General features: G+C 42.1%; 3 protein-coding genes across 11 annotated transcripts; 2 read left to right on the top strand and 1 right to left on the bottom strand.

Annotated features, from left to right (window-relative positions):
- Positions 1-4460: 4460 nt before the first annotated feature.
- On the top strand, positions 4461-39064 carry usp9 (ubiquitin specific peptidase 9). Of its 3 annotated transcripts, none has more exons than XM_058081226.2 (47): positions 4461-4939; positions 8466-8730; positions 10818-10963; positions 11061-11140; positions 11256-11368; positions 11506-11724; positions 12390-12505; positions 12578-12829; positions 12921-13056; positions 13142-13294; positions 15282-15386; positions 15493-15699; positions 16743-16879; positions 19827-19960; positions 20043-20133; positions 20210-20323; positions 20385-20613; positions 21555-21650; positions 21744-21955; positions 22045-22285; positions 22365-22514; positions 22594-22714; positions 22816-22946; positions 24268-24546; positions 24640-24765; positions 24899-25036; positions 25099-25265; positions 25390-25498; positions 25586-25732; positions 25807-25953; positions 26039-26246; positions 26336-26556; positions 26768-26955; positions 27025-27198; positions 28640-28781; positions 28850-29606; positions 30272-30395; positions 30477-30702; positions 30811-30940; positions 31069-31254; positions 32010-32230; positions 32308-32396; positions 32473-32629; positions 33063-33275; positions 35205-35234; positions 36103-36201; positions 37447-39064. In XM_058081226.2, exons 2-47 carry the CDS (start codon positions 8635-8637, stop codon positions 37684-37686), a joined length of 7797 nt encoding a protein of 2598 aa, XP_057937209.1. In that variant the 5' UTR covers positions 4461-4939; positions 8466-8634; the 3' UTR covers positions 37687-39064. The 3 variants fall into 3 exon arrangements, with proteins under 3 accessions (XP_057937209.1, XP_057937214.1, XP_057937211.1); XM_058081228.2 differs by lacking the exon at positions 4461-4939 and adding an exon at positions 5748-5931; XM_058081231.2 differs by lacking the exon at positions 35205-35234.
- A 901-nt stretch (positions 39065-39965) lies between these two features.
- rpl8 (ribosomal protein L8) lies at positions 39966-42451 on the bottom strand. Its single transcript, XM_058081234.2, has 6 exons — positions 42306-42451; positions 41729-41872; positions 41506-41647; positions 40428-40646; positions 40239-40354; positions 39966-40164 (listed from the first exon to the last, which is right to left on the bottom strand). The coding sequence occupies exons 2-6, from the start codon at positions 41864-41866 to the stop codon at positions 40006-40008; spliced, it is 774 nt and encodes a 257-aa protein (XP_057937217.1). The 5' UTR covers positions 41867-41872; positions 42306-42451; the 3' UTR covers positions 39966-40005.
- A 4366-nt stretch (positions 42452-46817) lies between these two features.
- On the top strand, positions 46818-60107 carry ddx3xa (DEAD-box helicase 3 X-linked a). Of its 7 annotated transcripts, XM_078795374.1 has the most exons (21): positions 46818-46924; positions 47020-47179; positions 47874-47925; positions 48251-48298; positions 48687-48746; positions 52297-52470; positions 52961-53096; positions 53212-53316; positions 53400-53499; positions 53573-53708; positions 54045-54142; positions 54528-54626; positions 54704-54864; positions 54945-55089; positions 55161-55305; positions 55473-55523; positions 56203-56384; positions 56457-56574; positions 56651-56804; positions 56911-57032; positions 57238-60107. In XM_078795374.1, the coding sequence occupies exons 2-21, from the start codon at positions 47135-47137 to the stop codon at positions 57318-57320; spliced, it is 2214 nt and encodes a 737-aa protein (XP_078651500.1). In that variant the 5' UTR covers positions 46818-46924; positions 47020-47134; the 3' UTR covers positions 57321-60107. The 7 variants fall into 7 exon arrangements, with proteins under 7 accessions (XP_078651500.1, XP_057938884.2, XP_057938883.2 ...); XM_058082901.2 differs by lacking the exon at positions 46818-46924 and having other exon boundaries at positions 46947-47179; positions 52297-52404; XM_058082900.2 differs by lacking the exons at positions 46818-46924; positions 48687-48746 and having other exon boundaries at positions 46947-47179.
- Positions 60108-60838: the final 731 nt, after the last annotated feature.

Raw genomic sequence — 60838 nt, 5'->3', positions numbered from 1 at the left:
AGAAAGCAATGATGTCATGCCATTCACAGGAAGATCATAGCGCCTGGTAAGTAGTCAGAGTGAGGATCTTTCTTTGTAGAGAACAAAATTATTGTATAACTGTTGCTTGGGAAGGAAGCACAGTAGGGTAGCGGTTACCCTTAATAGTCAGGGAATCTGAGCTTGATTCTTGGTGTGGAGTTTGTGTGGGTTTTCTCTGGCTATTCAAGCTTCTTCCCACATCCCCAAAAGCATACATGTTAGGCTAACTGGAGACTCTTAATTGTCCAGAGTTGTCTGTAAGTGTCCTGTTATTGATTTGCACCTCTCGTCCCAAAGTCATCTGAGATAGTCCTGATCCCATGTTACCCTAATGAGGATAAGCAATATGTAACATTAGACTTGCCTGGGATTTTGTAAATTTTTTAACATTTTTTTATTTTGTGTAACTATATCAGTTATACAAAAATTGCTTTCATCAACCTACGGCTACAACTACTTTGACTCACTTGGCAAAATGGTTCACCTGGTATAGGACTTCCAAACAGTAAAGGTTTAAGAGTTGCAAGCTATCATAAAACAACTCATTCGTACAGTGCTCTGAAAACTAAGATAAAGTAGAAACGAAGGATGGAAAGAATGCAAAAGAGGGCAGCCAAATACAGATTGTGCCCTATGTTACTCTAAGGAAAGGTTAGTTAAAACACTATGGTTTTAATCCAAACTCCAAAGTTTAATTAAAATTTAGTGTGATGATTATCCACCCCCCAAATTTCTTCTCACAAGCCATTTTCACCTGATGAACATGCCCATTAATGTTTGGGAATATTGGTGATGTTCATGACAACATACTTTATTGTGCTTTAAGTCCAATATCTGTTTAGTCTGTCCCTCTTTAGAGTTGAAATGTTATGCTGTATGCGTGGGGCTTTGATTGCATTGTAAAGTATTTGTGATTTCTACTTATTCATCCGTGCTGCTTTCAATGCACCTCGGATGTTGGATAACCAAGATGGCTGCGCCCTGTGAAAAAATCATTGTTTAGTTCTCACATTTAACAATGTAAAGAAGAGCGCGGTATGAAAGTATATACTAATCGGAGTTTATTACTAGAATCTACGGGAGGTCCACAAACACGTCTGTGTTCTCGCCCGAATGCACATAAAGATAATACGCACTTTTAACATCACAGACTTGAAAGAGTCCAGTAAAGGCACCTTTATATGAAATCGTTGTTGTTGTAGTCGCCGAAAGCAGACGAGGGTTCGCACACAAACGACACGATCCCTAAAGAGATCTCCGCCGTAGATACGCTGCCATCCGACATAGTTTAAGTGTGATTTAGGTCGTTTGTTGCTGTCAACTTTCATTTTGCAGTCTTTTTGTTTTTTTACAACGGCGCTGGAGTGGCGAGGATAAACAGGTTAGCAACACATAATGTGCTTACATGCAATGCTTATGTTCCAGCTGTAAACATAATTGAATAGGACCTGGTTTGAGGACTCAACAAAAATATATAATGCGTAAAATATCCCAAAACGTGCTGCACAGGTTCTTATGAGTTTGTTGACGGTTTGAAAACCAGCTATTAGAGGTGCATTACTGCCATCAACTGGATGGAAGAGGTTATAAGCGGTTGGGAAGCAGCTTTTATTTTAGTAATTGTGGGCAATGCTACAAATGTTAGTATCTATCCAACAGGAAGTAAATATAGGCCTTTAAACTGATACCTCTTTACTTATGCTTTTCAATTTTTTTTATTATAATCAGAATAAAACATTGGACAAAAAAATAATACTTATATCAACACACTAATTTGAGAACTATTTAACAATATTTAATAAACAAATATTAGACAATGTAACAATTAAAAGAATAGTTATTATTTTTGCAATATAGGCTTAAAACTAACTAAACACTCCAGTGTCCCAAGATCCATCCATCTTCTACCGCTTATCCGAGGTCGGGTTGTTGGGGGTAGTGACCCAATCAGGGACACCCAGACTTCCATCTCCGTGGCCACTTCATCCAGCTCCTCCTGGCGCATCCCGAGGCATTCCCAGGCCAGTTGGGAGACTGGGAGTTTGTTAAAATATACATTGAAGAAAACGCAATGCAATCAATTATAATATTCACAGACACAGAAGAGAACTGAAAAATATTGATCTCACTTTTTTATACTCCCACTGTATTGCTCATACACTGATACTACCCTGGTATTGATAACATGACTATTTGCATCGATCTCAACCTCTGGCTTTTAGGTGCACTTACCTCCATCGCCAAACTGTTATTCTTCTCCCCCCATAGCGCCCCAATGAGTTGTCATGTTTGGGCATTCTAATATGCCATGTTCTATTGTTTCCTTTGAAGTAGTCACACCTCGTTCTAGGTACAATGGCATTCTCATTCTAATGCTTTCTCATTACTTTATACACCACTTGCCTTTTATTTCCTCTCTCCCCACATTCCACACCATGTCTTTTGGCACTTTGATTTGACGATGCTTTTTATTTCAGCTTTGCTGTATTTTAGGCTTACACAAACATCCCTTTATGTGTATTTACCAGTCAGTTCCCTTTGTCTGACAAACTTAAGAAAATGACACTATATTTGTATCTGGGATGAGTAAAGCTATTCCTGTTCTGTCTTGGATACATCCGTATAAACCTCAATATGTTACCAACGTTATTACTTCATTTATATATCACTTTACATTTTAAAAGCTTCAAATCAACAAAGAGTGGACAAAGCAGTCATTTTGAAAGTTGTGTTCAGAGGTTCTTCTGATGTTTCGATTGCAATAGTATGGTGGCTAATGGGGGGGGAAATGCACTGCATTGTCCAAACACTCCAAAACCAGAAAAGAAAAAAAACATTAAAAAATGCTGCAATTAAATAATTGCTCAAGAATAAAAAACAAACACTACAAATGCCAAAAACTCACACAAACGACGAGAACAAGCATGATAGCAATGCTGCAAGTACACATAATGAAATGGAAGTTTTCCAGGTGACGAGTGAATAATACAGGGTGTCCAAACTTTTTCGACCAAGGAAAAGGATTCAAGGGCCATTTTGATGAGCATGATAGGTTACGTTGACACGTATAATATAATTTTTTTGGGGGGGGGGGTTGGTGCGCCTGCTAGTGGACTCAGTGCTGAGTAAGGCAAGTGGGAACACGGACTGTACCACCCGACGAAAACAGTGGATATGATGTCATATCACCCAACAGTGCAAAAAATTAAAATTAGCATTACATGTAAGCATGTGTGCATAACAGTACTTAAACATGCCTGGCTCTTTTCAATAAATGAACCTCTTTATATAATGTATACCCTCTGTGTCTTAGCTGGTAAAAAAAAAATCTACCATAGAAAGTCCTATGTGGGTATGTGACCTGGAAGAAGTAATATTTTTGAGAAGCGACTTTTAGTAGTAGCATTTAGTCAGTTGACAAAAATAGAAGTGTGAATGCAAACCAGACAACATAAAGTTGCCACCAAGGTTTTGTTTATTTTTTTTAGTTTAGACTAAAGTACTGTACTACAATTGTGAACATTTTGAGCATCTAAATTTAAGAAATTGTAGCTCTCAAGGCAAATGTCCATCTGCTGAGCCCAACAAAATTTTAAAAAAGAACATATATCATTCTAATAACATGGACACCCTCTGGAGTAAAAACTACTGACAACACTGAATTGAAGACTTTAAAGCATCATTGAACGCACCATCAAAGTGAAGTGGGCGTGACCTCGACCCAATGGCTGAACTCAGAGCCACTGTGTTTTAGTGAAAATATGGAGTTGGATTTCGTGGCGGACTCGAGTGAAACTAGTGATGGGAATGTCAATTGTTTTAAGAGAGCCGGTTAGATTGTCTCTACTCACTAAAAAGAGCCGGTTCTTTCATCCAAATGACTCGGATAATTCCGTTCATGTGAATTATCTACATGGTTAATTACTTGGTTAAATGGAACAGATTGCAACAAACAAAGTAGACACAATGGTCCAATTTGTATGTACAAGGTTCAGCTATGTACAGAGAAATGCAATGATTCAGTGAAACAGCATAACAAAATATAAATTTAAATGTGTGAGATTAAAAGACAAAGCAGCATTCAGGTAACAGATTTGCTTGTCTTTAGTCAATATTGGCATTCAGAAACAACTGCTTCAGCTTTTGTTTCCTGCTGTTCATTGTCCTCACCTTATTGGTCTGTAGTCCTTTCACTGTAGTTCTTTCACTGTAAACACCATACCTCTTGTTTGTGTGCTCACAACTGCGTGTGCACCCCCCAACACACACACAATGTCGACACACGCTGCAGCACGCTTTTTGACCAATTACATGCGACTTGAACAAAAAACGAGACGGGAATAATGCTCGTTTACTGAAAGCAGTCCGTTCCCGTTGTTGACCACATAGAGTCGGCTCACAGAGTCAGATCGTTCGTGAAAGACACATCACTTACTCAAACCCAACCAGAATCGGGAGCAGTTAAATGCACTTTCCGTTCAGCTGATAGTGTTTGACTTGAAGGGGGGCAGCTCCTCCGCAATATCTCCACTACGGACGAGGCCGACGCTTTTGGACTTGCTCGCTCGTCTTTTGGCCTATTTTAAAACGGAGCGGCTGGCGCTTCCGCCATGTTGATTCAAGTTGTATTTGTGCGGAGTGTGACTGTCTTGGGAGCCAAGTGACAAGCCCCACAAATTTTGTCGAGAGTCAGTCAGTCAGGGGGCTGATACTGCGCCGGTGACGCAGGAAAAACACCCAGAAGCGAACAGTCGGGGAGAAACGTCGGAATTAAAGAGAGCTCTTTCGGTGTCCCCCCATCTGCGAGAAGCCGTCACTTACCCAGGCCCACGTTTTTATAATATATCACCACGACACAGCCGCTTAAGGCTTGGACGTAACCTGGCAATAGAGGAGGGGAAGTCCTATCAAATTCCTGGTGAGTTGTTAGCTAACTAGCACTGTACGCTATAGACGAGGATTGTTAGCTTAGCTAGTAAGCTATCTACTCTTGCATTTAGTTATGCATTTTCCTGTCCCAAGTCACCCCGATGCCTCGCCGCCACTCCTTTATGAATGTCGAGGTGATTAAAAGTGCAGTTCATTAGTGGTAACGTCACAGCCGGTGTTTTTAGATTTATTTAAATGCTAATTGTGGAGCCCAACATGTTAGCGCTAGCCAATCAAGTCAACTGTCGACGCTATCTACCAACTGAGATGAGGGGAAACAATGTTTGTAAATGTGTCGAAATTGATTTTGAGAAAGAAATACTTTTTAATGTATGTTTCAAATGTCATCTTGCTCATTTTATATAAACTGAACAAGCGAATCGGCCACTTAAGTTAAACTTGGGTTTGTGGGATGATACAAGTACTGTGAGATTTCAGGAAATAGACGACGACTCCTGATGCGTTTTATAAATACAAGTGCTCTTATGTTATTCGCATATTTCCTAGGGTGTATATACGTTTCATCATGGGTGTGAATTTGCACACAGGTTGAACAAAATGGTGACATGTTGAGTCGTACGGGCTTGTCAAAATAGAACGGGTTAGCATAACTCGGGACGTTAAGCTAACGCCTAGCACAGTCGCTTAGCACGTCCGTGGCTAACTAGGGGGAAATGGCGACTCTGTTGAAGCACACCTCGGTCAACCGGGATGAACGACCGAAGAGTTAAATCCAAGCTGTATTGTTTTCAGCAGCTGTTAGTCCCACTGAATAAATATAATATCTCACATGGTGGTATATCTTTTAGGTAGGGGGACGGTTAACGTAATGTAAGGCCCCGGAGCCGAAGTGATGATGAGGCCTGCACGTCTCAACGCAATTCGCTTTTGACGACAAGGCCTCCCGACGAGTCCGCGGCTCGGCTGTTTTTATGGGTGGATCGCCTTTTTGCACGATTTGCTTACTCTGCGGCTAACAATGTAAGACATTTGTTATTACTACCAATAATACAGCTTGTTTTGAAGTATTGTCATCGCTCGCTGTCATGGACGTTTAATTCGATACCGATTCACTAGGTGGTGTAAATGCACGAATGTTGTAAAGCCGGTTCAGTTCTCCAAAGGCCGACCGCAGTTGCACCCAACATGAAGTTTGTTCTAGAAAAAGCCTAGCTGGGAAGTCAGGTGGGCTGCTCAACATATTCCAATAGCAGGTGGGGGTCTGTAGAATGTGCTAGCCTCTTAGAAAATGTATAAATAGGCCATAAATACAAAGCAAGACCATATAAGACTTTTTAATGTCGGTGGCCAAATTTGCTAACGTGTTAACTGTTGTTGTTTTGTTTTTTTGTTTTGTTAATGTTTAGAGGGATGTTTTGGACCTCCAATGCCCTCCAATGTATTCTTGAAAGGAATTGTTTAGTTTCAGTTTGAGGTTTCTTCTTTAAGGCGAGTTTTTACCTGCCTTTTTTTTGCCAAAGTTGCTATCCTTAACATTTGCTCGGAGTCTAACAATGTAACAATGTCTATTTCTCCTTTTTCTGTTATTATTATTAAGTTTTATATTAGGCTCAATGTCAATTTATTACTGATTTCACCGGGTGGCATAAATACACAAATCTTGTGACTCTGGGCCAGTATGCAAAAGCTTCACATGACTGTTAAAACACAATATGACCAATACACGCCACTTGCTAATATCACTAACCTTAATATTTAACTGGAGTTTTACAGCAGGTGGTTGACCTAACAATACATATGGTATGCCTTTTGTTTGTTTATAGCAATTTTGCAACACGTTTTACATTTTTAAAGTCGCTTACCTTAATGTTTGATCAGAGGCTCATTTGGTTATTTACATTGTTCACATGCTAGGTTAATAGCCTGTAGTCTCAGTAATTGTTTTGGACCAAGGAGGGTTGTGTTTGAAGTTTTTTTTCCTTTTTGATAGTTTTTACCTATACTTCTGGGCCAGTAGCGTGCAGAAACTGTAACGTAGTAGAATGTATTAATTTTTTTTGTTGAAAGTAAAGTTAAAGTCTCGTTGTGTTCTCGTAGACCCAATCTTGTGGATTGTCTTGTGAACCGAGTGTCTCGTGACACCCCTAGTATCCTTGAGCAAGGCACAGCACCCACAACTCTTCCATTCAAGAGTCTAAATTAAATGTTCCCATTGCATGATTAGGTGATTAAATTGTAATTGTTTAACAACAGTTCTTCATAGACAGCATTGACATTTGTGACGTGTCTCTTGTGTGTACTTGGGATGGATTTGTTTACTGAGATTTCACTTGAATTTGATAATTGATGTTCTGTTTTTGTGTTATGTCATGCTATATTCAATTTTTAGGCTCGTTATGGACTAAATATGTCGGCTAGTGAGACAAGCTTGTCTTTAAGTCACATTGTATGTTCTAAGTCAGTGGTTCTTAATCATTTTCTGTCATGCCCCTCCAGGGAAAGACATTTTTCCACACACCCTGCTGAATTGAAATACTTTCAAGAACCTGATATTTATCAGATAAGTGTATGTGTAGGTGAACTGCAAGTGCTGGCACCAGCATTCTGCGTACAACCATCTGATAACCAAAACAGATTAATACACCTGCAAAAACTTACAATTTCCAAATGGAGTTTATTAAATCAGTCTGAAGGTGGGCCTATTAGCCAGCATGTTGGCCACACAGTCGGGACATCTTGGCTCATATTGCCGTTGCAACACTTCTCTGGAGTTTGCATGTTCTCCATGGACACAGGTTTTTCCCAGATACTCTGGCTTTTTCCCCCGCATTCCAAAAATGTACTTGTAAGATGACTTGGCGACTCTAAATTGCTTAATTGTCCAATGGTGTGAATGGTTGTTTTTATATACATACCGCTTCTTGCCCTAATTCAGCTGGGGTAGGCTGCTACTTATCCGCAACTCTAATAAGGACAAGGGATAGAAAATGGATGGATGGAAGTTTAACTAACTCGGTGTGTAACATTTAAATTGGACTGCTCAGTCTGTTTGAGTCTCAATAACAGAGAAAAATGTGTAAATTCACACAGCGGGCTTTCCTACTGTATTCACGGTAAGCCCAAGGGTTATGTATGTTTCAGCATATTTCCTCATCTCGTAATTCCAGCTATCGTCACTTGTTTTCCTTGCCTTTCCTTGTGAGAAACTTGACAATCTCTCATCCTAAGCCTGCTGTGCCCCCAGGTATTCTTGTGTACTTCTAGTTTGAGCACTGCTGCCACCTAGCTGGAGGCTTGTGTATTGTTTAAGCATGAATTCCATGCATGCAGGCAATGCATGAAAGCACTAATACTAAGTCGTTCGTAGGCCTCAATGAAACCTCACCCTTCCAGGGGGGCATAGCCTAATAAGTTGCTTGGTATATACATGTAAAACTAGACAATGACCGTCTTTTATTATACAATTTTATGTGCTCAGTCTTTTTTGCGTATTTATTGCAAATGCTAGCATGCTGATTAATCATTCCCTTTGTCGTTCTCCCCCTGTACCGCAGGTTATGCAATGGTCTCAGCGGTCCATCCAGATCTCCAGGTGCTCGTGTCTCCCTCTCGCGTGTTTGGCCTCTCTTCCCTCCGCTCTACGGCTGAGGTGGCTTTGATTTCCCTCCTGGTCAGCGCTGCGTAAAAGAGGCCAAGATTGCCAAGATCTGTCCTGTGGCGAGCATGACGGCCACCACGCGTGGCTCTCCGGTGGGGGGCAACGACAGCCAGGGCCAGGCGCCTGATACTCAGAGCCAACCCCCGTTGCCACAGAACCAGGTAAGCCTTGAGCCACCGACTACCTCAGGGCCAAATTGTAAATTTGATTTTTTTTTGTTCTTTGTACAATTTTATTAACCAGTATTTTTTTTGCTTAATATGACATGTGTTTTGATTAATTGGTTAGGCCCTAAATGGACCAAATCATTATGATGGTTTGGTCTGCAACATCAGAATAGAAAAAAAAGTCCATCCATGTTTTTTATAGTCAAAGTGTATGAATACCTTGTTATGACTAAAACACAAAGGCAAGAGGTTTGCTTTATGGATAACTAAGGAAATTAAAAAATGAAATGGGAGGGTGTTTACATTTTTAGATTAAAAAATTGGATACCACAATAGTTGTCGATTATCGATGATTAATCATTGCCTCAGCCCTTACCTTTTCAGAGTAGAACATTGTATGATGGTGAGACATAGCTCTCCAGGTTATCAAGTCTAAAAATAAGAAAACTCCAAAATTATCTTCATGGAAGGGGTTGCCCACTTGGCTGACAGGTAAAATCTGTTTTCTTCATCGGCTATGATGCTTTGCAGCTGCAAAGGTACCCGTATGTTTACAGTTTTGTCATGTTGTGCAGAAAGGAGGCATTTAAAATATTTAGAATGCTATTCGGCAACAATGGTTGTTTTTTTTTAAATTGATGAGAGCACAAATGCACAGGTAGCTTCGGTCTTTAAGTCATGGCACTCTCTTAATGGGGAGTACATCACATTTGAATTACTATTGGGGGAAAAAACAATCTTTGCAAGAATGAGGATATTATTACTTTTCCAGATAATTAAATACATTTCTAGAAATGCCCATCCTAGTTCCAGACACTGCAGCACACAGGTTTTTAACAGACATAGCTCACTCCCCACCCCACAGAAACACACACAGATGCCCAGGGTGATGAAAGGAAAGGGGTGAGGGGAGCGGAAAGCGGGGGGAAAAAGTGAAGATGAGGCATCAATGAACAGAGAGCCTCCTGAGTGATGGATAAGGGATGTGTGTGTGTGTGCGCGCGCGCGCTCGCACGTTGATGAGCTGTGGTGATACGTGAGAGGCAAGCTGTATATGTAGGTCAGCCAAGCAGAAGGAGCCGTCACACACACACCCCCACATTTCATATTTGTCACTCACATTGGCTGCCTGTTGTACTGACTGGCATAGCTTTGTTGCCTTTAAGGTGGAGATACACCTGCTCTTGCACCTGCTAAGGTCTACATTCACCGTAAGTGGGGAAGCAGGTGCCTCAGCCTGGTCCAACACATGCGCACAACAGTCCTTGTCATACTCCAATGGAATTTAAATGAGTACCCCTTGAGTTCTGTTTTGTCCAAACAGGAAACATTCAGTTGGCTTCCATAATTTATGCTAACAGGAAGTAACGAGTTTTTGTTATTTTTTGCCTTTGAAAGAAATTCAAAATAAGAAAGGGTCCAGCACGGATCGTTTTCATGAGAACTAGCAAAAAATCTACCTAATATAACGCAGCTAATTTTTCCCAGTGAAGATGCATTACTTGCCAAACTCCTCATTTACATATATGCTAATAAAATGTATTCATAAGACCATTTTGTCCGGCAGAGCAATGGTGCACTGTTTCTCCATGTGACCTCATCAGCTACTGGCCTAGCATGCATATGAACGTTTGCAGTCATCACAGGTCTTTGGAGAAAGATGAACGGGGATCCATACCTTTCCCAGTTTTCTGTTCGAGTCTTTGTCAAAGCAGCGCGCTCTTCCGGGATTGTCCCATATTATTGCAACAGGATGTTGGTGAAAATGGCTGAAAATTGAGTTTACAAATTATTGTATGCCTGCTAATGCCAGATTAAAAATAATTAGCTTCAGAATTAGAGGTAACAAGCTGTTATGTATCTACTAATGCACAAATTTATAATAATTGGTTCCAGCTGCAAAAAAAATCCTAGTTATGTAACCTGCACCACAATGGCAATAAACTATTTCTGAATCAGAAATGGGGAGAATTAAGGGAATCTGTTAGCACTAGGTCATACTCAGTCATTGCTGTTTCTGACATGTATGATTTTTCATATGTGACTTTTTCTATGCTAATTTTGATTGTTTTATGTTGCAGACATCATCTCCTAACTCATCTAATGAGAACTCTCCAGTGAGCCCCCCAGGTGAGCATGGACAAGGGGATGGGCCACCCCAGCTAGAAGAGGAGGAGCCCGCCTTCCCCCACACTGACCTAGCCAAGCTAGATGACATGATCAACAGGTAGACACACTCGCGTCACATCACTACATGGAAGGCAAGAGTCCTATTGCTCTTAGCATCTGTTGGGATTTCTGTTGATTGCTCTGCTTCCTCCCAGGCCTCGTTGGGTCGTTCCAGTGTTGCCAAAAGGAGAGTTAGAAGTCCTCTTGGAGGCTGCTATAGACCTCAGTAAAAAAGGTAGTCATGGCTATAATAGCAATATGCTGCTATAAACTGTGCACAGCCATTGCCAGTGTGCAATAGCTCACTGTGATTATTGTAGTAAATAACAGTGGTATTCGTTTTTTTGCAGGCCTAGATGTGAAGTGTGAAGCCTGTCAGAGGTTTTTCCGAGATGGTCTGACTATCTCATTCACAAAGATCCTGACAGATGAGGCAGTTAGCGGCTGGAAGTTTGAGATTCATGTTAGTATTTTTGAATTGTCAAATTTGAGTGATAAGTTGAACAACTTCATATACATGTACAGCATCATTCACAATTGAGTATTCCCTGTGGGATATATTTTGGTAATCCTCTATGTATCCACTGTCCACATCCACAGAGGTGTATCATCAATAACACACATCGCCTGGTGGAGCTGTGTGTGGCCAAGCTCTCTCAGGACTGGTTCCCCCTACTGGAGCTTCTGGCCATGGCCACCAACCCCCACTGCAAGTTCCACATCTACAATGGCACGCGGCCCTCTGAGAGTGTCCCTGCTGGAGCACAGTTGGCCGACGACGACCTCTACGCCCGACCACCGGACCCACGCTCGCCGAAGGTTATATCAAAGCTAATGCTAATGCAGACTTGCCAACATGTACGCACATTTCATACCCGTCAAGCATTGACACTTGAATATGCCTGTATTCGTTGGGCCTCTGCAGATACACACATTGTTGTATCTCACTGGTTCCAGTTTTGAGTTAAGTAACCTGGATAATCCTGTGTTCCTTGTTTCTGCCTGCACAGAATCCTGTGTAGTTTAACGAGCACCTCTGGGGTCACAAAACCTAGCTTCAGGGACATTAAGGGCTGTTATTGGTTGGCTTGTAGAACTTTATTTCTCATGTGTAGATATTTCGTTCAGTGGTGCCTAAAGCTCACCTCCACTAATGCCTTCTCTGATTTTGGATCAACACTTGCAAAAAATGACTGCTGTAACACGTTGATTAGTTCTCCTGCATTAACACGCCTTTTAATTACCATCATTTGCGAGCGTCTAAGCATGCTGATAAGCTCAATAGTAAACAAGAGCTGTTTGCGCACAGAGCTGATATCACGTCACACACGCAAACCTGATGTGGAGCTATTGTTGTATGTTAAAAAGATAATAATTGTTTTCATTTCTTCAAGGTTGGCAGGTCTGCTAATGTAGTACATCACCTAATTTTGTGTTGCGGAACCAGTCGATTATAGCCTTCCCTCTCGTTTCATCAATTCCAGGGCTGGTTGGTGGACTTAATAAATAAATTTGGCACGTTAAACGGGTTTCAAATGTTGCACGATCGCTTCATGAGTGGCCAAGCACTGAACGTCCAGATCATCGCTGCACTTATCAAGTAAGCGCGTGTATTAATGAGGCTTCATCAAAGACTGTCCTTGCTTTTAATTTTCCCCTTCTCTTATTTCAGGCCTTTTGGCCAGTGTTATGAGTTCCTCACATTGCACACAGTGAAGAAGTACTTCCTCCCTGTCATCGAAATGGTACCCCAGTTCCTGGAGAACCTCACCGATGAGGAGCTGAAGAAAGAGGCCAAGAATGAAGCCAAAAACGACGCACTGTCCATGATAATCAAGTCTCTGAAGAACCTTGCATCTCGCGTACCGGGGCAGGAGGAGACTGTGAAGAATTTAGAGATTTTTAGGTTAAAAATGATTCTTAGGTGAGGATGTGATTTTCAGACAATGGGACATATTATTACTCAAATGATCCTGTCAACCAACCAATCCTGTTAATAAACTTTTTTCTTTCAGGTTATTGCAAATTTCTTCTTTTAACGGCAAAATGAATGCACTAAATGAAGTTAACAAGGTGATATCCAGTGTGTCCTACTACACTCATCGGCATAACCCAGAGGAGGATGAATGGCTGACAGCAGAGCGGATGGCGGTGAGCTCAGTAGCCTGGTTTCTAAAACTTTGCACATCAATTTCACCATTGTCTGTATTTACCTGTATTTAATGCTATTCCTCAGGAGTGGATCCAGCAGAACCACATCCTGTCCATCGTCTTGCGGGACAGTTTACATCAGCCTCAGTATGTCGAGAAACTGGAGAAGATCCTTCGCTTCGTTATCAAAGAGAAAGCGCTGACAATGCAGGATCTCGACAACATTTGGGCAGCACAGGTAAAATGTTGTGTTGATTATGATTTCACAACACTGTAGTTTGAGTTGGCCCGCATCACGGACATCACAGTCCTTACAGCAATCTGAGTGAGTGAGCCATTCCTCCGGTATAAACTCTTCTTCTAAATAAATATTGTATGTCTCATGAACTTCACAACCATTCTTAACTTATTGACTGCCAGACATTTTTCAGAAAAAGCACCATACTGCCAGAGTTTTGAGCATTTTTGCTGAACTTTGAAGATCCACAGAATATTGAATTTATAAGAAACTACTTTTATTCACAGATTTAGAACATAAAACAAAATCTATTTACAGATGTGTGTGTCCAAACTATTTATAGACGAACAACAACAGCGTCACAGTCACCCTATCTTTTGCGATCGCAACAGATCCACAGCTAGACAAACTGCCGGTGTACACTGCCTGTATTTTTGGCCATTTCCTTCTGTTAGCACGCAATTCAGCAACTTCAGTCATATCCAAGCTGTTGCTGCTTCCAAGCTGGAAAATAGAACTGTTGCCCCCTATTGGGGCAGAAATACTTGCCTACATGTCTGAAATTCACACACAAGATTCATCAGACTTTGATCTGTGGCTCCTGTGGAAAAAAGCAAAAGACTTCGATTGAGGTCTTTGACAGTCAACGTCCTTTGTGAAAAAGGCGCCTGTGGCAGTGAATGATTTAATGAGTACCTGATTCAGAACAAAAGTCAAAATAATGTCTGATTGTGATGTTTTTTTTTATAGAAATAAAATACTTTAGCTTTCGCCTGGACAATATCTTTGAAAGAAAGAACTAGGCCAGGAAATTAAATTGATTCGGTACCTTTAGCTAAAAATGTAACAAGTGTGACTGAAAAAAAATACCTTGATACTAGACAGTGCTGGTGAAGTTTCCTAGATTTCCGTTGTAAGAGTTTCTGGAGTTTGTTTTGTAAGAGAATCAGGTGTAAATTGTGGATACAAACAAGTAAGCAACAATTAAGGGCAAATGCGTTCACGTTTTATTTGAATAAAGTGCAACCAACACCTCCGATTGAATGAACCAGATAGCCTTTGCTGCTCTCGTTTTCATTAAGTACAGTAAGTGCCACCAGTAGGTGTATCTGCAACTTCTGTAAAAAATACTACAATATTCATATCAATGTGATGAGAGGTCACATACCCTTTATTTGTGCATCACGTCCAGCCAGCAGTCGTTATCTGCTTGGTATCTAGTACCGTGGCTCCAATGTTTTAACTAATTTCACAAAACCCCAGATTTTCAACCACACTGTCGGGTTGCATGTCTTCAGTGAGACCAATCCCATGGCACCTTAGTAGATGGTTGGAGAGATTTGTTGTGTTGCCGTGGTATTTTAGTCTGACCTTTTACATATTCAAGAAACAGCAAGCAAATAATTTAGAACAGCTCTTGACAAGTGTAATGCTTTTTCCCCGCTTGCCAGCTTGTCCTCTGATAGCCGCCATGCTACATTTTGTTTTCTGCTGGCACGTGGCGATGATGTCACGACATGCAGACTGAATCGAGTAATGTTTAACGTCTGTCATTAAAAGTACTAAAAAAAACAAACAAACCCAAACACATCCATATAAAGCATGCTGTGCCACCAATGCTTTATTTTCTAGTATTGATGCAATTGATTGCTTACTGACAACTTGCCAAACACAGATCAATGTAGTTGGCTCATAGTAACATAAATTGAGACAACAATGTCGTAGATTAGTCGCTTTCACCCCTAATAAAAGTTGATAAGGTGTGTAGCTTCTGACAGCTAATGTTAACAGGAATACACTGTTTAGCCACACATCTTCACTCACAGTTCACCCATCCCCTTTTTTTAAAACATGTGACAAAAAAAAGCTCCTTGAATTGATGTCTATTTAGGATATTTGTAATTCTTGCAAGATTTGCCGATTTTGTATGAGAGGTTCGTCCTAGGAATCTCACCAGGTTTGTAAAACTGTGTCTCTACATTTGCAGGCTGGCAAACACGAAGCAATTGTAAAAAATGTCCACGATCTTCTGGCCAAGCTAGCGTGGGATTTTTCTCCTGAGCAGCTTGATCATCTCTTTGACTGTTTTAAGGTGGGTTTGTATCTCAATGGGGTGGTATGTAGTGTACATATTCATTTAGTAATAACAGTATTGTTCTGCCATTAACTAACCCCTTGGCATATGTTTTCTCCTGCAGGCAAGCTGGACGAATGCCAGCAAGAAGCAGCGTGAAAAACTGCTGGAACTCATCCGCCGCCTGGCCGAGGACGACAAGGACGGCGTGATGGCCCACAAGGTCCTCAATCTGCTGTGGAACCTAGCCCACAGCGACGACGTGCCTGTAGACATAATGGACCAAGCTCTTAGTGCTCACATCAAAATACTGGATTACAGTTGTTCACAGGTACGTTTTGCCAGAGGGAAAATGAGGTGCAAAATCTCATTCCGCCAACCATACTACAGTAAATCTTCATGGACATGTAGAAATTAAACTTCAATATACTTTGCAGTTGTGTTTTGGAGTTGTGTTTAGGCTTAGGCTTGTTACCCCGTAAAGCTACTATATGGCCCTGTTTGCCGAGAGAGGATTATCTGAAACATTCAAGTGTGACAAACATGCCAAAAAATAAATCAGGACAAAACTTTTTCACACCAGTCAGTAACATACAGAACAGGACTTTGAGACGGCAACACTTTTTTGTTGTATATTTTATTTCCAGACAATTGCATTTTAAACATTTTTTATACCTAATATTGTTTGTTTAATGAAATATACCACTCCCTCACATATCAGCTTGATATTAATAAACAACTCTGAGCTTTAATGTGGTGGAAATACAAAATACATAGGGCAACAGGAACCTTTTAGTTCCATCAACTATAGTTACCAGGAACTAAAATTAAACTAATACCCCGCTGCGACAGACTCAGGCGGAGAAATTACACGGACAGATTCGCCAGTATAGTTGAAAAAACGTGTACTCACTTTTTGGATTTTATAGCGTGGATGGGAGTAAATGGTAAAAGGAATTGGAGTATCTAAGCAGTGTCTCCTGAGGTCTACCTCATTTGGGTCATTCTCTTTCTGCTGATTACATCAGTGCTACTATAATACATAATTCCTGTTGTGCTTCTACTTGATAAATTTGATCTACTCGAGAGACATGAATGAGTTTAAACTACTGTCAGACACCTAAAATAAAATTTTCTGAGTAATTAAAATTGCATTAAAATACGAATTAATTTTGCATTATTGCTGTTTATATTTGGTTTAAATATGCTGGAAAACTCTGTATCAAGACACCGCTATTGTGAGCCATATGAGTATTATTCCTTTGACAAGATCTACTGGAATAAAAAGGCTTGCTGAAATGTAAGGGCTGTACTGTACTCCCTTTATATGAGACTCTTTATACACTTATGGGGATTGTTTCTTTTTACTCATAGGACAGAGACACTCAGAAGATCCAGTGGATTGATCGGTTCATAGAAGAACTACGAACCAATGACAAATGGGTGATTCCTGCCCTCAAGCAAATCCGAGAAATCTGTAGCCTTTTTGGAGAAGCTCCTCAGAACTTAAGGTGAGGTTATGGCAGCTCATTCTTACTGTAACCAGGCCAGCATGTTTTTTTTCCTGGACTACGCACTAAAACGCACCACAAGAAAAGCCAGCACAAACATTGTTCTCCAAACTCCTTTAAGTTAGTGTTTTTCTTGCAATCCCTTGTAGACAATATGTAGTATACATCCCTGTTGTTTTTCCAGAAAGAAAATGCCAATTAACATGCAAATGAGCTTAGTGGGGTAAGTTCAGTGTCAGGGTTCTGCCGACCTACTTTGTGTTCTGTCCAAGTCTTTCTCTTTGACATGTTAATACACTCAACAAAAATATAAACACATTTTTTCTCTCGTAAGCTATACTCAAAGATCTAAAACTTTTCTATGAACACAAATCGTGTTCACACTGTCTGAATCTGTGTTCGTGAGCACTTCTAATATTCCATCCAGCTCACAGATAATGGCATATCATGATGCTGATTATACAGCATGATTATTTCAGCATTTCAATTGTTAAACTTGATGGAGTCACTGGGATGCTTTTAGCTTGAAGGAATTATGTACAGATCCTTACAACATGGGGCTGTGTATTATCAAGCTGCAACATGAGGCGATAGCTGGGAATGAATCGCACAGCAGTGGGCATAAAGGTCTTGTCAACATATATCGCCATGCATTTAAATGCACTTATATTTGTTGTCCATACTATATAACACAATAGGTCACTTGATCCACAACATAGAGATCAGAAAACGGTAAAAACTGTGATTTAACCAGGGTGAGAGCACCTCTCCAAAGTACCAGACACCATCAAATGTGTGCATTTGTGTATGGACGACAAACTGCAGTCAGGTCGAGACCCCAATGAGGATGACCAGCATGCAGATGAGCTTCTCTTCAGACAGTTTGTGCAGAAATTCTTTGGTTATGCATACTGATTGTTGTAGCAGTAATCTCAAACAATCTTGAAAGTAAAGATGCTTTTGTGGTTGCATGTGGTCTGTGAGGCTGGTGCGATGTACTGACAAATTCTGTGGAAAGTATTTGGAGACTGCTTATGGTAGAGAAAGGAACATTCGATGCATGGGCAATAACTCCAGTGAACATTCCTACAGTTAGCAAACCTATCACACGCTACTTCAACACTTGACATCTCTGGCGTTGTGCTGTGTGATAAAACGGCACATTTTTGAGTGGCATTTCATTGTAGCCAGTCAAAGGGGAAACTGTGCAGTAATTATGCTGTCTAATCAGCATCATGATGTGCCACACTTGTGAGGTGAAAGGATTATCTTGGCAAAACAGTGCTGACTGCACACTTGATGGATGTGTGAAAAATGTCTGTGCAAAGAACATTTTAGATCTTTTGATTGCAGCTTGTGAAAAATCAAAGCAAAAACAAGTGTTGTTTATATATTTATGTATTAACATGTACATCATTAGAGGTTTGTGGCTTGAACCTGCTTTCACCAATTATTACTGGGGTTCCATCTTAAATGAGATTTGATTACACCTCAGTCATCTTGCTAAGATGTGCTCACTTTTGTTTCATAAGTTGAGACCCACAATGCGAACAAAATAAAAGTGCACTTGTCTTGTGCCGTTTTTATAACCAGTGTTCATGTTTGACATGGAATCCACACTGCTTTTCCTTACCTTACCATCAACTATTTTTATCCCCAGCATTGATCAGCAGCCTTTTATACTAAACACCCAAATCCGCCCTCGTATCAAGACAAATAGTGTCATTTAAGATGGAGCCCTGACCCTCTTAATGCCAGTGCCAAATATTGACATTGTTTCATGCCTTGCACCTATTTACCGAAATATTACTCTAGGGACCACATTTTTAGAACCTTTTTATAGTCACGTTTTTACCTCACAAATGGCTAAAGTCATAAATTAAGAGAATTTGACTTTATGAAGGGAATAACGTGAGTGTTTTCATATGAAGTTGATTGACCTCATCAGCGGTGTAGTGACTTTTCCCCCCACTTCATCCCATGAGCAGAGTTCTGGTCAGTTTTTGGTGATGAATAAAGTAGATCTGGCTAGTTGGTGCGGTCACAAAGCTAGTATAGCTAGTTTTTATCTGTCGTGCTTTTAACAACAGAACACTTCAAAACATATTTCTTCCTCTGTTCTGAACGTGTAGGAACATAATTGTCCTTGCTGAAGTGTGCACTTCACACACGCAAAGCTGTTTTATCCTGTCCACTTTGGTTCACACATTACAGCAAGATGGCAAGAAGCCAAAGTTGACTGATAGCAATGTCCACTGGAAAGCGTGGAAATGTAAAATTCGGATTAAGACACATGCATATTGTGAGAGCACAGGTAAATTACAAGTCTGTACCACTTATATAACAAATAAATGAAGAGGTATTTTCTGCTTCTTGCTCACTTTGGAGGTCTCATGTCACATCAGTCATCATCTGAACATGTAAACACTGAAACGATTGTGAGGTGACTTTTTTGTGCCCAACGTTTTTGTGATGCACATGTATGACTTTTTAAATGCATATTATTTTGAGCAAGCATTTTGCTGAACTGGTGTTCATTTTAAAGTTTTGAACTGAATTCCAAGGCCAGCGTGATGTCATTCACAGGTCCCGCCTGTTGAATAGCCCTCGTCTGATCTTTCGTTACAGCGCTGATGCGTGATCTCCATATAAAAGCAGCAGCAGATTTTAAACAAATTTTGATTTTGTGCTTTTTTTGTGCAGTTTTTCTTCCTAGATGCAAGGCAGGAAATGTATTGATATCAAAGTGTCTTGTTACACAGACAAAAATGCTCCAAAGCTGCTTTCTTTGTGCTGTTAATGAAAACAAATGGGAGCGAGAGGAAAAATGTTTTTGTGATCAACAAATAGCTGACCTTGTTCTCTGCTTTCCTGCCTCATCTCTTCCTGTTTTTAATGCCCTCTCTTGTGTATCAATTACCCTTTTTTCTTGCTGCTTACTTTTCAGTCAAACCCAGAGAAATCCCCATGTGTTTTATCGCCATGACCTTATCAACCAGCTGCAAAATAACCACGCTCTGGTCACACTGGTAGCAGAGAACCTGTCAGCCTACATGGAGACAATGAGGCAGTTCTCAAAAGGTATGCTTTAGAGACAAATATACTGCTATCATAAAAGTTGCGTAACCCAACAGTCTCACACTTGTCTTTTCTTTTTCTGTAGAAGAACAGGCAGAGTTTGACCCTCAGACAGTACGGCCAGGAAGCCGCTACAGCCATGTACAGGAAGTACAGGAACGACTGAACTTCTTGAGGTATAACCCTATATAAAAGTATAACAGGATAGTCTGTTCCTGCTCACTGTAGCTTTTGGGTTTTTTTTCTCCTAAGGTTTCTTTTAAAGGATGGTCAGCTGTGGCTGTGCGCCCCTCAGGCAAAGCAGATCTGGAAGTGTCTGGCTGAGACTGCCGTCTTCCTCTGTGACCGCGAAGCCTGCTTTAAATGGTACGTTGTGAATTTCCTTTCTCTGTCTCTTGCATGTCTAAGCGGCATCCTCGCCTCACAGGTACTCCAAACTGATGGGTGACGAACCTGACCTTGACCCGGATATCAACAAGGACTTCTTTGAGAACAATGTTCTGCAGTTGGACCCTTCGCTGTTGACTGAGAATGGCATGAAGTGCTTTGAGAGGTTCTTCAAAGCTGTTAACTGCAGGGAGGGCAAACTGGTAGCCAAACGCAGGGCCTACATGATGGATGACCTGGAATTGATTGGCTTGGACTACCTCTGGAGGGTGAGGCCACAGATGTTCTGGACTGTTTTTATTTTCTATGCAATATGCTTTAATTAGTAGCATAAGTCGTGCCTATGTCACAGCTATTCAGCTGCGAGTTGAAATCAAAACCTAACGACAGCAGCGTTTCCCTGTCAGAGAGAATCTTTGATTAGCATATTTACAGTAGGTACTTCATAACAGCAGAGCACTCCTGGCATTGGAGAATCTCTGACTAGCATCTTTTGTAGTATGTCCTTAAAGTAAACATTTGGAATTTAGTCATCATCCAAAATTTTTGAGACATGAACACAAATGTCTCCTTTCTGTGCATTCTTTATATCAAAACCGATGAAGAGAGCTCATTACTGGAAGTAATGAACAACACTTTTTCCACGTATAAAGCCCTCTGAAAAGACTCCCAGAAGCACCAACAATGATATTGGTTTCATTTTTTTGGAACACGCATACAAGTTACAATGGAATACATCATATAATTAATTTCAGTTCCATATGTCCAAAATGAGTAGGAAGCAGAGATTTTTTAATCCCAACCCCCATCCATTTCACACGTCCTATATTCCATGTGATTTTTTTTTTATGTATTTTTTTAAATACATTGAAAAGTGACATTCTTACCCCGGGCTTACACTGAATCCGGTCCTGATCCAGTCCAGCTTGCCACAAAGTTGCACTCGTACTGACTGGTAGATGTAGCGTCGAGCTGCACTCCGGCTGCGGAAACCCACAGGTTGACCAGAGCGTTTTCCGGCGTCCGTGAAGGAAAAAAAGTTAAACCCCAAATAGATTCTTGCCATTGTGCCGTATAGCTGCCAGAGACGGAGCTGCACCGCATGGAGCTAGTGTGAACATATTTAAATCTAGCGGAATGCTTCTGGTGGCTGCAACTTGAATTGACATATGGAATACTTTTTGAAGAACTTGTGTCTTTTCATCTTCAGGTGGTAATCCAAGGAAGTGACGACATTGCCAACAGAGCTATTGACCTGCTGAAAGAAATCTACACTAACCTCGGCCCAAAATTACAAGTCAACCAGGTACAGAGTTCTGTCCCAGTGCAGCGCTCTGCTGTTGTAACTTAAGTCGCCAAAATGATGCCCTCACAATGACACAAACACATTCTGTTGTAGGTGGAAATCCATGAAGACTTTATCCAGTCATGTTTTGACCGTCTGAAGGCCTCTTACGATACCCTGTGTGTGTTGGATGGAGACAAAGACAGCATCAACTGTGCCCGCCAGGAGGCCATCCGCATGGTGCGAGTTCTCACTGTGCTCAAGGAGTACATCAATGAGTGTGACAGCGACTACCATGAGGAGAGAACTATCCTCCCCATGTCCAGGTGAAATGATGAGCATGAACCTCTCATTCATTTTGTGTCGGGAAGATGGACCAATTGGTGGACCGAAATGTTGCCATTTGTCTCCTCAGGGCGTTCCGGGGAAAGCATATCACATTGATCGTGCGCTTCCCCAACCAGGGGCGCCAAGTGGACGACCTGGATATTTGGTCGCACACCAACGACACAATCGGCTCGGTGCGGCGTGGCATCCTGAACAGGATCAAAGCCAACGCCGCACACACCAAGATAGAGCTCTTTATCAGCGGGGAGGTTGTTGATCCAGCTGACGACAGGAAGCTGATAGGACAGCTCAATTTGAAGGATAAAACTGTAACAATGTCACCTTTTTCTGCCGTTTTATCCTAGCTTTGTTTTACAAACATATTAATTTGGTCATTTATTTGTTCAGCTGATTACTGCCAAGCTAACTCAGGTGAGTGCCAACATGCCCTCCAGCCCAGACAGCTCGTCTGATTCCTCCGCTGGCTCTCCTGGTAACCACGGCAACCACTACAGCGATGGCCCCAACCCCGAAGTAGAGAGCTGTCTTCCTGGAGTGGTGGGTTGCTGGGGAATCACTTCAGAAGTTAAAATGTGTCAGAAATTATGTTTCAAGAGTAATATTTCCTGTTTTTCAGATCATGTCGCTGCACCTCCGCTACATCTCCTTCCTGTGGCAGGTGGCTGACCTGGGCTGCCAGCTCAACATGCCCCTGCTTCGAGACGGAGCCCGAGTTCTTATGAAACTCATGCCTCCAGGTACTTGTTCTCCTGTGTTCTGGTTCATCAACCAGCCTGCTCACTGTTGTGCAACACAACCGTAATTTCTGCACCGCTTGTGTTGTTTTGTCCCACTATAGATAACACGACTGTAGAAAACCTACGAGTTGTGTGTTTGGACCATGCCAAGCTTGGGGAGAACAGCCTTAGCCCTTCACTGGACTCACGCTTCTTTGGCCCCTCGCCCTCACAAGTGCTCTATCTCATTGAGGTGCGACCATGCCCAGTCAGCATATTCTCTAAATTATTGGACTCCTTAGTGTGTTCTGCTTTAAAGAAATGTATTTCTATCATACTCGAGGTCCCGTAAAGACAGTTGAGGCGGCACATTTTTAAAATAGAAATGAATAGACAAAATCAAAAGATGGCGTGCTTACACGCACACAATTTATTCATGCATGTAATAAACACCAGTCAAAAGAAAAGTAAGTTACTTTGAATCCTGCGGCATATACAGGAATGTTCTGGTCTTACGGCATTTGTGTGCTTCAGGTTGGTGGTGATGTTAGCGGCCTTTTCTCTGGTCTATGTGGATCTTGGCAGTGTGGAGCGGTGTCAAAAGGTCCACTGTGCCTGCAGGTTACGCTGGGCTAGACAGCTGCGTAGTGGGGAGGACAACACACGAGCTGGGTTTTATTTGCTTCAGGGCGGTTGGGGCTCTGGAAGTGACAGTGAAAGGGGGAGAGACACTGGTCGGGTGTTGGCAAAGGAATTGTGGGGGTGAAGACGACTTCTTCAGTGGTTTTTAGGAAGGATGAAGACGGTGATGACAGACTTTTCTGGTGGGCTACTCTGTGTTAAATCAGTCTTAAATGCAATGTTGGGTAAAAAGTATTTATTTCATTAAAAGTTAGAAAAAAATGACATTCATTGATTTTTCTACCGCTTATCCTCACGAGGGTCACGGGAGTGCTGGAGCCTCAGCTGTCTGTGGGCAAGAGGCGGGACTGGTTGCCAGCCAATCACAGGGCACATATGGACAAACAACCATTCACACTCACATTCATACCTATGGACAATTTGGAGTCGCCAATTAACCTAGCATGTTTTTGGAATGTGGGAGGAAACCGAAGTGCACAGGAAGAACATGTAGCTGTGAGGCCTGTGCGTTAACCACTCGTGCAGTCTGTGTGACATCTTAATGCTACGACATGGACACCTGCAGCTTTTAGATCTGTGCGGCATAAATATGTACAAATCTTTTTCCCAAGTTTAGTTTGCCTTATAAACTGTTGCGCCTAATAATCCGGAAATTAAAGTAGTGTGAGCTCTGCTTCTGTGAGCTGATGAATGATGGCCAGTGTCTCTGTGAGCCTCGTCAGCGTTGGTAAACATGTTTTAAGTCTATTTAGAAATTGGATAAAGTGTCTAAATGTGGAGAACCTTGTTTTCCTCAGTATGACTCATTTTGACTGGCTCTTCATTGTTTTTCTGTTCTTTTGAAGTGGAAAGTTCTTGTGCATGATAAAAGCTTGTGTTGGTATATACCTCATAAAGTTATGAGTTTTAAACCATCCTTGCCTCTCTCCCAGGTTGTGTATGCTTTGCTGATGCCGGCCAGTGCCACTCTTGGCGAGGATGCCAGTGACTTCCAGTACAACTTTCTGAAGAGCGGCGGCTTGCCATTGGTGTTGAGCATGCTCACCCGGAACAACTTCTTGCTGTCAGCCGACATGGAAACACGGCGCGGGGCTTACCTCAACGCACTAAAAATCGCCAAACTACTGCTCACCGCTGTAGGCTTTGGACATGTGAAGGCTGTGGCAGAGGCCTGCCAGCCTAATGCAGAGGGAAACATCCCAGTGTCCCCGGTTAGGAGATACTCATAACACACACACACACAGACTGATAAATTATGTGAAAATTTGGAACATTTTCCTGAGGTGTAATCTTTATTCATACAGATTAATCAGGCCACTCACGATCAGGCTCTGGTTCTGCAGAGCGCCCTGCAAAACATCCCTAACCCTGCATCAGAATGTATGCTGCGCAATGTAGCCATCCGCCTGGCACAGCAGATTTCTGATGAGGTAACTGGAAAGACTAGAAGGAATGCATGCCTTTTTTTTTTAGTTTTTTCAATATGAATTTGTAATAAGATGTTTGCGCTGGATGCTGGTTCCATACTAATGACTTTTGTGGTACCTCTCCGCACACCATCAGAATTTTTTCCAGGCATCAAAGTCTATCCCAGACATCTGCGTGATTAGAGCGGTACAGAAAATCGTTTGGGCATCAGGCTGCGGTACAGTGCAGCTTGTCTTCAGTTCTAATGAAGAAATCAGCAAGATTTATGAGAAGGTAAATTGATGAAATAGTGATAGTTGTGAATGGCAAATGTTACATGTTTTTCCTCTCAATAGACAAATGCAGCCAAGGAACCGGATGGCGAGGACGAGCAAGTGTGTTGTGAGGCACTGGAAGTGATGACGTTGTGTTTTGCCTTGATGCCCACGGCCCTGGACACCCTCAGTAAGGAGCGAGCTTGGCAGACTTTCATCATAGACTTGCTGCTGCACTGCCACAGCAAGTAAGTGCTCAATTAACATTCTTATCAGTGTCATAAGATGGCTGAAAAGCAAGTGAATAGCTCGTCATTTGAGGCGTTTTATCGCCGGTGAGGGAACAATAATATCACCGTTGATCTTTGACAGATCCGTACGTCAAATGGCTCAGGAGCAGTTTTTCCTGATGGCAACCAGGTGCTGCATGGGGCAAAGACCCCTCCTTTTCTTCATCACCCTTCTCTTCACTGTGCTGGGAGTAAGTAGTCGCATCAATGTAGCATATACTGGGTCCATAACTGCTGGCAGTATCCTAGCTTTATCGGCACGCTTCATTTGTCTGCAGACCACAGCTAAGGAGCGAGCTAAACATGCCGGGGACTACTTCACTTTGCTCCGGCACCTTTTGAACTATGCCTATAATAGCAACATCAACCTGCCAAATGCGGAGGTGCTGCTCAACAATGAGATAGACTGGTTGAAAAGGATAAGGGTAAGTTCTTTTATTCTCATCTGTTGGTTCATCATTGGGAATGTGAGCTAAACAGACATTGGTGCGTCCTCTAGGATGAAGTCAAGAGGACAGGGGAGACTGGTGTGGAGGAGACCATCTTGGAAGGCCACCTTGGGGTCACCAAAGAGCTTCTCGCCTTCCAGACTCCTGAGAAGAAATACTATATCGGGTGTGAGAAAGGCGGTGCTAACCTCATAAAGGTCGAACTGAAATTTTTAGTCTTGTGTCCTTTTGAGTATGAAAGCATTGTTGCCAACATTGCTATTTGTTTTTTTCTTCTATTAGGAGCTCATTGATGACTTTATCTTCCCAGCGTCAAATGTTTACCTGCAGTACATGAAGAGCGGTGATTTCCCCACAGAGCAGGCCATCCCTGTGTGTAGTTCTTCTGCTTCCATCAATGCTGGCTTTGAACTCCTGGTGGCCTTGGCTGTTGGCTGTTTCCGCAACCTCAAGCAGATTGTCGACACGCTCACAGACATGTACTATATAGGTATGGAGGTCACTTAATTGTTACCTACTGCTTTTGCAAGCCAATGAGACATATCTTTTAAGTCGGCTGTTTTTTGTCCGTCCATCCAGGCTGTGAAACGTTGACGGAGTGGGAGTACCTGCCTCCTGTGGGCCCACGGCCAAATAAAGGCTTTGTGGGTCTGAAGAACGCGGGGGCCACATGTTATATGAACTCTGTCATTCAGCAGTTGTACATGATCCCTCCCATTCGCAATGGCATTCTGGCCATCGAAGGCACGGGCACCGACGTGGATGATGACATGTCAGGGGATGAGAAGCAGGAGAATGAGGTACTGACCAACAATGATAGTATTGACCGGTTACTGGTTTCAAGCTATATCGGGGAATGAAATCACTCTCGACGAAACAGTCACTTTGGCAAATTTTAAAATGTGTAGCAAAGCCTCTATTGTACTCCCACTATCCCCAAAAAAGTCACTTTTTTAGGCATTGTTTGCTCAAACTTTTTTTTAGACTCAACTTTATCTCTCTTCCTCACAGACTAATGTTGATCCCCGTGACGAAGTGTTCAGCTATCATCATCAGTTTGACGATAAGCCCTCGAGTAAAGCAGAAGACAGGAAAGAGTACAACATTGGGGTATTGCGTCACCTGCAAGTCATATTTGGCCATTTGGCTGCATCCAGACTCCAGTACTATGTTCCGAGGGGATTCTGGAAACAATTCAGGTATTTTGTATGTCGCAGTCCTGAGAATCACTGTTGTTTTTTGACTGTCCATTTGTGACCCTCTCATAGATTATGGGGAGAACCAGTGAATCTCAGGGAGCAGCATGACGCTCTAGAGTTTTTCAATTCTTTGGTCGACAGTCTGGATGAGGCGCTGAAAGCGTTGGGTCACCCTGCAATGCTCAGTAAGGTCCTGGGAGGCTCCTTTGCTGACCAAAAAATCTGTCAGGGATGCCCTCACAGGTGAGCGTATTGTAATCTCAATATACAGCTGTCCTCAAAATTATTCATCTCAATATTTTTTTATTTTTGTGATGAAATGTACATATTTTGTCATGTTAGTTTATGATTTATATGTGACCAACAAGTGAAAGAATAACAATACACAATTTATTTTAATATCAGGGGTATTTTATTCACAATCGCCTTTATTGGCCATGTGTGTTACCACACTAGGAATTTGACTCAACATCACTCTGCTTAATTACAACAATAGTAATAACTTTACAAATGAGGAGAAAAAGGATACTGCTATACATATATACATAGAATAGTTAAGTATTTACAATGTTGAATGTTACAATTCAGTGTTACATGCGGAACAGTATGTAGTGCAATGGTCATGGGTGCAAATAACAGTGGTTTGTAGTATGTGGATGAATAATCTAGTAGTACAGGTGGGGGGGGGGATTAAGTATTCAATAGTTTAGCTGCCTGAGAGAAGAGAGTATTTTTGTGTCTGCTTGTTTTGGTGAACAGTGCTCTGTATCTCTTACCGGAAGGAGGGATTTGACACAGTTTGTGGACTGGGTGTGAGCGGTCGGAAGAGATGTTGCCCTCTTCTTGGTTCTGGACCAGAACAGTTCCTATATGGAGGGCAGGCTGGTCCTGATGGTTTTCTCTACAGAAAATCTTATCGTGTTGAAGGCAGAACTAAAGTCCACAAACAGGATCCTGACATACAGTGTGTCCCTGCCGAATCTGTAGTGCAGTCCCATGTTCTTGGGCCGGTAAGCAAACTACAGGGGATCCAGGAGTGGGCTTGTAATGCCTCTCAGGTTGACCAACACCAGTCTCTTGAATGATTTCATGACCGCAAACATAAATATTTAGAATAGCAAGCATGTCTTATTTTTTGCCAGGAATACCAACGCGTTAACTGCATCAGGCTTAGCAACCTCCTTGCACATTTTTGGTAGAGCTTGTCGTTTCTAAATAATTGTGACTGGAAACATTGGACATGGAGAGTCCATTGTTTTCAGCATGTTTTGAAAGCATATTAGAGTTACTGCTTATCCCTTGCCGACTTCTTCCACCGAAGTTTGCTTCTACTGAGCCGTGCTTCTGCTCATCTATCATTGTCCTTGAACTATCTCTTCACTACCTTGACGGTATGTTTTGGATCCTTGTCTTGCTGGTTCTTCCAGTTGTGGCCGAGAGTGCTGGAGATTGCTTCACGTTTTCAGGATCCTGACATAATCTTTCCCTCATGGTTCCCTGTACCGCTGGAAGCATCCCTATAGCATTATGTTTCAACCACCTAGCTTTGTGTGAATAGTGTATGATGAAGAAAGGAAAGACGGCCATGTTGAATTGTGAAACTGGTGTATTCCAACTATTGTATTGGTTATGTTACTGAATGACACCCATCATCCCTTTTTGGGGGGGCTTTTTTTTTTTTTAGATACGAGTGTGAAGAGTCATTCACAACACTTAATGTAGATATCAGAAACCACCAGAATCTTCTGGACTCGATGGAGCAATACGTCAAAGGAGATCTGCTGGAGGGAGCCAATGCTTATCACTGTGAGAAATGTAATAAGAAGGTGAGTTGTCAAGTTTTTAAGTTAAAATTAGTGGTTCAGAATAATAATGGCTTTTCCTTTCTGTTAAGGTGGACACAGTCAAGCGTCTGCTGATAAAGAAGTTACCCCCTGTCCTGGCCATCCAGTTGAAGCGCTTCGACTATGACTGGGAGCGGGAGTGCGCCATTAAGTTCAACGACTACTTCGAATTCCCCAGGGAGTTGGACATGGAGCCGTACACAGTTGCCGGCGTGGCAAAAATCGAGGGTGACGACGTTAACCCAGAGAACCAGGTGATCCAGCAGAACGAGCCCTCAGAACCCACACCTTCAGGCAGCTCCAAGTACCGCCTGGTAGGGGTTCTGGTCCACTCGGGCCAGGCCAGCGGCGGGCATTACTACTCATACATCATCCAAAGGAATGGTGGTGATGGTGAGAAGAACCGCTGGTACAAGTTTGATGATGGTGACGTGACTGAGTGCAAGATGGACGATGAGGAGGAGATGAAGAACCAGTGCTTTGGCGGCGAGTACATGGGCGAGGTGTTTGATCACATGATGAAAAGGATGTCGTACCGTCGGCAGAAGCGCTGGTGGAATGCCTACATTCTTTTCTACGAGCGCATGGACTCCTTGGATAAGGACAGCGAGCTTGTCAAGTACATCTCAGAGCTGACCATCTCCGCCACCAAGCCACATCAGGTCAAGATGCCTGGTGTTATCGAGTGCAGCGTCCGCAAGCAGAACGTCCAATTTATGCACAACCGAATGCAATACAGCCTGGAATACTTCCAGTTCATTAAGAAACTTCTGACCTGTAACAGTGTCTATTTAAACCCCCCTCCAGGTATGTATGTTTTTGAATGATGTCATTTCATTACACTTTATTAGGTGCGCACAGTATACAATACTTGGTGAAAGTAAATCAACCTCAAAATTAGAACATTTTCAGAATCACGTATTGGCAAAGGGGGACATGTCTTGTGGAGCAGTTACTTGGGTAACGATCTTGGGCTGTGGAGATAATGCAATCATTTGGCACAATAGCAGGCTCGGCTACAATATATGCCATGTCATCCACTTGAATAAATACACCCACCTCAAATAGATGTAACGATACAGTAGTTACACACTGCTAACATTTATGCAGCAAGCGTGCTCTTGATCAGTGACATTAGGTGTGAGTATAAACGAGTACCTCTCCATGATTGATGGGTGACCAGTCTAGGGTGTAGCTCTGCATTTTGGTCACCATCCACTGGGGTAGACTCCAGCTTACCACCCTGGAAATGGTAGGTAATGGATTGATAATTAATGAATGAATGTTTATAAAGTATTACGAATCCTAGCTTGTGTGAAGGTAAACTTTTACTACAGCTGATATGGCAGCTGTATAGCTGAAGTGTGCAGTGGCTAAACATGTCGCATTGAAAACACACACACAACATTTTTTCTACATCTGAGTTTATGCCATGTGAATATTGTTTTTCAAAGTCTTGCTCTCTCTATCAGGACAAGACCACCTTCTGCCAGAGGCAGAGGAGATTGCTATGATAAGTGCTCAGCTGGCTGCTCGCTTCCTTTTTAGCACAGGCTTCCACACCAAGAAAGTAGTTAGGGGTCCTGCCAGTGACTGGTAAGATCCATTCGCCTGCCACGTCCTTTCTCTCCCGATTTTGTCCTCTGAAACGTGCCTTTTCCTTCTACCTTTTTAAAGGTATGATGCTCTCTGCATCCTGCTGAGACACAGTAAGAATGTACGCTACTGGTTTGCACACAACGTCTTGTTTGCTTACCCAAACCGGTTCTCCGAGTACTTGCTTGAGTGCCCAAGCGCTGAGGTCCGCGGCGCCTTTGCCAAGCTCATTGTCTTCATCGCTCACTTCTCGCTGCAAGACGGCCCTTGCCCGTCCCCCACTGCATCCCCAGGAACCTCCGCTCAGGTGGGTTGCCCCCCTCCTAATACGACGTTAAAGATTTGAAGCAGCTGTTGCTCTAATTTTGCTCTTGAGTCCCTCAGTTTGAAAACCTGTAGCTTTTACATTCATCAGGGCTGTGATAACCTCAGTCTAAGTGACCACCTTTTAAGAGCGGTACTCAACCTGCTCAGACGAGAGGTTTCTGAACATGGCCGTCACCTGCAGCAGTACTTCAACCTCTTCGTCATGTACGCCAATCTGGGTAAGGAGCATGCCGCAACCACCCCACCTGTCATGTACACCTGCTCTGACCAACTGGATTTACTGGAATATTTTTATTTTTTAAATACACTACTTCACAATACATTACTTTTTTCCCCTTCTGCACAGGCCTGGCAGAGAAAACACAGCTGCTAAAGCTGAATGTGCCTGCCACATTCATGTTGGTCGCTTTGGACGAGGGTCCTGGCCCCCCCATCAAGTACCAGTATGCTGAACTGGGCAAGCTCTACACGGTCGTCTCTCAGCTGGTCCGCTGCTGTGACGTGTCCTCACGTATGCAGTCCTCTATCAATGGTGAGCGTCTCTGTTTTAGCTGTGTGTGACACTCCCTAAAAAGTATTAAAGTGTTAGTTTTTAATTAATATGTAGTGTTTTGATCCCACTTGGTTTGTTTTATGGACCAAATTTCTTTATTTTAATTACTTTAGTAATTACTGAAAATAATGGTGTTGCAACAGATTTAGGTTTGTGGTTAGCATGTCATCTGATTGCACCAAGTCTTGTCACTTCGTGGAGTTATTGTGTTGCAGTACTGTAGCTTGAAAGAATGTCAGTATACCCATCTTGACCCGAATATAAGACTCCTTTTTTTCATATTTATTTTCTTAATTTCTTAGCTGCCCTGCAGGTGTTTGACACTTTGTTAATTAACATATTTTCTTAGCTGTTTTCTAGTCTGTTTGTGATTGACAGGAAGAAAAGCTCTTGTTTGTTTGTATAAATAAGACAACCTGACTTTCAGATTACTTTTTATATTGGGGCCAATACGGTATTATTACATTAGGCGTCATACAAGATGCTTAGTTTGAGCAGCGATACACAAGATTGGGTCTATGAGAACGAGACAAGATTTTAACATAACTTTTAATAAAGAAAGTTAAAAAAATATGACAATCTATTGCAATCTACTCATTTGATTTCTACTATGGTAGACTCCTCCGTACCCTGTTTGCTAGCAGCCCTGCCTCCACCCACCGAGACACCTCGTCCTCCGGGGAATACATATTTTCTTTTCCATTCCATTCAAAGTGAACCCATATTCCACACAGGTAACCCTCCTCTGACTAACCCCTATGGGGACACCAACCTGACGGCCCCGGTAATGCTAGTGCAGCAGTTGGTGGCAGAGATCCTCTTTGTGAGGACCAGCTACGTGAAGAAAATCATTGAGGACTGCAGCAACTCTGAAGAGACCGTGAAGCTGCTCCGCTTTAGCTGTTGGGAAAACCCACAGTTCTCTTCCACTGTGCTCAGTGAGCTACTCTGGCAGGTAAAACTAAAACACCACCTTAATTGTGCTGATATCATGCATGACTGTATCTCAAATGGTCGAATTTGTCTGCAAAGGTGGCGTACTCATACAATTATGAGCTGAGGCCTCATTTGGACTTGCTGCTTCAGATCCTTCTCATTGAGGACTCCTGGCAGACACACAGGTCAGACTTGGCTTCAACAAGGCCACCAATGATGTCCCGTGTCACTCTATATCATGATTTGTGTCTGTTGGTTCAGGATCCACAATGTGCTGAAAGGGATTCCTGATGACAGAGACGGCCTTTTTGATACCATTCAGCGGTCCAAGAGTCACTACCAGAAAAGAGCCTACCAGTGCATTAAGTGCATGGTGGCCCTTTTCAGCAACTGCTCAGTGGCTTACCAGATCCTGCAGGTATGCATGGTAACAAATGAATGAATTGAGCTAGTCTCTCAGAAAATTAAAATGGGACATTTTTAGTTTAGTGGTTTAATTTTAAATGTCTCAAAGAGCCCACAATAGTGTATTGGAAGTGTTTTTAGCCTTGATGCTGGAATTTAGCTTAAAAGGACCTTTTAACAGCATTGTCATGTTAGCCTATTTGCTGGACAGAAATAAAATGATCAAACTTTCTATCACGTTTATAGCTGATTGACAAAGCTAAAGGCTGCATTAAGATGAGTTGCAAAGCCCTTTTTTTAAGCTGTAGTATGCAAAATGGATGATAGCATGGTTTGCATAATAGGGGACCTTAAAGTAGTGCCTTGGCACCTACATTCTCTTGTCTATGAAGTGTACTAGCCATGTGTAATTTAATCGCGCTTGCTTGTGACGTGTACCCGTGCAGAGTAACGGCGACCTGAAGCGAAAGTGGACGTGGGCAGTGGAGTGGCTAGGTGACGAGCTGGAGAGGAGGCCATATTCTGGGAACCCACAGTACACCTACAACAACTGGTCGCCTCCAGTGCAGAGCAATGAGACGTCCAATGGCTACTTCCTGGAGCGCTCGCACAGCGCACGTATGACCCTTGCCAAGGCCTGCGAGCTTTGTCCTGAGGAGGTAATCATCTTGTAACACACACATTGGCAGTGACAAACCAATTGCGTATGCGTACATTATATGATTATATTTACGTAAACCAGGGGGGTCCAAAGTCCAGCTTGGGGGCCATTTGCAACCTTCAGCGTATTGTCTGTTGGTCCGCAGCATATCGTAACAATAGAGGCAGGTTTAGGGCCACCAAAAAGTTGGCGTGCGTGTATAAGATGTTAATTTTTTTATGCACAGGGCCCTTGATGGAAAAAGTTTGGACACCCCTGATTTATGAATAGGGACGCCACACAGAAGGGTTTGATTTCTTTTGTGCTAATTACACTTTTTGACTTCCGATTATTATTGAAACTGATCAACCAACCCATTTTGTTAAAATATACAATAGTCTGGCTTTAAAAAAAAAAAGTAAAAAATAATGCAACATATGGTAAACGCTCCACTAATGTCTCTAATGAATTAACTGCAGTCTCCTTTAGGTGCCGTGTGCGTAGTCAACAAAAGTGAATAACCGCTAGGGTCTCAAATAAGCTCTCGGTCACAAACCCTGGCGGTGCTTTCTAATGTAGTTGTTTTTAGTCAAGATGGCAGCAGTTGTATTCAAATTGTCATAATTGGTCAGCTCGGTATATGCTTTCAAATGTCTGTTGCTGTACTCGGCTATCTATGTGAAGCTTGTGTGCGTTAAACTTGCTGAACTGTTGTTTACAATGAACTTGTTAATGCTAGCTCAGCAGTTTGCTCCTTACTTTACAATACTGGTTCTGCTGCTGTTGTGTTGTGCAAAATGGCCAAATAGAGCTACATTTTCCTTTCTACTTTTTCGGGCACTGCAAATTATTTATATAAGTTGATATATAGAGTTGTATGTAATTATTGCCATGCCATTCCTTTTTTCTCCGCTTATCCGGGTCGCGGGGGCAGCAGTCAGTCGGGAAACCCAGACTTTCCGGGCCACCTCCTCCAGGTCCACAAAGTTGTTCCCAGGCCAGCTGTGAGACATAGTCCCTCCAGCATGTCCTAGGTCTGCCCCGGAGCCTACTCCCAGCCTGATATGCCCGGAACACCTCACCAGGGTGGCATCCGAACTAGATGACCGAGCCACTTAAACTGGCTCCTGTCTATGAAGGAGCAGTGGCTCTACTCTGAGCTCCTCCTGGATGACTGAACTCTTTGGGTGTGTTCAGCCACCCTACGGAGGAAACTCATTTCAGCCGCTTGTACCCACAATAGTTTTTTTTCGGTCACAACCTAAAACTCATGACCATAGGCGAGGGTGGGAACATTGATCGACTGGTAAATTGAGAGCTTTGCCTTCTGGCTTCTATATTCACCACGATGGTCCGGTATAGCGATCGCAGTACTGCAGACGCTGTGCTGATCCTGATCCGCATGTCAACCTCATGCTCCAAACTTCTCTCACTCGTGAACAAGACCCCAAGATACTTGGGGCAGGACGTTATTCCCACCCTTTTCCAACATAGCCTTGGATTTGAAGGTGCTGAGTCTCGTCCCACTATTCCCATCCAATTATCGCGTGCTTCCAATTAATGGCCCGTTCTCCTTGGAGCTTAACAGCAGTTATGGCGAACAGTTACACAGTACTGTGCAACACACTGTACCTTTATACATAGTCAGATTACTGCACTGCTTTGTTGACATGCCATGTGTTCAGGACGCTACCATAAATTGAATCACTTGTATGCATTTGCTTTTTTTATGTTGCAAGGATGCTAACATGTGAAATGAATTGTCCGAGCCACTTAAAATTGCATGCTGGGAAATACGGTGTTTTGATTGAGCTCCAGAAGCTCAGCCGATGCTCAATAACATTACATAACATGACATTGAGCATTGTTTGTACATGTCATGTAAGAATTAGTTGCATTTGTTCAATCCAGTGGAATGACACACTTTCCTGTAATATTTCACACACAGCTCAAGTGTACTGAGGGAAGCCCAGGGAAGGTCAGTATCCCAGGCACCACCCCCACATAAATGAAAGTCATCCTTGGCCAAAGCTAGAAACAATGATTAGTCTGTACAGTGGATCCCCGCACAGCCCTGACTCAGCATTCACAGCCCCGCAAATGTACATTTAAAAAATGTTTAGGGGTGTTTTAAAAACACAGTATCTCCTCCAAAGTAGTGCATTTTTTCCCCACGGAAAACTGATCTCATTCACCATTAGTCTGTAGAAATTTCTAAATGCACGATGATACAAATCTAGCATATACGACTGTTAGAAAGCCCACAATGTTTATATATTTGTCTTTAGCTTCACTGATAGTGGGTTTTTTTTGGGGGGGGGGGTTTAAGCGTTTTACTTTTTTGTGAGATGCAAATGTTTGTTAGGCTTCTGAAGCATTAGCTTCAACAGTCAGTTCATCTTTGAAACTTGCAGGAATGTGAATTATTACATCTATACATTTTAAAATTCACACACGTTAAAAACTGTTTCAACTGTGCTTCGACCTGGATGGTGTCATGAGTGAACAATGGGAGTTGAAGAAAGGTGGGGAGGATTCTTGGGCTGAAACTAATAATTACAACCATCCCTTGTAGTGCAAATATTGATTTGAAATGGGAGAACATTGTTGTTGGCAAGGAAGTGGGGGGAGAGGAGAGGAACGGGAACATATTAATGGGCGTATCAAATAGCAATTTTTCACCATTCACTGGTGGCCGTAGAACACAACCCCCGCCCTGCGAAAAACGGGGATCTACTGTCACTTCTTGTATAGTTATATTGATGCTTATGACATGACAGTAAATAGTATAACACCGGTACATGCAGCCAGTAGATGTGTATGTTGTCTTTTTGTCTTGTTTGCAGGAGCCTGATGAACAGGAAGCCCCTGATGATCAAGACTCTTCACCGCCTGAGGACACGTCCCTCTACCCGCATTCTCCTGGAACCACACAGTTTCAGCAGGTAATTATCACAATGCACTGCTATGGTGACTTCATACCACAACGTATAGTCATAATGTAAGAATGCTTAACTCTGTTTATTAGAACATTATTTTTTTTTAATAACATTGCTTATGGTGGAGTGCGAAAACAAACTGGGGCATTGGAAAACAGAGGTTCAACTGTATCTGTATTGAAATTGACCTTTTGCCATATTTCAGGCTTCAAACAGATAAGAGATTTTTTTTGTGAAGAATCAACACCAAGTGGGACAAGAATGTTGAAGCGGAACAAAATTTGTAGGGTATTTTAAAGTTTGTTTTTTTTTTTTTAATTAAACTGAAAAGTTGAGCGTGCAAAATTATTCTGTTGTGATGTTTAAATATGAAAAGATTTCACAAGCTTCAAACATCTCACAGATCACTTCAAGCAATCAATATTGAAATTTAGTATCAGAGTATCAAACCACTTGAAACTTATCAAGACCCCGCAGTCCCTTTTTTAAACATTGAGCCCAAACGATGAGAGCACTGATGAAAGATGCAGCCGAGAGGCCCATGATCACTCTGCGTGAACTGCAGAGATCCACACCTGAGGTGGTGTAATCTGTCCATAGGACAACTATTGTCGCACACTGCACAAATCTGACCTTTATGGAAGTGAAATCACTTGTGTGCTACTGTACCTTTGCTGCTGCTGTAAACTGGAAATTTCCCCCTTGTGGGACTTAAATATAAAGGCATATCTTATATTACCAAACGTGGAAGAAGGTGCTGTGGTCAGATGAAACCAGAATTGTACTCTGAGGCAAAACATCGTTTTAAGCAATTGAGCCTTATACAGGGCCAATTTGGAAGCAACCTGTTTGAGTCTGCAACAGACCTGAGACTAGGATGGGGGTTTACCATGCAAAAAGCAGAATCTACGATTGAATGGTTCAAAACTAAACATATACAAGTCAAAGTTTAGACCTGAATCCAATTGAGAATCTGTGGAATAATTTTGCACAACCCATTTTTCAGTTAATGTTTAAATATCCCAATAAATTATGTTCTGCTTCACAATTGCAAAAATCCAAGAAAATTCAAATTTTGTCATTGAAGCCTGAAATGTGGCAAAAGTTCAAGGTGGCCGAATACTTTAGCAAGGCACTGTATTTTAATGTTTTATGTTCCCTCTGGAAGGGTGAAAGATGTACACAAATGACTGAATAGCATTATTAATTCATAGATAATGTTTAATCTGCTTGTCTCTGCCTCCTCCGCAGAACAACCACCCACATGGGCAGCCATACACCGGCCCTGCTGCGCAGCACATGAACAACCCCCAGCGCCCTGGCCCCGCCTCCGCGCCCAGCCCCGCCGCACAGACCCCGACTCCAGGCCCCGCTCCCACCTCAGGCCCCGCCCCCGGCTCGGGCCTGAGAGCACAAGAGAACAGGGACAGCACAGAGGAGGTCGCCCCCGCCCCTGCCCCAACTCCGGCTCCTGCCCCGCCTAAGGAGTAACATGGCCTGCCCAACCATGCCAGGCCCGTACCACCACCACCACCTCCTCTGCTGTGCCTCTTTTCTCTCATGTTCTCTTCTTGTTCTTTGGTTCTCTCTCCTCTCTCCAGAGCCTGGCCAGCAAGAGGGGGGCGCTCTTTCCCCCTTTTACGCTAGCTACATGGGAGTGGGGCCTGGGGAGGGAGTAGATTTAAGAGTTCTAAATAAAGAAAATTAACCCAGAGCTGGCGATGATGATGATAAAAAAAAGGTGTACATAATATGTTAATGTTTCTGACTGTTGGGATCGCCCAGTAGCATAACTCTGTGTGGTTTGCTGTTGGGAGAGGTTGCAGATTTAATAATGAACTGCACAAAAAAATGGAAAATATACTAAGACCCCCCCTCCCCCCCAGAAGACATCAGATCCCCTTTGTGTCCTCACCCACAGTTCACATTTGTTCCGCCATGTGATCCTATAACGGTCATTCAACTGGAGAAGATGACGAAGGATGCATCATTATTCATTAAGCTCCTCAACGACTCACCAGCTGCGTGGTTGCTTTTAGCGTGACATGCAGAAACGGGTCAGGTTTTACGGTGTTTGACGTGAAAACATTCTGAGAATCATTGCCTTTTTTTGTTTTCTTTTTTTTTTTTTTTTCTTTCCTCTGGAGCTCCAGTCAATATGCTGTAACATTTTAGCATGGCTTTCTCACCACAAATAGTGTGTAGCCCCGAGGGAAAAGTGATCCTAAACAACCTGAAGCTCCCTTTTGGCTTTCTTTTCTACTCTCCAATGATGGCAATTTTGTTTTTTTTCAACCAATGTATGACTTAAGTACCTTTTTTTTCCAGCTGCACATTATGATATCCTCCAAACTTAACATTTTGCAGTCCGGTATTCCAGTGGGATTAGACAGTTTATAGCTATATAAGTGAAAATGAGATCAAACTTGCAACAACTTTTTTTGCGCTTCTGTCCAATCTCCCCCCGCCCCCTTTTATTTTATTTTTTTTTTTAACCACCCAGTCTGCTTCCTCTGTTACCATACGGCCCCCAACCATGTTGGTGTTCCAGCTAGGAGCAGGGATGGCGGACAGGCACGCATCGGGGAGAAAAAAAAAAACGGATAAAGAAGTCAAAAGTTGCAACATGAACCAACTTGTAATTCTGTCTGACTAAAAGGTAACACCCATCAGTAAATACTGTATTTAATTGGTAACTTGAATGTGTGTTTTCCTTCATTTTGTCTAAAACATACCAAATACTCCTGCAAATGAAAATATTCTGCCCACCGTATTTAAATATTTTTGCTCTTATTTTATAGAATTTATTTTTGTTGTATTCTCAAAAAAAATAGAATTTGTTTTAATAAAGGAACATTTTTGTCCTTGTTATTTTTAAAGAAGCTATTGACTGTACAGAGTTCTAATCTGCGCCCCGTTTTTTTGCCGACTTTTGTTTTGGCCATGGTGTGTGACGTTGAATTCTGGAGCTACAGTCGCGATGTGGACTTTCACTTTGTGAGATTTTTTTTTTGTGCACAGAAATATAACAGGCAAAAAGCATTGCGCCCTTAGCAAATAAAGAACATGGAATATTGTCTGTGTCAGTCATTGGCCGCTCTAAAAAGAAAAAAAAGTTTCTGAATGGTTATCAGTGTTAGACCCAATGAGTTGGCTGATATCATTTACAATTTTAGTGCATACTGTTGGATTGTTTTGGTTGCCAAGTGCAGCCATACTTTTTACAGGGAGCGATCAGATTCTTTTAAATTATTGACAATTAGATAATTGATGCTGGACATGTCTACTTTGTGCCGTTAATGTTGACCTTGCCTTAATTAGCATCACATTAGTGTTGCTGTTTGGGCAGATCTGTTATATCTGTAGCTCGGGTTGCTAACTGCCCATTAACATCTGTAGAATGCATTCACCAATTTCAAATTTGCATGGAAAAGTTATATTTGGATTATTCCCAATTCAGGTAGTTGCACAGACAGCACACATGCAGTCATGTCACGTTTGTGTTATGTTGCTGCTACAGATGGCAACATTTACCGAAATATGCTGATCCAAGTTTTATACGGAAATCATCTGACACTAATACATGGCCGATCAGTTTGAGCATGTCAAGTTACAGAGTTGACCATTGGGCTAGACTCACTACAAGCCAATCGTGATGAACGTGCATTTAATAATCAGTGTATATACTAAATTGGATCAGCCACTAGGACCTACAGTGTAAATCCAGGCTTAAAAGCCAAGAGCTTGTCTGAAAATGAGAAAAAAGAACATTTTGGTAGAACTTTTGTTTTATTTTTAAGAAAGTCACACTTAGTTCTCCTTCTCCTGGACAGTCTTGGTTCCACGCAGTCTTCCGGTACGACGGGCAGCGATAAGACCGACCTTGCGACCAGCAGGCGCATCCCTCCTGATTGTGGAGGGCTTGCCAATGTGCTGATGGTTACCACCACCGAAGGGATGTTCAACAGGCTGTGTGGAGGAGTGAAAAAAGGTCAGTTTGAAGCACTGTTGTGTCAAGTCACTGCGGTGTTTTGAACACTTACGTTCATGGCCACACCACGGACACGAGGCCAGCAGTTCCTCTTGGCCTTGTACTTGTGGTAAGCGCGACCCGCCTTCAGTATGGGCTTGTCGATACGTCCGCCACCGGCAACCACACCTTGAAGAGCACAGAAGTATTCAGTGCTCAAACAGCTCTATATGGTGTTATACATACTAACAAGTAACCTCACCAATGACAGCTCTATTGGCCGACGAGATGACTTTCTTGGAGCCAGAGGGCAGCTTCACTCTGGACTTTTTGGTTTCCAAGTTGTGGGAGATGACTGTGGCATAATTTCCGGAAGCGCGGGCCAGCTTGCCTCTGTCGCCTGGCTTCTCCTCCAGGCAGCAGATGATGGTGCCCTCGGGCATGGTGCCGACAGGCAGGACATTGCCGATGTTTAGTTGGGCTATAGAGAACAACACATGTTAATTAACGCTGCACACATTAGGTCAACCTATACAATTTAAATGCATTCAAAGTCATTTGAGTGACCAAAATCCAGCAACTTCATCTGCCTCTGCATGCGCTTTAAAATGTTGCTATTCAGCTGGTGTAAAACATGTCCATTACATTTGTCATTTACAATGAAACTCGTTAGCGCTATTTATACTGACTCAGCAGTTTGCCCCCTTACTGCTATTACAACACTGGCTGTGTTGTACATTTGTAGTGAAGTTATCACCTAAAAGAGGCAAGATGACCTGGATAAGGCTGAGCAGCACGACAGTGTTAAACAGCGTACACTAAACAACTATTGATTTAACATTTCAATGAAAATATAAATTGAATATTGAAAAAATTTAATCAAATTAATAAGATGCAAACATCAGAGCTCATTTTATCCTTGATGAAACTTACAGTGGTTGGGTTTTACATTACATGTGTTTTCCTGTACAACTCTGGTAGGTAGTAAGGTAGTATATCTTCATACTTTCATATACTACATTCTAAAGTCCATGAAGCAATAAATTAAAGCGCCTTTGTAGTGATTGGCTTTGCCGTTCACCGTCTTTCTGTGCAAAGCCCAGATTGTTGCTTTGACTTTGCAGACTTTTGTCAGTCCGTTATATACACGGCCCACAGGTATATTTGTGTTCATGAATGCAGAGCTTCTTGTACTACCCATTGAAATCATCATTTTGCAAACAAAATGATACAACTGTACAACTAATTTCTTTTACAATGCAGAAATACTTCCACAAAACAGACATGGCTTCAATTACTTCACTGTAAAGATCAGATGGGCTCATCATCCAGCATCTTACCCTTCTTGCCACAGTAGATGAACTGTCCTGTGTGGATGCCCTCAGCGGCGATGAAGAGCTCTGTCCTCTTCTTGAAGCGATAAGGGTCACGGAAAGCCACCTTGGCAAGTGGGGCACCACGGCCGGGATCGTGGATGATATCCTGGAAGGGAGTACAGCAATTTAATACATGCTGGAACACACACAGAACATATGCGCTTGTCAGATGCCGCCATGACAGTACCTTTACGATTCCCTTGATGTAGCCATGGCGTTCGGCGAAGTCAATGTGACGGAGTTTAGCGGCTCCTTTCCTGTGCTTTACATGGGCTTTGAAAACAGAGCCCGCACCTTTTCTCTGTCCCCTGATCACACGTCCCATCGTGAACTGCAACACAGTTAAAACAGACGCCATAAACTAGTGCGCATGTGCTAAAAGGGTGATATCGTTTGGATTTAAGCTAAATGCTAATGCTAATTGGTTAGCTCGGTTTTAAGTTCCCTCAACTCATAGCAAATTGTCTAATTAAATGACTTGGTTACACTAGGGGGTTTTAAAACATTTATTTATAGTCATTGTTGCACAATTACACCGCAGCGCCTAGCCGCTTAGCTCGCTCATACCAAAGCTACGCTATGTCACCCATAGGCTACACACTCTAAAAACATTCTAATTCCATACATGTGGTGACAAATAATCACTATATCTTTCTCGCTAAGTTTTCCGACGCCTTATTTGAGCTGTGTAAGGAGTAGATGACCTATAAAAGTCATGATTTGAAGCAGATTGGAGACCAGGAGTGACAAGGAACTCATCATACCTAAACTCCGTTGACGGAAAGAGGAAGTTCGTAGGCAGGAACCAATGTTTTCTTCCGGAGGAATTGACGAAAGGAATTGTGGGAAATGTAGTTTCGTTAGCTGCAGCGCTAAAAGGGGGATTATGTTGGCGAAGTCGTGATCAGGTCCGTTTTAGAAGCGAAATATCAGTTCAGTACAACATATAATAAATTAAATAAGTATAATAAATGCACTTTTATACAATGTATTTATACTAGGAAAGGACATTGGTAGTACAATTAAGTGATTAATTGCAAAGATGGCTGAAGAGTTGCATACCCAGGGGCTGTGTTTGAATTCAGAGTCTGCATCCTATCAGGCCGGTAGCCTATCCGGTCTACGAAGGCCAGACGTTCTGGCCTTCCTCACAATTCCTGGTTGTGTCACGTGTTCTCATGTTGACGTCCTTACAGAATGTCATCTCCCTTCAATCGTTAAATCGTTCAAGTAGTAACGTAACTAAACTCTTTACATCTGATTGTGTTGGAAATGAAGGACATTTATTATTTTAAATTTAACAAATGTTGACAAATTAAATTCATATTAATCCAGTTCAATTCAATTTGAGCCACATCCACCAACCCAGCAAGCTTCCCTCTCATTGGCTGTGTGTCGCTCACCCTCTTTGGAAGCTTTGCCTTTTGGCTCAGCTTCCTCTTTACCACAATGGACTGATGCAGAGTCCATATTACTGCAGGGGCTGCACCGATTCTCCTGTCAGTTTCATGTTCCCTCCATTCCCTTACCTATCAACTCCTCAACTTGGGGCAGGATCTTATCCCCGAACCCATTATGGAGCCACCAAACCAGATCCCTTAATGCCCTGGCTGTGCATACAAATTAGCTAAAGATTATGAGAAGAATTGAAGACAAAGGTCAGACAAGGGCGGTACAGCAATTGTAATTACTTTCGAACTGTCATTCAAACATTCCCTTTTATCTTGCCACCTACATGTCAACAACATGCATTCAAGGTGACAGACAACCTAGAAGACCATTGCCTCATCTCAACCTCATCTCCTATAATTGCTGTTTACAGATTGTGAAATCATTTTCTGGAATGACACATGAAAACACATTAAATACGCCACCTACTTTGGTGAAATAAATATCCAACACAACAATAATGTCTTGGGCAGCACGGCAGTCTAGTGGTTAGCGCGCAGACCTCACAGCTAGGAGACCAGGGTTCAATTCCACCCTCGGCCATCCCTGTGTGGAGTTTGCATGTTCTCCCTGTGCATGCATGGGTTTTCTCCTGGTGCTCCGGTTTCCTCCCACATTCCAAAAACATGCTAGGTTAATTGGCGACTCCAAATTGTCCATAGGTATGAATGTGAGTGTGAATGGTTGTTTGTCTATATGTGCCCTGTGATTGGCTGGCGACCCCGCCTGGCGACCCCGCCTCTCGCCCGAAGACAGCTGGGATAGGCTCCAGCACCCCCGCGACCCTCGTGAGGAAAAGCGGTAGAAAATGAATGAATGAATGAATGAACAATAATGTCTTGGTGTACATGAAACAAAACATAAAAACACATTATTGTGGGAGACTTTGTGTTAAGAAAAGATAGGTATTTGTATAAAATCATGTTGGTAGCAGGTAAAAAAGCCATTACCAAAAAATGGCTTAATCAAGACACCCCCGATACTGGAGGACTGGCTTTGTGTGATGAACACAATACATGACATGGAACTATTGACACATAGATTGAGAACTGAAGAAGACATGTGTGGAGAAAAATGAGTGAAATGGACACTGTGTACGGACAAAAATCAAGGAAATGACTCAAATTGCACCATGACAGGGAATGTGGGATAGCCAAATTGTGTGCTGTCCAGTGCCCCCTTTTTGTTTTGAGTGTGTTTGTATTGCTGTTGACGTTTTGTTTAAAAAAATATAAAAATACATAAAGTATTAAAAAAACGCATTATTGCACAGCAGATGGTGGTGCAGTACAAATATTAGTATAGTGCACATCTTAATAAGCTTTTAATGACAATAGGTCAACAAGTCAAACATCTATGGCTGGGGGTGTCAAACTCATGCCATGGAGGGCCGAAACACTGCAGGTTTTCTTTCTCGCCGGTCACCAAAGCAGGTGACTTTAATGATCAACACCACTTTCAAATTGAGGGAAGGAGCTCAATCACCTGCTGGAGAAACTGGTTGGAAACAAAACCTGCAGTGCTTCTGCCCTCTTTCTCTTGGAGATGAAAAAAGTATCTATCTATGGGATTGAATTGTTCCAATAGAACAAACACTATTCATTCATTCATTTATTTTCAACTGCTTTTCCTTACGAGGATCGCGGGGGTGCTGGAGCCTATCCCAGGGGTCTTCAGGCGAGAGGCGGGGTACACCCTGGATTGGCCAGCCAATCACAGGGCACATATAGACAAACAACCATTCACACTCACATTCATACCTATGGACAATGTGGAGTTTAACCTAGCATGTTTTTGGAATGTGGGAGGAAACCAGAGTACCCGGAGAAAACCCACGCATGCACGGGGAGAACATTCAAACTCCACACAGAGATGGCCGAGGGTGGAATTGAACCATGATCTCCTAGCTGTGAGGTCTGCATGCTAACCACTCGACCGCCGTGCCGCCCTATAAAACAAACATTAATGTTCAAAACTATCTTTTTAAACTTGTTCTTTTACACAACGTCATGCTCAGGTTTTGATTGACAAGTCAAACTGCATTTTTTACATTGCGCTTTGGCATGCTTGATGACTGCTCATTATAGTTATTACATATTTGGCGCAGTAAGTTAAGCAATTATGAGTCAAAGTCAGAGGAATCAGTCCCCCTTCTATATTGTACTCTACCTTCTTTACCTTTGTCCTAATTACCCCCACCTTATCCTATCAACATATGGCCACCTAGGGCCTCCGTGCAGCTGAGTGGATAATGTCTAATGCACTGTATGAAGATGCCATGAGTGGTGTGGGTGGGGGAGCTGCAAAAACTTTGGTTGTGCTAATGCTCCACTTCGCCTGACCTTACAAATAAAACGTGAAAGCAAATGATGAAGAGACAGTCAGTCACAGATGTCACATGACCCCCCCAACATACAACAGCTTTGTTAGGCAGGTGATGCAAAATCAACTAGATCACATTAGATTGTACTTTATTTATCCCACAATGGGGAAATGTTAATGTTACAACAGCAGAAAGACACAAACCACAGTATACCAAATATCTATACAAAAAAGATAAACACTACTATGAACTATGAACTACTCCTTATAACATGTACTATGAATATTAACATACAATAAGACCTATAACATAAAACTCAGCCGAGTGAGGCAAGAATGAGATAACCAAGTATGTAAGAAAATACAATAAATGTGGATACTGATGGTATTTAATAGTAAAATGAAAGTATTGGGCTCTATCAGTCTGGAAAAGGTTATAAAGCCATTCCTAAAGCTTTGGGACTATAGCGAAATCACAGTGAGAGCCATTATCCACAAATGGTGAAAACATTGAACTGTGGTGAAAAAAAATCACCCCAACAATACAGCGACAACTCATCCAAGAGGCCACAAAAGACAAAATACCAACAGTAAAATATGGTGGTAGCGGGCTGTCTTAGGACTTGGAAAAGTTGTTGTAATAAATAGAACCATGAATTCTGCTGTCTCCCACAAAAAGGTCTGAATGAAAATGTCCGGCCATCTGTTTGTGATCTCAAACTGAAACAAATTTTGGTTCTGCAGCAGGACAATGATCCAAAACAACAACAAATACACATCTGATTTGCTGAAGAAAAACAAAATGAAGACCTTGGAGTGGCCTAAGTCCTGACCTGAATCCTATTGAGATGCTGTGGCATGGACCTTCAGATGGTGTTTCATGCTGGAATACCCTCCACTGTGGTTGAATTACAACAATTCTGCAAAGATGAGTGGGCCAAAAATCCTCCACAGCTCTGTAAGAGACTAAATGCAAGTTATCACAAATGCTCAATTGCAGTTGTTGCTACGTGGCCCAACCAGTTATTAGATTTAGGGCCAACCACTTTTCCACACGGTACCATGTATGTTTGGATTTTTTTTATCCCTTAAAAAATAAAAAAGTTGTATTTTAAAAATGCATCTCATCTTCAGTTGTGTTGTCATTGACTAATATTTACATTTGGTGGATAATCTGAAACATTTAATTATGACTATTTAAACAGCATTTCACTCACAATATTAATGAAGTGTACTATCAATTTATACATGTCCCTTTGTGTTTTTATGACATTTTAAAACACATTCACAAATCCAACTTCGAACATTTTGTCAATTTAAAATTATTATTTTAAATAATTTGACATACACAAAACGCTAAGCACGACTTACGCCTTAGCATTACGTTTTTTCTAATTGCAGTTTAAAAATGATGAAAATTATTTTCTTGTTAATGACACACTGAAAATGAATATGATTCCTTTTCCAAAACGCTGGATCTCCATCGACGATAACAAGAGGGAAAAGTCTCGCGATAGTTGCCGGCATAGTGGCGATATCTCGTATTACCTGAGCACCCAACGTCTCATTCCTCCACGGTCAACCCTGCCGGGAACAGCAGATACTGCTTTCGGTGAAGTTTATATTTAACAAAAAAGTGTCAGTTTTTAAAAAATATATATTTTTTAAGTGAACGTTTTTGTCTCAATAGCTTGACTCTTGTTCTAGTTTTGTTCAGGCAGCGAGGAAGCAAAGTTATAACAGCGTAGCCCGGTCTCGCTATAACAAAAGAAAAAAAAACATCACTTCTCCGACGAAAGTAATACCTCACTACGCTCTAGTTATGAGTCATGTGGTCGTCGATAATCCACACGGTCTAGATCAGCAGGTAAGTGATCTTTTTTTGTTTTATTTCGTTTGGTTACGTCTAACTTTTGTGTTAAAATGTCGCGGATTGTCGTCAAACGCGTGTGGCGTCGAGCCTCGTTGCTAGCTCCGGCTCAAGCTAACATGGTGGCTGGCAAAATGGAGGCGGCGAGAAGGTTGTGATGGCGGATGCCTTCGTAACGATCTAATCGACGCACATTTCCGATTGTAACACTATCACCATTTTATATATTTGTCTATTAACGTTTATAAACGAGCCTGCGTATATTGCCAAAAGGTTATAACGAATTTTAACACTGCCATTATTTCGTAACCGTTAGCTAGCATGTACCGGCCGGTATAGCCAGTAAGCTAACGTCGGGCCTTCTCAACCTGAAACGTGGCGCATGACGGAAAAAAACGTCTCAAACGACTCGCAAACAAGTCACGATGTCGCCAATTTGATCGTTTTTGTTGTCAAATTAGTAACAAGTCACGTTTGTTTGAAGTACATTTTATGGGTTGTCCGTCGGGTTTCGCGGTGTCTAAAGTCTCATGAAAAAAATACGTCAAAGGGAAACTCAATAGTTGAGAAACGTCGTACCACAAGAGTTGGAGCAGCGAATTGCTTTCCGCCTTATGTCAGTCGTGGGCGAGTTTGAGAGAGAAAAAGCAAACCATTAAATTGAAAATGTTTTTTTATTCGTTCTTTGTAGCTTGCTGCCCTAGACTTGAACTCTGTCGAAGGACAAGGCGGAGGAACTGGAAGTAAGTCTTTTTGTATTATTTTTTTACTCTTGGTAGCAGTGTAGTGGCACGAATATCTCCATTAATGGCGTCTCCCATCATACACAAGGTTCATTGTAGAAATTTTTGGAAGTCTATGAACACAATGTTGGGTGTGATACTATGTGGCCATCTACAACAATTCTTTAGTCAAACGTCGACCTATTAATTTAGATGTTTGTGATAACACATTTTGAACACATACAGCACTTAAACTTCAATTAGTCTATATGAATGGGAAAATGGCCAAGTGCTACTATTCACCAACTGCGCCTTTTTAATGTGCTATTTTTCCTCCCCCTTTCAGGACGTTACATTCCACCTCACCTAAGAAACAAAGACGCGTCCAAAAATGGTGAGTTTAATGTAGCTTTCCGACTTGTCTCTTGTTTTAACCACAAGTGTACAGTGAAGGTAGCCAAAATTGAGAACACATTAGTGAACAATTACATTTTTTAGTGGTTTCACGTCACAGCAACTTTGAGAACAGTTGTCTTGGTGCTTAGATTAATGGCCATTGTGTATATGCACATGTGTTTATCATTCTCCGTAATGCTTCTGTTGTCAATGGGCGTCAGTGTGAACAAATTTCATTTTAGGTGCTTATTTGCACAACAGTTCAAACTGTATTTCGTGACACACGTCTTGGTCAGATCATTTTATGCTTGACTACATCGTTAATAGTTTATCACGGCTGACAATTTCTTTTTTTTTCTCCTTTCTACTGTGCTCTTATTCCACAGCAGGAAATGCTTATTCCGCTGGTAGACAGTGCGGTTATTCAGTGGCACCAGTAAATCTCTGTAAGTCCCTTCTGTCTGCTTTCGCTGAGGGCAAATCTGCATTTTCACATGCATGAAATAGCCATAGCAAAGCCAGTGTGGAGGGGACGGGAGAAGGTTGTATTTGAGACATGGGCTCTTGACTTTAATTTCAATTACAGGCTTAATTGCTATGCTGCTGGGGTGCTTGCAGACAAACAATATAATACATGCAATGGGTGCTTGTGCTCCAAAACCTTGTCTTTCATTCTTGAAGTCCCATCCATGTTTTGTCACCAGTACACTCAAGCCCATACCTAACTTGTAATGCTCCCCAAGTTCCACCAAAGCCCCTCCCACAACCGTGGCAGGCAGAGAGCCAGGAAAGGCAAAGAAATAACTCTGCTTCAGGATGGGAAGACCCAGAGATTGGTAACTATTTAGTGTCTAGTCGAGGCCTACGCTCATATTGCATGAGCCGGCAACTACACGAGTCCCTTTTAATAGCCTGCTGCTACCCTACCTTTGCTCAGGTTACCCAAGACTGGCGCCTCAAGAGCTTGACCTTTACCATACCTACAATGGGGGCTGGCGAAACACATGTGGTATATACCCTTGGCTGATACATGCATGCCCTGTTGGCATTTGTGCAGTCTTAATAGTTGCACACTAGAACTTTCAAGTGTGTCACTTCTCAATCTTCTTAATGTTTTAAGAAGCATGGTGATGTTGCCGTCTTTTTGTAAAAAAAGCACTGCATCACTTGTGGCTGTTCTTACTAATGGATATTTTGACCCAAAGCCAATTTAGTGATTTTTTTGGGTTGCCCTATGGTCAGTTTTTAGGCAGGGAGGTAGAGTGTTGACACATGGCACATCTGTGAGCCTGATGTTTATGGTAGTTTAATGGGCGATTACAGAAGCTAACACATTTCAACATTTGATGTATTTGGCGTGGCCTATTTACAAATAGGTGTCTGGCTAATCACTAAGGCCCTGTCCAGACGGACTTTCAGTCTCTGATTAGTTGAGTCTCATCCTGACGGAAACTATTCCCTGGGTGAAAGCTATGTAATACATAACATACACACATGTGGCGCGCTGTGAACAGACAAAACTATAGAACCAAGGGCTTTCAATTATAAAGGTCCGTAGTGCAGTTTTTTCCACACCAAAGGTCTGAACATCATTTTGCCTATAATTGTCAGATGAGCTCATAAATATGAAATGTAATAAAACTCTGCACAGCTGCCTATTACCACACAATTAACTTATGGCATGTACATTGCTTTTTAAGAGTTTTGCATAAATGTTTGTCTGTACTGACATTAAAAAAAGCTGCAGTATGTCCTCTTTTATAGTTTGACTCTGGCAGGTTAGTTCCTTCCTTGTAAAGATCAGATGACAAGTTCGCTGGTGCTGCAGTGTCTGTGCACACACACCCAGACATACACAAAATAGCTGCAGTCAGCATTATTTGTACAGTAGAGACATTCTGTCGTCTGCTTGTTAAATGATCGCAGGTACATTTGGGGCCACAATGGAAATTTTTTTTAAACAAAGCTGCTTCTTTTCATATAAAAAAATGTCCATAGATCGCCTCCTTAAATAGTTTGCAATTAAAAGTATTTGAGTTTAATGAAATTGCTCTGACTGGAATGACATTTAACTTTCACTTTCCAGTTATTAGGTATCAATGACTTTTAACTTTCACTTTCCAGTTATTAGGTAGCCGATTGAAATGAGGATGCTTGCATTTGCATTCATTCAGAGTGTCTTGGACTGGTTTGATGTGGAGTGTTTTTGCACTGCTCTGACCCAAAACATGACACTGCTGCTTTTGTTTGGTCCCAGTCGTGAATTATTAATTCCCATAACATTAGAACCCTTTCTACCAAAAGTCGAGCAACTTTTAGTTCCTGGAACTAAAGGGTCCTGTCGCCCTGTGTGGTTTGCATTTCTGCGCCGTTTCAAAAGTCAGGGTATTTTTACTCAAATCAGACTTCTGGGGGAGTGGTATTTCTACGTGACATGTAAAATGCACAGATTTTAAAGTTTTAAAAACATGCTAGTTGAGTTTTACACAAAGGCATTCAAGGGCTGGGGCTTGCTTTCCAATTATCAACGAGCATGGTCACAAACAAATTATTTGTTATATATGGTTGCAAATGTCAGCGTTTCAGTTAGTTGTCCTACCACCAGAACTTCAGTAGTCTATACAATACCTGTGAATTTCTACAGGTACTCTCATTGAAAACTGTTTTTAAACTGCATATTTAAACTTAATGTGCTTCCGACATCTTGTACAGAATTTAAATTGCAGTACTGTAACAGGTAACTGTATATACAAAAAAGAACACAAGTATGCCCCAGTATGTTTAAAAAAATATCTATGCTTATTATGCTCCCAAATACCAATAGTCAATTATTTCTTAAAAAAATCTAAATGATTCAATATGAAGTTTTATATATTTAAGGGCTTAACATCACTGTTTTCCCTTTCAATTTTGTATTGGCATGAGTGATGTCTATACGTTTTTTTGGCTTCCCATCTGATTAGATTTTTTTAAATGGTCTTGTCGATCAGATCCAGCACGATCCTTTTTGTTTTTTTTAAACAGTTCAAACAAATCTGTGGAATTTAATATGGTTATGTAAATAACAAGACCAACAATGTTGTTGGGATTTTGTAACGCATCTCGAGTCAGGTCCATTATCCAACAAATGTTCGTCCAACAAAAGAAATTTGGAAAACATGGGCATGCAAAATACTTTTACGGTAGTACTATCATCTGATATGGTTGTAGATCAATTTGTCGTGTGATTTAGAATGCGAATTTATTTTTATAAAACAAACTCTCTTAAATGCAGTAGTAATTTGATGGTCTCTAGTATAAACTAAACGGCTAGATCGGGGTACAAGCTCCCCACACCATGACAGTAGTCCAGCTATGGAGCTAAATGTCCAATGGAAAGTTTACCATGGTACGCCGCAGAAGTGTGTGGTGTGGTGCGTTTTCCTCTTCTTGTGGGTGGCGGGAGTCGAGTGGTAACCTGCTTTGAGGCGCATTATCGCACATGTTGGTGTGGCCCTGTAGTCACTGAGTTGCTCGTACGGCTTGTGGGTGCTTTTTACCCAGATAGATTTTGGTAGGAACGCAGGGGTGTTTCAGACTACCAAGATAAATGACTCCTGTGGTGAGAAAAGGGGCTAATTCTAGCACTTGTAGCAATTGGTTAGTTCAGTAGCAGGACATTTCAACGAGTTGATACAATAGTTTGGTCTAGAAATACAGTAGGCTTATTTTCCACAGTTCATGGCTATTGCGAATTAAGTCTCTGCCCCCTTTTCTTCCTTTGATCTCTTGGCCATCTATGCTTTTCCCCCCTAAAACACTCGGCTATTTCAATTCTGGTAATTGTGCAAGCTTACAGGCCAGGGTTGATTTTATTTTATTTTTTCCCCGGCAGTTGAGTCACCACAGTATTTCATCTGCCAGAGTCTTAAACTGGAAATGGCAGAGAACTGTGGAATGAAGCTTAAATAAAATATCCATGCGAGACTAATTCTGTTTTCTTCCCCTTCTGTCAAGATTCACCTGGATGGGACAGTGGCCGCAGCAATGGATTTGTGAACGGTTATCACGACAACCGCACAAACGGGGGCTTTGGAGGGCGTGGACCTCCACGCCATGATAGAGGTGGGCGTGGCGGCTTCCGTGGTAACGGGGGCGGAGGCTCCTTTAATCAACCATTTCAGAATGCAGGTGGGATAATCCTATCTTGCCTTAAGAAAAAAGTCTTACTGTGACACAGTTTAGATGTCATTGCACAGAATATACAACACAACATTTTTGGCGCCACTTTGATTTCTCACAACATTAAGACATGTTCAAACTTAAATGTTCCCAACATAACGGGTATAAAATATAGATACAAAATGTAGTATGGTAATAAGGTGCACCAGATGTGAGCAGCATTGAGGTATTGCACATAAAGTATAAGATAAGCAGAGGATTGTGTAATAGTTGAATGCAATAACTAAAGAAATAAAAGTTTGACATATGTACATGTAGGCGTAATCAGGTCAACTCTGCCTCCCTTCTCTCCTTTTCACATAGCCTTAAGAGTACCTCTATTAAAACTTAGATCAGAGCTCATGGGAGAGCTTTAAGGGAAATGTCAGACTCTGGTTCTGGGCAGCTGTTTGCCAGGAATCTGCCTTTGTACTGATGGATACGACCTGTTCCCTTCTAGGATTTGGTGGTTACGACAACAAAGACGGCAACTGGGGTGGACCGCCAAGGGATGCTGCCTACAACAGTTTTGGAGGACGATCTGATCGATCAAAGTCTGCCTACTTTAATGATCGCGGGGCTGGCTCAAGAGGAAGGTGAGTCAAATGGCCAGAAGAATGTTGATTCAAGAGCAAGTGTGGTGATTGATGTCAAAGTCCCTCAGTTGTTCTAGCTTTTAAGATCCAAGCATTAAGTCACATGCATACACAGGTATGAGCGTGGTGGCTATGCTGGTGGAGGAAACAGCCGCTGGGTGGAGGAATCCAGAGATGAGGATTGGTCCAAGCCAACTGCTCCCAATGAACGTCTAGAACAGTAAGCTCAGTACCCCCATTTTGTAATAAAACTGTGTTGTCTAAGTCCATGTTGCCCCAAAAGTATGCTTTTTTTGTGTCTAGTGAGCTTTTCTCTGGAAGCAATACTGGGATTAACTTTGAGAAGTATGATGATATTCCCGTGGAGGCCACTGGAAGCAACTGCCCACCCCACATTGAAAGCGTGAGTCTGTAACCGACAATCATATGTTGTTAATAAATATTGCGACTCGTAAAGTGACGTTAATATCATTTAGTTCCATGATGTGGACATGGGGGAAATCATCATGGGCAACATCACCCTGAGTCGCTACACGCGCCCTACTCCGGTCCAAAAGCACGCCATTCCCATTATCAAGTCTAAGAGAGACCTCATGGCCTGTGCCCAGACTGGTAAGTGCTAACTAACAAGCTTTCTTTTAGTTTAGTTTTTTATTCTATTTTTATTGCTTTGCTTCTTGTTTTTAATATTTTACAGTCTTAAATGTCTTTGTTGTTGTTTGATCTTTTAGTTCTTGGTTAAAGTAAATTTGTACTCTTATTTTGTAATTTAAATTTTACTAGTCTGTGCAGCACTTTTGAAACTGTTTATAAAATGCGCTATATAAATTAAGTGGATTGGATTAGTAAATGTTAAAATCTCATATCATTGACACAGTCTTGTGTATTGTCTTGTGACCCCCCTCAAGGAGATTTTTTTAAAAAACATATTTTGTGGTTTTATTTCAGGATCTGGAAAGACCGCTGCCTTCTTGCTCCCAGTGCTGAGTCAGATCTACACTGATGGGCCAGGAGATGCTTTGCAGGCTGCCAAGAATACTGGACAGGTAAGCAACTTTGCAGTGCAACACGTCCACCTCTTAACATCCAGTTTGGTTTAGAGATGTGCACTGCTTAGAATCTGGTGATTCGGTTCATATGATTCATAGGACACGATGCAATTCGATTTTGATATATCCCGATGATTAACAGTGCAAGATGATTTTTGAGGGTTTTTTTCCCCCCATTCATAGTCAAAATGGGTATATCCCAATGACAGGTTTACATTGAAAAACTTATCTAGTTCTCCTGTTAAGAGAATAAAGTGCAATACATTTTCAAACTGCTTAAATGCATCCGTGGTTTACATAATTCAACTTGCACTGTCGCTGAATCGATTCTTCTCAGCACCTGTAGTTTATTAACCCTGTGATGAATTTCTAAACCCCACAGGAGAATGGAAGATACGGCCGCCGTAAGCAGTACCCAATTTCCCTCGTCTTGGCTCCCACCAGAGAGCTGGCTCTGCAGATCTATGATGAGGCCAGAAAGGTGAGCGCCATCTATAGAATCATATCTGATGAGGTAATTAACTTTGCTTTAATTGTATTTTACTTGTTCCGCTCCAGTTTGCCTACCGCTCACGCGTTCGCCCTTGTGTGGTGTACGGCGGAGCTGACATCGGTCAGCAAATCCGGGAATTGGAGAGAGGGTGCCACCTACTGGTAGCTACTCCTGGCCGCCTGGTAGACATGATGGAGAGGGGCAAGATTGGTCTGGACTACTGCAAGTCAGTATTAACACAATCGCCCACAAGAACTTTGAAAGATTGCTTGGATTTTGTTTTTAAACAACGTTGTTTGTGTGAAGCTACTTGGTGCTGGATGAGGCAGACCGCATGTTGGACATGGGTTTTGAGCCACAGATCAGACGCATCGTGGAGCAAGACACAATGCCACCGAAAGGCATTCGTCAGACAATGATGTTCAGTGCCACCTTCCCTAAGGAGATCCAGGTCTGCTGTGATGACCAAGAACATAGTACATACTAAGGCTTATTACTAACTGGCTCACTTCTTGCGTATAGATCCTGGCTCGTGATTTCTTAGAGGACTACATTTTTTTGGCTGTTGGTCGCGTTGGTTCCACCTCAGAGAACATTACCCAGAAGGTGGTATGGGTTGAGGAGACTGACAAGAGGTCCTTCCTCCTGGACCTGCTCAATGCAACAGGTGAGAGAAAACTTTTTGTTTTTCCAATGGTGAAACCATCTTCCTTGGTGGTGCCTTCCCATGCCAAGCTAAAATCTTTCATGACAGAACCTTAGCATGAAGATGTGAACGTTGTGTACCGCACAGGCTCACATTGTCTGTCTGGCCTGGTTTGGTTTTTATCTTAGTTATTCCCAATGAGGTTCAGGAAAATGGGACAGAGCCCACAGAAATGCCAGGTAAGTACAAACCAAAGCTTTTTGCGCCGAACCCACTGGCTAAAGAAACATCACATTCCACAGCTCATTCCCTTTTTTGTCCCCTTTGCTCCCCAGCCGACATACTGCTCAGTTTGTATTTGGCCAGCGGGGACTTTAGGTGTTTATAAATTGCTGTCTGGCTGACTTTTGATGTGCTCATTTTTTGCTGCCTTCGCAACTAAAGCAGTCAAGGTTGACATGGTCCCAGCCATTAAACATTTGCTCACACTTGAGGAATGGAAAGGCAGAGCTTTGAACAGTGTTTTTCCTCTGGTTTGAGCTGATACTGACACAGTGGGGGTTGGCTGCAAATGTGATTGGAACGTCCTCTCCTACCCATCACCCCTCTCAGCCATTGTACTTTAAGCTTTTACCCTGATAACCATTAAATGCCAAACATCTACGGTACCTTGTGACCAAATATCCAACTGAAGCTTAATTTAAAAGTGTAGTGGGAGTGAAGTTAATGGTTGTCAGTAGATGCAAAGCTTCCTGTGCAACCCCTTTTTATAATTTGTCATTTTGGTTTTAAGTTGTCATGACCTTGCAGTTGCAAAGGTAGTTTACAATTCATACTCTTGTGACCATTCCCTGTAGAACTACACCATGTACAGTCACTTCATTATCCTCTTTGTGGTGCTTCTCCTCTCATTCACAGGCAAAGACTCGTTGACGCTTGTCTTTGTGGAAACCAAGAAAGGTGCAGATGCTTTGGAGGACTTCCTCTATCACGAGGGCTACGACTGCACTAGCATCCATGGGGACAGATCCCAGAGAGATCGAGAGGAGGCGCTACATCAGTTCCGCTCCGGACGCCGCCCCATCCTGGTGGCTACTGCTGTGAGTCAAGGGGGCTCTCCAACTCTTTTGTTGTAACTGTCAAATGCTATAAATGGTGTTTTTGTTCACCAGGTGGCTGCTAGAGGTTTGGACATCTCCAATGTGAAGCATGTCATCAACTTTGATCTGCCTAGTGACATTGAAGAATACGTTCACCGTATTGGCCGTACGGGACGTGTGGGCAACCTTGGTATGTTATTTAGTCATTTTTAAATAATTTTTAAAAGAACATACCCTAACGATTCCATTGACTTTCCTGTGTACAGGTCTGGCCACGTCGTTCTTTAACGACAAAAACAGCAACATAACCAAAGACTTGTTGGACATCTTGGTAGAGGCAAAGCAGGAGGTCCCCTCTTGGCTTGAGAGCCTTGCCTATGAGCACCAGCACAAGAGCAGTAGCCGTGGCCGCTCCAAGAGGTACTCACACCCCCCCCCCCCCCCCCAAACACACGCACACACAAGGATTTGACATGAGCTACATCTCAAAAGTACATGGAAAGACTTGACTGTATTTTACTTTTAGGTTCTCTGGTGGTTTCGGTGCTCGGGACTACCGACAGACCCCGGGAGGATCGGGAAGCTTTGGCAGCAATCGCACAGGCCGAAACACGGGCAGCCATGGAGGGAACCGTGGCTTTGGTGGAGGTATGTCAGTCATTAACTTCCTGTTACTCTAGTGTTTGTATATCATATATTGGATTCATAGTTGTCAGCCAATGAGCAAAACACTGCAGTTACAAGGAAGAACATGGGTCATACACGGTTAATTTGGAGAATGACCATTGGCATATGTTGTCCTCATTGTATTTATAGTTTAAGGTGGCTAACTAGTATCATGTTCCTCCCGCAGGTGGCTTTGGAGGCAACTTCTACGACACTGGCTACGGTGGAAACTACAGCCACTCAGGAAGTGTGGACTGGTGGGGTAACTAGTCGCCAAAGGAGTAGGTTGCCATACCAGCTCAATGGAAAACCACATGTTAACTTAAAAGCCAGACCATAACAACCCTCTGTGTAGCGTCACTGTCACACAGTACATTAGCAGCCCTGGTTCTGTGCCAGGTGCTTCTCTCCAAAAAAACAAACAAAAAAACACGAGTGCAGCGTGACGCTAAGGGAAAGTCACCAGCTTGCGCATGTGTGCACGGCACCGGAGAGAGCAGACACCTCCCCACACCCACTGCGCCTCAGCGCAAGCATGGATGCTGCCATGCACTGTCCGATGGCAAAGTGGACCGGTATTCTTAAGTCTTTTTATGGCTCTTCAAAGCAACCCTAAAATGCAAAACCAACTCCTGAGGATCAATAGTATGTTAACGTACTCTGCCTTTTTTATTTTAAAAAGGAAATTTGTATTTTCATTTCACCAGATGAGGAAAAATGGCCAAGAGCTATAATTTACTTTTTACTGTTTGGTTTAGTGGCAAATATTAAGGGAGGTTTAACAGAAGAGGAAAAAAAATCAATGTAATCCGTCAAACCTTGGCAAACACTAGGGTGTTGTGGCTCTTGAGTCATGATTCCATTTGAACCTCAAATTTTCTACCAAAAAGCTGACGGGCCCACTGTGCCGCTTTGAATTTTCTGTTGTAATCCTACATTTTTTGTTTGTGCTCACTCTATCCTGGACTGGCTCCATCTTTAAAAAAAAAAAAAAGAAAAAACATTCTAAATGAAGGCTGTGGTTGTTTTTGTAATGACCATTCCTCTTAAAGACGGCTCAGTGCCAACAGTCGCTGAGGTTTAAACAAATAATCAGTGCTGGAACTTGTTACTCCAGAGTTCCCCCCCTTTCAAATGACTTTACAGTGTTACGGCAGCTAGCGTGATACCTAGCTACGGAAAAGTGGGTGTTTGGGTTTTTTTCCTCTCCGTTTTACTTGACATTTTTGGTGCAGGTTTGTGCAACAATTGGGGGGGAAATACTGACAGTTTTTTTTGTTTTTGGAAATTTCATCCAAATAACTTTTGAAGGTTCCAAAGTGGGCTGCATAAAGGACCACAGCATCGGGAGGGCATAGCGTGGCGCCGACTTGAACCCACCACACCGGTCCGCAATGGTATTCCACGCGTGCAAGTGTTATGTTTTTTTGGTCAAGGTGAAAGGATATGTTAACTTGAGTCGCAGGCTTAACTTAATCAACAGGAATTTTTTTGTTTTGTTTTTTTTTTTTCAAGCTGCGTTTAGGTGGGGAGGGACAGGCTAGGATTTGTTGAGGTTTATCATTCAATGATTGGAGGGATGGAGCGGGGCTAAGTGGAACATAGGTAGTAAATGTCGGGCGTAGTTGTCACTGGCGTTAACTACTGGTGGGGGAGGGGGTCATTTCAAGTACTGTCAGGTGTCAATGCATGGACTGGTCAAGCCAGACTATTGCTTGGATTTTCTCATCAGGTGTGTTGTGCCTTGAAACCCTTCTTTTTTTCAAGGAAAAAAAGATGCACTGATCATGTTGAGAACCTAAGGTGGAATGGTGCTACTTGATTTTGGGGCGTTTAGACCCTCGTGTGTTGTGCCCATCGAGTTTTACTAAAGTTCTTTTATTGCACATCCAGAGTTTTATATAGCGTGTCTGGCATATGTGTCCTTAAGCTTCCAAATAGTGTGCGTGCGTGCGTGTGTGAGAGGAGATTGATTGGGGTTGGGAGAGTTAAAAAAAAAAACTACAATAAAACGCAGCTTGTTTACAAAAGGGGAAGGTTTCTTAACATTAAAACCAGGATTTATTTGGGACCAGAGGGATTTAGCAGTCGGGAGGGGGGAATTTAGCCATTTGCACAGATTTCTAGATTCTACTTTTTGCTGCTAGTTTTGTGTAATTTATTAAGCATTTTTGACAAATATTTATTTTTGTAAGCCTCAAAGTGATTCTTTGAAAGTTTCAGAAAACTTGACCAAAAGACAATAAAAAAAAAATAACGCAAAAAAACACTGGCACTTGAATGTTGAATGTCACCCTGTATGCGTGAAATTTATATATTTCGGGGTAGTGTGAGCTTTTTAATGTTAAGATACATCGGACTCAGTACCTAATATGATGATGACGACTATAATATCCACAGCTGTTTTCAGGGCCTCCGCGGGGGCCAGTCATCGGATTTAAAATCTCCTAATTGGTCTGCAGAAATTTGCAAATGGAATGGAACCAAAAAACATGCCAAGGTTTGGAATCAAGCTGTCAAAAGAGCAAACTAATTTCCTAAGCGTCGCGCAGAAGTGTTCCGATTTTTCTTCTATTGTGTGCATAATTGTTCCTACTCTGATTTGGTCTGATTCTTTTTCTCCAGTGAATGTCTGGCACATGGCAATCCTAAAAGAAATGAACATGTGGTTTATTGTCATTGTTGTATTTGCATATTACTACAACTCTGGAGTTCTCAGTGGCTTATAAGGCGGAGCTCACCAAGCCACCGTAGAATTCCGGAGCTCTTTAGATGTAGACTCTTTTGCTTTTTTTTTTTGTATTAGCTTCCAGGCTAATGCGCAGCTTTGGGGGAACTCGGCTGCACAGTTGTGATTTTATCAGAATAAAAATGTTTGAATGCAAACTTTATCTGGACGAAAACAAAAAGTCCATTATGTTTACTGGAGTTGTGAAAGCAAGAGATGCCTGTAGCAAAGCGGCCCCAAAAACGGGCAGCAAACATTCTAATTGGTATCAGTTCATCGGATGGGCTTAATTTCTTCTGAAGAAAATATATAAAGATCTCATTTGTAAATGCTTCTGTCTCAATGGTCTTTATTTATAAAAAATTGGGACTTGACAAATCTTGGTGCCGGACAAAGTGCTTGACTCTTAATTTGGCCATACTTTTGGGGGGGCGGGGGAGGGAGGAAGCTGGAAATTCCCATTAAGCTGACCTTGATTTGCCTTCCATGTTGAACCTGCTGGCGCTTTTTAGGCAATAAATCCACTTTGCCTTCACACTGCCCCAATTTTGGAAGCTTTGACGGGAGGGGATGGGAGGTCACATGGTGTATCCATGCTTTTATAACTGCAGTGCCACTAACACCTATAAAAGGTGCTGTCCTGCTTAAGCTCCAAAGTAGGATTGTTTTTATCTTTTATTTTTCAAATGTCGAATGTTACCAATAGCGGTTTAAAAGAAATTCAAGAAATGTCTGTCACAATTAAAACTTGAACTTTGTAAACATTTTTGTTAGACCCAAATGATTGTGACAGACCATTTGCAGTCGTGTTTAGGCCAGGCTTGGGCAAACTTTTTTTGGACTCCCAGGGGCCAAGTCTCAATATTTGATAGATGCAAGCTGTTTTACGTTTATAATTATAATAGTCCACCTGGAATTATTTATCCATGAGTCATACATTCTGTACTTTTTTTTTTTCAGAAGCACTTTAAACAGACCCCATCAAATAACGAAATACAATTTTACATGGGGGGGGGGGGGGGTTATACAATAAAACACTGATTATTAGAGTACCTCTTAC

The sequence above is a fragment of the Doryrhamphus excisus genome, linkage group LG12 (assembly GCF_037039965.1).
Source record: "Doryrhamphus excisus strain RoL-2023G ecotype Guam linkage group LG12, RoL_Dexc_Guam_v1.1, whole genome shotgun sequence".
NCBI lineage: Eukaryota > Metazoa > Chordata > Actinopteri > Syngnathiformes > Syngnathidae > Doryrhamphus > Doryrhamphus excisus.
This window is presented reverse-complemented; position numbering and strand designations above follow the sequence as displayed.

Coding starts and splice junctions, on each gene's coding strand:
- usp9 (XM_058081226.2), top strand. CDS start 8,635: ATGACGGCCACCACGCGTGGCTCTCCGGTGGGGGGCAACGACAGCCAG. Junction 11,725..12,389: donor CGGACCCACGCTCGCCGAAG/GTTATATCAAAG, acceptor CATCAATTCCAG/GGCTGGTTGGTGGACTTAAT. Junction 22,715..22,815: donor TATGAAACTCATGCCTCCAG/GTACTTGTTCTC, acceptor GTCCCACTATAG/ATAACACGACTGTAGAAAAC.
- rpl8 (XM_058081234.2), bottom strand. CDS start 41,866: ATGGGACGTGTGATCAGGGGACAGAGAAAAGGTGCGGGCTCTGTTTTC. Junction 41,648..41,728: donor ACATCAAGGGAATCGTAAAG/GTACTGTCATGG, acceptor ACTCCCTTCCAG/GATATCATCCACGATCCCGG. Junction 40,165..40,238: donor TCCGTGGTGTGGCCATGAAC/GTAAGTGTTCAA, acceptor TCCTCCACACAG/CCTGTTGAACATCCCTTCGG.
- ddx3xa (XM_078795374.1), top strand. CDS start 47,135: ATGAGTCATGTGGTCGTCGATAATCCACACGGTCTAGATCAGCAG. Junction 55,306..55,472: donor GGACCTGCTCAATGCAACAG/GTGAGAGAAAAC, acceptor TTTTTATCTTAG/TTATTCCCAATGAGGTTCAG. Junction 56,575..56,650: donor GGGACGTGTGGGCAACCTTG/GTATGTTATTTA, acceptor TCCTGTGTACAG/GTCTGGCCACGTCGTTCTTT.